The sequence below is a fragment of the Quercus lobata genome, chromosome 3 (genome assembly GCF_001633185.2).
Source record: "Quercus lobata isolate SW786 chromosome 3, ValleyOak3.0 Primary Assembly, whole genome shotgun sequence".
NCBI classification, from domain to species: Eukaryota; Viridiplantae; Streptophyta; class Magnoliopsida; order Fagales; family Fagaceae; genus Quercus; species Quercus lobata.
In genome coordinates, this window is record NC_044906.1 from 32,528,086 (window position 1) to 32,600,174 (window position 72,089).

General features: G+C 36.9%; 1 protein-coding gene and 1 long non-coding RNA gene across 2 annotated transcripts; both read right to left on the reverse strand.

Moving 5' to 3' along the window:
- Window positions 1-8,755: 8,755 nt before the first annotated feature.
- On the reverse strand, window positions 8,756-12,684 carry LOC115981951. Its single transcript, XR_004089486.1, has 2 exons — window positions 11,299-12,684; window positions 8,756-9,043 (listed from the first exon to the last, which is right to left on the reverse strand). It is a non-coding gene; the product is annotated as an uncharacterized LOC115981951 (long non-coding RNA).
- Window positions 12,685-12,754: 70 nt separating this feature from the next.
- On the reverse strand, window positions 12,755-44,071 carry LOC115981950 (disease resistance protein At4g27190-like). Its single transcript, XM_031104397.1, has 5 exons — window positions 43,895-44,071; window positions 43,607-43,684; window positions 28,529-31,373; window positions 27,095-27,838; window positions 12,755-13,339 (listed from the first exon to the last, which is right to left on the reverse strand). Exons 3-5 carry the CDS (start codon window positions 31,271-31,273, stop codon window positions 13,295-13,297), a joined length of 3,534 nt encoding a protein of 1,177 aa, XP_030960257.1. The 5' UTR covers window positions 31,274-31,373; window positions 43,607-43,684; window positions 43,895-44,071; the 3' UTR covers window positions 12,755-13,294.
- Between the last annotated feature and the right edge of the window lie 28,018 nt (window positions 44,072-72,089).

A 72,089-nucleotide genomic window follows, 5' to 3' on the forward strand; every position in this document is an offset into this window, starting at 1 on the left:
GATTTGGCCATCACAAGGTTTTACATGTGTTAATGTATACTCACTAAACTATCTTGACTTGTTTTTGAAAAATAAAATCAGTTAGACTTGTTTAGTGTGTGTGTGTGTGTGTGTTTTTGGGATCCATGTGCTTAAAATTTTTTGTTGAGAGATGTTGTTGAGACCTAAAATGTTGAATGGATCTTTGGTTGAGTTGCATGCTTGATTGCATTCATATCTGTGTTTTTTCCTTCTTGAAAAATAGTTTTTAAGCAATCTCGACACCTCCTCGATACCTCCTCGACACCTGGCCTTCTGTCAAGCTCTTAAGGTCTTTTCTTATCACAATCTCGACAGATCCTCGATAGATGGTGGATCGAACGAGAAAGTTCTTAGATCCTCGATAGCTAGTTCAATCGATCAAGCTTCTGTTCTTTTTTTTTGGTGTTTCTTCCCCGACACCTGCTCGACACCTTCAGCTATTGAAGGCCTTTTTTTGGACACCTACCTTGACAGATTCTCAACACCTGTCGACACCTTCATCTGTCGAGATTTACTGAGGCTCTATTTAAACACCTCGTGCAATCCACCTCTTATTTCTGTCAATTTACCTCTTGATTGCTCTGACTCTTCCTCTCCTAAACACATCCAAAACCTCTTCCTCAAGGTTTCTTCAAGCTTTCTCAAAGTTTTCTTCACTTGGTAAGCTTCTAGTCTCTTCCATTTCATGCAATTCAAGTTTTGAAATCTAGGTTTTGGGGTTTTTGAAAATGTTTGGGATTTTTCAAAGTTAATGAGTTTTTGTTGAAATTTTGGGTTGGGTTTTGAAGATTTGATCTTAAAAACTTCATGCATTGCATCACATTTGCATTATAATAGTATTATCATGCATTTAGATGTGTGCAATCTGTTTGAGTGCTAGTAGGATTGGATTGGGCTGAGCCCATGATGCAATTTCTTTTGCATATCACATGTTCGTGCATTCCCCATGCATACGTACTTTCTTTTCAATATACTTGCTATATTTGAACTATTTGGAGCTTTTCTGATTGTCCCTTTCTTCCCCCTCTCTCTCTTGTTTACGTTAGTCGTGTCTATGGCACCTAAGCATAAGTCAGCTTCGTCCCAAAACCCGTTGCGTTCTAGGGCATCGTCTTCGTCTGGTCCTACTCCTTCTCACATTCAATTCCGTGATGAGGATGCCCGAAAGGACTTCTTGGAGAACTTTTCTCGATGAGGTGTCCATTCAGAATGTCGAGTCATATTGGCGGACTTCGCCGACACTGACCTTCCCACTATCATTCATAGTCGGGGATGGGAGTCACTGTGTGACGTCTCGGTCACTTGTCCTATCGTGTTTATCTAGAAGTTTTACTCCAACATGCATGGTTTCGATTTTTCAGTACCTCTCTTTTCTACTCGCGTTCGAGGTACACGCATTGTTGTCACACCACATCTTGTTTTGGATGTACTTCATGTTCCGAGGGTAGAGCATCCTGACTACCCCAGTTTTGAGCGTCTGAGGACTGTATCCAAAGATGAGATGATTTCCGCTTTCTGTGAACGTCCCACAGATTGGGGTGATTTTCAGTTTACACCATGTCGGCCTTTTGCTAAAGGTCCTAGATTCATGAACATGGTGATGACTTTTGTTTTGCACCCACTCTCTCACTATAACTCTACCACAGAGTCTCGTGCTCGATTTTTGCTTTCTTTATTAAAGCACCTCACTATAGATTTTCCTTCACACTTTATTCTTTCTATCTTAGATGTGTATAGGGATACGGTTACCCGTGATAAGCTTATTTTCCCTTCGGCTATCACGTGGATTCTATGCCATTTTTCTATTTCTTTTCCCTCTTCTGACCATTTTCCTATCATGTGTGCCATAGACTACACTATTGTTAAATGTAGTGAGGCGTAGTTTCGGTCTTGGTAGTCGGATCCAGCAGTTCCTCCCTCCCATTCTGCTCCGTCTCATTCTGCTCCATCCACATCCGCTCCCTCCTCTTTTTCAGGTGATGTGACTCTAAGAGACATCATGGCACAGTTGCAGTACATGGATGCTCGCCTTGATACACTCTCTACAGAGTTGTATTAGGTGAACGTTCGTATCGGTCGTATTGCACAGTGACAGGCGTCCATAGGTGGTTATGCTTCTGAGGCTTCTCCTCCACCACCTCCTCCCGTGGCTTCTAATTCTAAGGATAAGGATGATAATGATGGTGATGATGATGATGCTTCGGATGATGATGATGAAGATGCTAGCTCTACCGATGAGATGTCTACTTGACACTCTTACCCTTTGTCGCTTGTGACAAAAAGGGGAAGTAGTTTTGGATATTGAGAGTAATCATTCTTAGGGGGAGAGTTAGTATAGGACATTTTGTTAGGGGGAGTGTTGATATCTGAGAGATGAAGTGAGGATTACTTGTATATTTTTCTTTTCTCTATTCTAGTTACATGTGTTCTTGTACATGGGTCTTGTGACCATTTTTTGACATACATTGTACTTATTTTCTTCATATATGTTGATGTATGTTTTCTTTCACCTACCCTTACACGTGTTGTTTCTTTTCTTTCTTTATGCACATACTTCTTATTACTTGTATGCAATCTATTATTTCCATTTCACACAAAGATGACTTGATGAGTTTTGTTTAAAGTGTTTCAGAAATATAGGTTGTCAAAGTCTACTTGCCATAAACTCTCTTCTTACAAAGTTTTTCAAGAGTTTGTGTTAAGATAGATTTTATTGTATTCAACAAGTAAATATGAGTTGAGTGATTTATGACTTCTCTTATATGTTCATTTGTTTGTTTTGGTTTTTGTCATGGATTGTCAAAGGGGGAGATTGTTAGGACATATGTGATTCACTTGTTAAGAACATATGTCACTATTTTATGTTATTGGCTTATCCTTTGACAAAACGCACTTTACTTGTAATTGGGTAGATTTAGGATGTGTTTAAATACTTCAAGAAACTATGTTTCAAGATTAAGTGTTGAAATCTTCAACTCTGTCCAAGAAAACAAGTTGAAAGTGCAGAGTTACTAAAGCTCGACAGCTAGCATGTGTTAAGGTTTAAGAAGTTTTTTCAGCCCCGTGGCTCGACAGCTATCTCGACAGATGCTTGACGACTTCTATCTGTCGAGGTTTACAAAAACAGAATTTCTGATCCGTTTTTCTTGGGATCCGTAGTTGTGTCTTTGGGTCTTCTTTTCTCCTAACCCTACACATATAAAAGGATTGTTTTAAGGGTCATCAAACAGTCCATAAGTTGCACAAGCATTAAGCAAACTCTGTTTAAGCAAATTGTGACTGGAGATGAAGTTCTTGCCCTAGTTCATCTCTTTCTCTTGAAGAAGTTGCTGTGTATATATATCATAGGGTTTTGTGACCAAGCATCTTCTTGATCTTCATCGTGTGGATGAACTGAAGAACTTTGCAGTCAACCTTCTTAGTTGGTGATTGAAGTCACGTACTGGGATCCGCACAATTGGTTAGTCACATACTTGGAAGCGGTGCATCAAAAGGGGAAATTGTCACTACAGAACAAGTCCAATCAGGTATTGGGGTAAGGGTTCAATTGTAAGTTGTTAAAGTACTTAGGATTCCTTTACTTATAACCGTTTGTTATGATAATAGTGGAGTTTCGGGAGTTGTAACCTAAAAATCGCTCGGTGGGGTTTTTACCGTTAGGTTTTCCCCATTCATAAACAAATCACCGTGTTATTTATTTTTTGCTGCATAATTAGTTTATTGGTAATTTGTTTGTGCTACCATGCATTTGCATGTTAATTTGATTAATTAATAAACTTGACTAATTAATCAATTAATTCATCACAAGGGATCAATTAATTTTTGGCCTATCAGGGAAGTATTGGAAGGAGCCATTCATTGGTGGATGCAATCAGACTGAATTGTGGGATTTGGAAAGTTAGAGAAGACAAGACTCCGAGAAGTCCATTAGTAGCAAGAGTTTCGAGGGCTCGAGTACAAGGGGTAGACTAGGCTTGGAGGGTCTTTTGTTATTCGTGTACTTCAACTTTATTCTTTAGTGGATCGATTTTGACTTGGAGGCTCGTGGAGAGATTTTTCACCGAGTTCTTCGGTTTCCTCTTTGATAACACGTCTCAGTGTTATCTTGTGTTTGTATCTCTCTTCCCTACTCTTTAAGCTTTCCTTTTATTTTTGATAATGGATGAATATGGCTTAAGGTAGTGATAACGGTTATTTGTGCTTATTTACTCTTGTTTTATACTTGTATAAGTTAAAGTAAAAGTTATCTAGCCATAATTTTAATTTTGGGGTCTAAACAAGCTCTTGTGGTTTTGCATAAATTCGAACTTTCAATTTTCCCTGTGTGTATGTTGGTTTAATTGTAAGAGATGTGTGAGAGATCGGTGAAGAATCAAGCTTTAAAAGTTGAATCAGTGGATTTCGCGACTACCTCGCGAGTAGCTCATGAGAATGAGCCCGCGAAAAAGCCACGTGTGGAGCACATGACTGGAAGATGAAGAGTCATGCCAGGCTATCAATTTCATGATTGTCTCATAAGAATGGCCAACCCACAAAGGACCCGCGAAAGTTTCTGTTTGGCAAAAAGTTGTGTTTTACTTTACCAAGTTTTTACCCACACTATATATACTCTTATTACCCATGAATTGTAAGGGGTGCTTTACAGAGAGAAAACCCTAGAAAATACACTTGAGAGTTAAAGATTGTGGTTTTCCTCAACTCGTACCTCTCCATCTCTAGATCTTTGAGAAGTTGCTAGCCCAAACACTTACCACACCTATTCTGAGTGTAAAGTGAGATTTTGGTGCTGTTGGGAAGCATTGGAAGGAGACATTCATTGGTGGATGCAATCAGATTGAATTATGGGATCCAGAAAGCTAGAGAAGACAAGCCTCTGAGAAGTCTGTTGGTAGTAGGAGTTTCGAGGGCTCAAGTACATGGGGTAGACTAAGCTTGGAGGGTCTTCTATTATTCATGTACTCCAACTTTATTCCTTAGTGGATCGATTTCGTCTTGGTGGGTCGCAGAGAGGTTTTTCACTGAGTTCTTTGGTTTCCTCTTCGATAACACGTCTTGGTGTTATCTTGTGTTTGCATCTCTCTTTCCTACTCTTTAAGCTTTCATTTTATTGTTGATGATGGATGAATATGGCTTAGGGTAGTGTTATTAGTTTATATTTACTCTTGGTCTGCACTTAGTTTAAGTTAGAGTAAAAGCAATCTTGCCGTAATTTTTATTTGGGGTTCTGAACAAGCTCTTGGGTTTTGCTACAAATCCGAGCTTTCACACCGAACACATTACGTGCACTCCAATTTCCAACACTCAAAGAGTGAGGGATCACCTTAAAAATTTGATAGAAATACATGAGAATTATGCCTTAGAGGCCAAAAACCACTCAATTACATCAAATGTCAATCAACCAAAGAAAAAGGTGTGATAGAAAAATGTTTTTTGCTCAAAAACTCCAATATTCCCAGTTTTGAACTTCAACTCTCTAAAATGAAACTCATGAATTAAAAATGAGAAAGAGAAATTAAAAATACCTTAAAAATAGATGTTAGAAATGTGATATGAGTGATTCAAGGACAAAAATCTCAAGTTTGGGGGATTAGGGACAAGAGAGAGTCAAGAGCGAGAAATTAGAATGAAATAGAAACCATTTTGAAAAACTTCCTTAAAACCTTTATGCTTGTAAGCATAGTCTTTAAAATCATACCAGACCATCCAATCTGATTAGGTTAATTGGAAAATGGCCAAGCCTAGATTAATTTTTTAATTAAGAAAATTGGCCAACTTTAAATTAAAGTCTTGAAGCGTTTGAATTTTTGGTCTAACCAGTGAATTGTTGAATTGCTCATGGTTTAGCTAATTCAAGGGATGCCATTTTTTAACAAAAAAATTCCAAAGAATGGAGAGGTGAGGGTTTTAACTTTTAAGTTTTAACCTCTGATCCCCAACTCTTGCAAACTTTTTTTTTTTTTTTTTTGAGAAACAATCTAACTATTAAACACACACACACAATTACACTCTCTGACCATGCTAAAACACATTACTTAACCCAAAGTATCAACTCTTGCAAACTAAATGACAAGCAAGCTAACCATTAGGTAGCTGTTATTGTTATGTCTTCTCCTGATTTTATATTATATATTTATTTTTGTTTTAGATATTAATAGTTTTTATTTTTGATACTTCTTCTCTCTCTATTTTCTTGGATTAAAAGATAGAAAATCTCGCAATCTATTATTATTTGTTAAATTTATTATTCATTCAAGAATTATGTTTTTATATGTGAATGTGAAATTTATCAATTTATGTTGAAAACGGTTTTATTTTAAATCAAAAGGCTTTTAATTTGAAAGATTAGTAAAGACATATATACTTTTTTATGCTTTATTATTTTCTATTAGTTTTATAAAAAAATGAAAAAAAAAAAATTCTTTTGAAAGTAGTTTAAATTGCTTTAGATATTTTCACTAACTTTTACTAATTTTTACAATTTTTTTACCTTCATTTTTATTTTAAATAATTATAAAATCATCACAGTTCGACCCTATTTTAAAAGCCTTGAACCCCTCCTTTTCGATTCTTTGAACTGTTTGCTTTTTAAAGCATTGCTTGTAGGTTCATTTCCTTGTACTCGTGTTATCATTTATTCAAGTATTCAAGTTGATTGATGCGATATTTAGTTGTTTATTGAAGTTTTATATAATTTACTATTTACTTCAAATCAATTTATTGTTAGAATAATCATTTAGGTTTGAATCCTTTACATTTCCAACAATTTACTTTACTATTTACTTCAAATCAATTTATTGTTAGAATAATCATTTAGGTTTGAATCCTTTACATTTCCAACAATTTACTTTGAGATGATTTTCTTTGGATTAATTTACTATGCATTAGTTTACTTCAAGATAACTTTGGCAAATTAGGTTCATGACTTAGTCATTTAGGAACTTTGACAATTAGGATTTTCTCATTCTCATAATCTCATGTGAATTCATGCATTTCTAAACAAGTCCTATTAAGTTAAACATTTCCAAACCCTATGTCTTAGTTTTCGAAGTTAGATATTCACTTCAATTAACTTGAATGCATAATCAAGGAAATAGGTTAATTAAAAAATGGTTTTTACTCAAACACACTCACATTGTAAGTAATTTATGGTTACCAAGAGATTTCCTCTGTAATTTGGTCTACCTTCACAATTGAGATTTATTATTATTATTATTATTTTTCTGATCAAAACTCAGCTTAGCTCAATATTCCACAAATCTAAATTATATAAACACAAATCAATTTTCAATTTACATTATCTTGGATTTGTCAAAGAATTAGAAAAAACACTCAATAAGGACAAGGTCCCTAGTTGGCTTTCAATTTCATGATACAATCCTAGGAGAGAGGCCAAGTTAGATGAGATCCCTTATGTCACTAGATAGATCTCAATGCCTTCATTTGATTGGGGTCCAAATTATTCATCATAAGCAAAAACGAACCAAGATAAAATTTATTTGTGTGACCAATGTGGCTCCTTATAGGAAATGAATTTGATTAAAAAATTTGTGGAATTTGAATTTTATTTTAAGAAATCATATTTGGATTAAATTTGTAACTTTTTAATTCAACTTTTTGCAAACATGGCTATTTTGTAGATGCGCTTGTTCATTGAGTTGTAACACCCGCAAGGGTGCTAATAGTAGAACTGTTGCGAGAGATACCTTTTTTGTTTTGGACAATTTTTTTTCTCTTAAATTAGTTTTGAAGAATCAATAGCAAAACATGACCATATGCAATCTCCGCATGGGTTCCAATTGCAAGAAGACTTTGAGGAGATTCAAATTGAGTAATTCATATAACATATAGGGACCAAGAGAGTAAATTTCGTGTCATTTTGGTTTGGCCAAAGAAATAAAATATCTTGATACCGGTGTACCATTTTGAGGTTGGATATATGAGTAGTGATATAAGTTCTACAACATTGAGCTAAGAAACTAGTGTATCAGCAATCACAAAATGACAATTCAAATATTTATTTTATGAGGTGGTTGAAGCCTAGCAATCACATTCATTACCATATCAGTTTGTAAATATTATGTAATAAAACTTGTAGTACCTTTATCATATTCCTATACAAAGATTTATTTATTTTTATATTTATCAAAATATAATCTAAATTGCACTTATTTTATACGCCTAAGTATTATCCTAAGTACATTAACCTAATGTAATCATTTTATTATATTGGCAGAAACATCAATACTACCCAAAATACCCAAAAAATCTACAATATGGCCAGTACAACATGGTACAATTCCATATTTTGTCCAGTACATTTAAAAAAAAAAATACTAGTATCAGTTTAATGACCGATATAGTATATATCGCTAGTACGGCTAGTATATATTGACTTTCTTAATAGGAACACCATTGAATCCAAAAGTTTAAGTTTATGAGTTTGGCCTAATTATGTTCTACTTACAACTCATTATCTTTCTTTTTTTTGAGAAAAAACAACTCATTATCTAATGTGAAACTTCACTATTTAGCCAACTACACCACTTACATGTGAATATTATAACACACCTTTAGCAGTAACACATAACATTAACATTAAATAAGGTCTATCATAAGCGAATAGTATACAAATTCATAAATAAGGTCTATCATGACCATTGACCAACCATACCACTTACATATGAATATGAATCCAACTATAACAGTGTAATAATTAGTGAAAATTAGTCCATCATAGGTAAAGTAGTCTAGAATTACAACAAAGTTATATAGTGTAACAATGACATAGGTTTCGAAAATAAATAATATATTGTAACAATCACATAGGTTTCAAAAATAAATAAATCACATAAAGATAACACTTTGAAATAAAACAATCAATAAAAGGGAAGATCCATCATCTTTTAATTTGCTCCCTAGTCATCATTCTCCATCACATTGTGTCCCTAACTTCACTAGTAGTATCTCTCTCCAAGTTATCATTAGTGTCATGTTCACTCTCCCTAACTTCACCAGCATCAGTCTACAATAAAAGTATTCTAGAATTTTTTTAAAAAAAGATACAAATTAATCCGAAAGCAACATGATATGAAAGAGCACTATGTTAACATATTATGAACAATGTTCCGATCTCATCCACCAAATATGTAGATCAACTAAAACCAAAAGCGACAAGATCCAACAATCACAAAAACCAATGTCAACTATATTCAAATTAAATTTCCCACATTCTGCACCGTAGTAAGATACTACATTTCAAATAACAACAATAATTACAACACTAATATGGGAGTTTATCTTTTTTTTTTTTTTTAATTACATAATTTAGAAGCAGTTGCGACTCCATGATTATTTTATAGGGGTTAATAAGAAACATAAATGATACAAAACCTAAACAAAAGAGAACTTGAATATATCAAGTAACAAAAAAAAAAAATTAAATTAAATTTTATATAACTGCCTTTTATGAGGTTTCATAGTTTGAAATCATTGTATAATATTTTTATTATTAATCCTATAAGCTATATCTCTTTCAATGTACATAGCCAAGCAATCATTAATCCATTAATCTCTCATTTGATTGATTTAATTCAAATTTGTTAAGATTTAAATAGACTTTTTCTAAGGTTTTTGATTAAAAAATTTCTACTTTCGTTGTTGAGCCTTATTAATTTTTATTTTATTTTTCCAAATTTTAGCTCAAATTGGTTTGTTATTGAGTTTTGTTATTTTATTTTTTAAAGGCCAAGATATTGATAATAGGATTATATTCAAACTTATTTTAATTGGACTTAAAAAAATATTTAAGGTCACTATGTTCAAAATTTTATTTTAGAGGGTAAAAAAATTTAAAAAAAATTATATAATTTATATATATATATATATATATATATATATATATTGCCAATTCAGGGGGTTCAAATCATTTGAACCCTTGGGCTTCAAGTGGAGCTTCCACTCTTTGAAAGAGATGAATAGATGAAACTTGGTAAAAATGTAAAATTGACCCTCTAACTTTTAACTTTTATCATTTCAGTTCTCGAACTTTCAATTTTGTCATTTCAGTCCTCTAAGTTTCAATTTTTATCAATGTAGTATTTTGTTAAGTATCAGTTACTCCTCCCGTTAAGTTTGGCCTTTTTTAAAAAAAAAAATAATAATTTTTGTAGTTAAAAGAAAATTAAAAAAAAAAAAAAAAAAGTAAGGGGAACAACGTTGTTCCCCTTCCCCTGAAATCAAAACCGAAAAACGGAAAAAGTCAATCTCGATCTCTCTCTCAAGATCAGTCCCTCTCTCAAATTGAAAGCAAACAATTTGAAACAGACATATTACTGTCTAGACCAACCTTAACACAACAACCATGAAGACACATCCCAAGACTCAAATGCACCGGAAGCATACACAAAGATACTAACCCCAACATTGTAACTGAATCAACTGACACACCCACCTCCCTCATTTTAAGAAACAACAAAACCCCATCATAAAATCTTGAATTTGAGGTGTACCCAGATATCAAAGCATTGTAACAAATAGTTAGCTTTCTTGATTCACCATTTTCATCAAACACGTTACGTGCATATTCAATAGAAGAGCATCTACAGTACATTGAGATTAAAGAAGTTTGTACAAAGGGATCGGGGTCGCACCTAGTTTTGATGACATGGCAATGGAGCTATGAGCTGGACATTGGAAGAGAGAGAGCGGTGCAGGACTTGAGAATGAAAGGGAAAGTGAAGGCATTGGGGGAGAAGCCAGAGCAGAGCATTTGGAGGTAGAGAGTGCAGAGAACGGGGAGGTTGAGGATGAAGACTAAAGGGGCCTTCCATTTTTTTTTTTTTATAGCTTTTTTTTTATTTTCTTTTCTTTTAATTACAAAAATTTTTTTTTTTAAAAAAAAAGGCCAAACTTAACGAAGTAGTAACTGAGACCTAACAGAACACTACATTGACAAAAATTGAAATTTAGAGAACTAAAATGACAAAACTAAAAGTTAAAGGACTGAAATAATAAAAGCTAAAAGTTAGAGTGTCAGTTTTGCATTTTTGCCATGAAACTTTTATAGGGCCATAGGGGTAAGCTTGATATCGATCTAAAATGAATACTCGGACTGCTATTGTTAATGAATACCCTATATTTTGGGTTCAGCTAGCTGCTAGCTGAGATATGTGATATCAACATGACGACATATGGCAGTGGAAGTAAATTAATTTGCAACCACTTACTCGGACTACTCCACCATTTGGGAAACTACGGCATGAAACCATGGCAACGTACCTTTTCAGCGAACTTCTGCTAGCAAGAATTTAGCATTAAGATCAAGATCTCGCTCCCCCTCCTCTTTGGGTATCTGCATTCCTTCCATCCAAATGCTTGTTAGATTTGGAGTGCTTAAGACTCCACTACAGAAAATCTTCAATTTAGTACAGTTATTCACATATACATCAACCAATGATGGGAATTTGATGGTGTGATTCCCCAAATGGAAGGCTATGAGACTTGGCAAATCATCAAATCGCAAATATCTCAAATTATTGAAAGCGATCTCATCTCCTGCTTCTGCTTCTGCTTCACTTCCCTCATTTGCAACTATTTCTGTCATTCTTTTGAATTTCCAAATTGTAATTCGTTGGAGTTGCACAAGAGTTCTGGCTATTGAGGGAGTTAATAAACTAATCAATACATCACTTCTCCATACATACAATTCCTTTAAGTAGTGGAAAGATGTGGATGAGAATGGCACAATATCTGATACTCCTGCTCTTGCAATTGGAGCCTCTACATTTGGAAACATACTCCATTTATCACCGTTTCCATACAACCTCAGATATTTTAGGTTGCAACAGAATTCTGCTGACGGTCCGCCACATGTCTCATTCATGGCATCGCCCTCATCCAATTCCAAACTTTCCAAGTTAGGGAATTTATCCTGGGAAAACGCCAAAGTAATGAACAAATTAAGGAAATAATGAGTTTAATATCCTCTACAACAAGTTTGGGATTATATTATATTGCAACAAATTTGAACAGGGACTAGATGTATCTAAATCACCTCGACATCTAAATCCATGGCATGCACTAATTTAAATTGAATAAATTCAAGGGATATGGTTCCTAACAAGCTCACTCAAGCACAAAAAATATTACAGCACATTAATTAAAAAGAATAAAAAGAATGAAATAGCCAAACATAGATAAAAGGACCGATTCAAGGAAAATTATTTAATACTTCGGAGCTTCCGTTAACATGAATGAAGTTCAACTAGGAAATAGCAACTCATGGTTTAAAATGTGATGCAAAATTGATGTCCAATTAGAAAATTTCAATATTAAAGCTAGAGATAAGCAATAAAATATTAAATTACATACTAAAATAATTGAACCAAGTTTTGTTCAATTTAAATTAGGACAAGACAAATACGATCTAGCATATCAAAAATAAAGACCAAGGAAAAAAATGAAAAATATTTGAATAGCTAACCAATGCACATTGGTTCAGCCATCATGTCATTCAAAACTAACCGTGAAGAATTGGAGAACAACGCACTCACATCCTATTTGACTTGAGTATTAAATCAATAGTGCTTTGAGTAAAGACCTAAGCATGAATTTGCCAACAGAATTACATCCTTTTTAAAATGTGTAAAATTTTAAACACTACTAAAATATAATCAATAAATATATTTATTATATATATATATATATAAAATATTTTTTTATTAATCACATTCAAATTAGTGCAAACAACTCCACAAATTAACAAAAACAACATTACAAATTAGTCTAAACAACCACATATAAGCCCTAACAAATATAGTACACAAATCATCAACCCAAAAAAATTTACAAAAATAAAATACAAAAATTGATAACCAATGACAAGTTGAACCACCGTTTTCCCTAAAACTTTAACCATTACCTTTCTTTTATTTTATAAAGAAATGAAATTATGCTTAAATGAACAAATTCTGTCATGTCATTGTTGCATAAGTCTATCCATCGCACATAGGCTTAAGGGACACTACATAATTTTGCCTTATTGTGGTGGAAAGCGAATTTGGCTTCAATGGTGTCTAGAACAGAAAATTAGAGGTCACCTAAGATAAAAAATTTTTGATTTAAGAGAGGCAAATTTAAAGAACTTAGTGAGATGTTAAACAGCATATATACACTGATATAAAAAAAGTAAAAATATTTGAAAGGGAATCTGATGGCCAATTATTGTTGATTGGCTTGTAGCCTGAATGACACCATCCCCCACTTCCTTTATATTTTAATTCCCATGTCGCAGGTTCAAACACGCCCACCCTTTCCCTTCCCAGCAAAAGCAAAAATTTGAAGGAATGTTCATAAAATACTAGAGGTATTAAATGGAAGAAGAAGGAGACAAAGAATAATCATAAACAGAAAATTCGTATTAGAGCTAATAGTACCTAATTGTCTTTTAACAAACTCATAATTGCATATCTAATTAACTATTTTGTGTAATCAATATTTAACCATTCAACTAAAAACTAATTCTAATTATTTATACTTTCATTTTTTTTTTTTTTTTGGCCAAGTAATTACACTTTTGGTTAACATTAGTTAATTGCATGGAAAAAAATATACTTGAGTTTTTTTTCTTTTTTTAAGTAAACAGTAATACTTATTAGAACACACACGAAAATAATAATAGTGTTTTAAACTGGGTTTATAATACATTACATAACCAGAGTACAACTACAAAATGACCTAACCTTTGCAGTTGTAGACTGGGGTTGTAAACAGCAATATATTTGAGTTTTGAAATTTAACAAATGAGTATTAATTGATATCTAGTTACCATCATTCTTAATAACAAAAAAAGAGTGGGGTGATTTGAACCCTTATCGTCATTGTTAGAGACATCAACAAGTGACAATTGAATTACAGCAAATTTGCAAGGCTCTTTTCCACTTATTGTCATTTTAATCTTATTCATATTTAAATTTAGATGTGAAGAAGAAACCAATCTAATTTTTAACTTAATAGAAATAGTAGACATAATTTTGGATGTCAACATATAAAGAAAAAAAAAAGTGTATGTGTGGGAATGAGAAGAAGAATAGTCTAAATGTTTTAGTTCATTCGGCAAGCAATGAAAAGTCAGTTTTTTGAAAACTTTGAACCTATTTTGATGGCCCACACGTGTAAATAAAAATTAATAAACTTTTCCCATCATTTTTAATAGTACTTTTTTAAGCAAATAAGAAATCATCAAAATGCATCTAAATTCACTCATAAACAAATTATAAGGCTTGCATTATTAAATAGGAAAATTTCAAACTTTAAAATGAATTTGAAATTTGTATGGTTAGTTTCGTGATGATTTTTTTTTTTTTTTTTTGGTCATTATGTCAAGACACTCGCAAATTTCTTCTTGGTCTAAGCAAAATTGAAACCTAGTTTGTAAGTAAAACTTAAATTTTTTTTAGAAACAAATTAAACTTAATAGATGTTCAATATTTCCATAAATCGAATGATTAAAAACCATATTGTGGGGGTAAAAGTTCATCAGTCAACAGTGGGCCTTGGCACCCATGTGGGGCCCAACTATGACAAGAAGTGAGGACACGGTCAGAGGACTTCCAGCCCAACCCTGTTGGGCCGGGCCGGACTTGTCTAAGAGGCGCCCGAGGAGGAATGTCTCTTCGGACGCATCAAATGGGAATCCAACGCACACCCTTCACATAGTGGCAAATCGTCCCAAATCGAAGGAAAATGCTGGACGCACATGGGGGCAACCACAACTGTCACATTAAATGCAAGGAAGTTACTTTTCCAGCCGCATTAATGTGGAGAGGACAGGAGAACAGTATTATCTTGGCCAGTGCAACTCACAGAAAAGGAGGATGATGTCCTATGGGACAGGCACTCAAGTAGAGGCCTAGATGATCAACAAGTGTAGGGCCATTATCATTCGAAGGATGCTATATAAGAGAAGAAAACCCCCATGATCAGGAGATCGGAAGCTGGAAAAGCAAAAAGTAAGGAAAAGAGAGAGAAAAGGAGAGAAGTTCTGTAAGAAAAGCCTAAGTTGTTGTTCCATGAACTGTTATCCCAGGAGGCTTAATAAAACGTTCCCACGTTTAAATGGTTGCATGGCTTGCTAACAATTACGTGCACTCTATCTTGACCTAGTTCTTCGACCCACTCTCTACAAATTCATTGTTGAGGCTCTTTTGGGCCAGAATCGCCTGCTCACTGGGCCTGGGCCTCAAAATCCGCCCTTACAATTGGCGCCGTCTATGGGGAGAATTTGTGTCTCGACAAGTGAACAGGAAGAAATGGATGGATCAGGCCCGCGCCAAACCGGACATGCAGATTCTCAACGGCAGGACAATTTTTTAAATGTCGAACGAGGGAACGACCAAGATAACCAACGAGAGGGAAGCGTGAACACCTCTTACACGAGTAAAAGTCGTTCAAAGGGGAAGGATCATGCATCCCGTAAGAAAGACGATCGAAAGGCTTTACGAAAAGAGATTGATGACTTGAAGAAAAAGCTGCGCCGAACACAGCAGAAACGTCATTTACCCTCCTCGAGCTCTAGCAGTGGCGAGGATAATGAATATCGGCGAAGATCAAGAACCCCTCCGAGCGAGACCTTTTCCTACGAGGAAGAGAGGCCTCGTAAACGAAGCCGCAAAAGCCCATCTTACCAAGGCCTGGCCATCGATGCCATGAGTAAGGCCCTGGATCGCATTTCCCAGTCACCGTTTACACGTAGAATAGAGAGGGCAGTGCTTCCTCGGCGGTTCCATCAACCAACGTTTGCCATATACAATGGTCGGTCCGACCTAGTGGAGCATGTGAGCCAATTCAATCAAAGGATGGCCGTCCACACCAGGGATGAGGCGTTAATGTGTAGGATATTCCCATCTAGTTTGGGACCCATGGCGATGAGATGGTTCGATTCCCTCCAGCCGAATTCCATAGATTCCTTTAAACAGCTGACGCAGGCCTTTGGTTCCCGTTTCATCACCAGCACTAGAGTCCCTCGGCCCCTTGATTCCCTCATATCCCTGTCCATGCGGGAAGGAGAGACGCTGAAGGCCTACTCAGATAGATACTGGGAAATGTATAACGAGATCGAAGGGAAAAATGAGGATGTCGCCATCAGCGCGTTCAAAAGGGGCTTGCCGACAGAACATGGCTTGAGAAAGTCCCTCACTGGAAAGCCAGTCACCAGCGTGCGCCAGCTTATGGACCGAATTGACAAGTACAAAAGGGTCGAAGAGGACCAGCAGATGGGGAAGGGCAAAGCCAAGGTCGTCCCTCAAGAGAGGAGGGACTTCAGGTCGGAACGATTTACAACAGTAACAGGCCGAGAAGGGACTATATAGAGCAATCTGGATCTACTGGGGCTCAGACAGTCCATGCTGTGTTCCGGGAACCCCTCCACAAAATCCTAGAGAAGGTGAAGTATGAGCCTTTCTTTCAGTGGCCGAACAAGATGGCTGGCGATCCTTTGAAGCGTAATCAGAACCTATATTGCGTATACCATCAGGAACCCAGTCACACTACCGATGATTGCAGGAACCTAAAGAACTATTTAGACAAGCTCGTCCGAGAAGGGAAGCTGAGACATCTGCTGCATCGCTCTGAAGGATGGCAAGAACCATCAAACAATGAAACCAAACAAAGTGCGTTAAGGCCACCCATTGGCACAATTAATGTCATTCTCGCCGCACCTGGAAGGACAAGCTCTGTCCTCTTCAGGGTAATGTCAGTGAGCAATCTCCCGACTAAGCCAGATGATAGGGAACCCAAGAGGGCTAGAGTGAGCGCCACGCCATTGATTGGGTTCACGGAGGAAGACAAACAAGGGACTATCCAACCCCATGATGATGCCTTAGTCGTGACGCTCAGGATAGGAGGTTATGACGTCAAAAGGGTGTTAGTTAATCAAGGCAGCGCGGTGGAAATAATGTACCCTGATTTGTATAAGGGATTGAACTTGAAGCAGGAAGACCTGTTACCATACGATTCCCCCCTGCTTAGCTTTGAAGGAAAGGTCGTCATCCCGAAAGGCATGATTAGGTTGCTTGTGCAAATAGACTCGGAGGTGGTAGAAGTGAACTTCATTGTCGTAGATGCATACTCCCCTTACACGGCCATCGTGGCCCGGCCATGGCTCCATACCCTAGGGGCTATGTCATCAACCTTGCACCAAAAGGTGAAATATCCGTCAGGAGGCCAGATCAAAGAAATAATGGGGAACCAGGGAGTTGCTAGGCAATGCATGGTGTCGGCAATCTTGCGGCAACAGGATTGCGTAACTTCCACGTCGGCCGGGAGCGGCTTATAGCAATTAATGACTACGGTCCCAACTGTGGGCAGTGGAGGACCAGCCATGGAAGTAAACTGTGAGGAGTTGGAGAAAGTGCTCGTCGGATCTGACCCTGAGAGATTTTTTCAAATTGGCTCGGAATTGCTGCCCCAAGAGAAGTCAGCACTGACTGCCTTCCTCCGACAGAATTTAGACGTGTTTGCTTGGGACCCCTATAAGGCCCCCGGGGTCGACCCAGATTTCATCTGCCACCGCCTTAATGTGAACCCGGCCGTAACACCTAAGAGGCAAGCTCCTCGACGACCATCGAAAGAACATACTGACGCCGTGATAGAGGAGGTTACGAGATTGAAGAAAGCAGGGGCTATAAAAGAGGTCTTCTATCTCGAGTGGTTAGCCAACACGGTGGTGGTAAGGAAGAAGAGCGGGAAATGGCGGGTCTGCGTAGACTTCACCGACCTAAACAAGGCATGCCCAAAGGATCCCTTCCCTATGCCCCGGATAGACCGGTTGGTAGATTCGACTGTCGGACATCCTAGAAGGAGTTTTCTAGACGCTTTTTAGGGCTACCACCAGATACCCTTGGCCGTCGAAGACTAGGAGAAGACTGTTTTTGTCACCCCAGTTGGGAATTATCATTATAAAGTGATGCCCTTCGGCCTAAAAAATGCCGGGTCAACCTATCAGAGGATGATGACCAAGATGTTTGAACATCAGATGGGTAAAAACATTGAAGTGTACATAGACAACATGGTGGTTAAAAGTAAGCTGGCTCCCAACCATATTGATGATCTCGGGGACGTGTTTCAAGTACTAAGAAAGTATAAACTACGGCTGAACGCGACCAAATGTTCTTTTGGAGTGGGATCTGGAAAGTTCTTGGGCTATATGGTGACTCACAGAGGCATTGAGGCCAACCCTGACCAAATAAGAGCCATCCATAACTTGCAGCCTCCTCGGAACCCTAAGGAAGTCCAGAAGCTTACTGGTATGATAGCAGCATTAAACCGTTTCATCTCGCGCTCAGCAGATAGATGCAGGCCATTTTTTCTCCTATTACACAAGTGGAAAGGATTTGAGTGGAATGAGGAATGCGCTGCAGCTTTCCAACAGCTAAAAGAATACCTCGCTCAACCACTGATTATGTCCAGTCTCGAGGCCGACGAGGTTTTGTTTCCCTACATAGCAGTGGCTCCACATGCAGTAAGCCTGGTGCTGATCCGAGAAGACAACGACACACAGCGACCCGTCTATTACGTTAGCAAATCGCTGCAGGAGGCAGAAACCCGTTACCTTCCCCTCGAAAAGGCTATCCTGGCCATCGTACAGGCCACAAGAAAGCTGCCCCACTACTTTCAAGTACACACTGTTGTGGTGTTAACTCAACTCCCCTTAAAATCCATCCTACGCAGCGCAGATTACACAAGTAGAATTGCAAAATGGGGAACTATTTTGGGCGCCTTTGACATCAGATACATGCCTCGCACCGCTATAAAGGGCCAGGTCCTCACCGACCTGGTGGCAGAGTTTGCGGAGCCTGCATCAGAGGGAAAGGAAGTGTCGGTCTTACTGGGGGCTGGTGAGCGGGTGAGCAACACAGTTTCCCCGCATGGGCTCGCTTGGTGGAAAGCATACATTGATGGCGCATCAAACCAAAGGGGCTCAGGGTTAGGGCTTGTCCTGCTCTCACCTGAAGGGATAACCATAGAGAAGTCATTGAGACTCGGTTTTTCAGCCACAAATAACGAAGCCGAATATGAGGCGCTATTGGAAGGGATGGGAATGGTCCGGAAAATGGGGGGGAAATCCGTAGACATGTTCTCGGATTCAAGACTTATTGTGGGGCAGGTAAATGGAGACATGGAGGCAAAGGATGAAAGAATGCAAGAGTATTTAGTTAAGGTCAAGCACCTGTAGACCCAATTTCATCACTTCCGTTTGACGCACGTACCTAGAAGTAGGAACACTCATGCTGATTCTCTCGCGACGTTGGCCACCTCCTCGGCTCAACCCCTACCTCGAGTCATTTTGGTAGAAGAGGTCCTCCGTCCACTAACAAGAAAGGCCAATGGGATTGGAATACATAATGTCAGGGCAGGACCGAGCTGGATGGACCCTATCGTTCTGTACTTAAAGCATGACACCTTGCCAGACGATAAGATTGAGGCTGGCAAAATCAGGAGAAGAGCTACTCGATTCTGGTTATCGGAGGACTCCAAGCTTTACAGACGCTCGTTCTCAGGGCCGTATTTGCTATGTGTGCACCCAGAAGCTGCAGAACTCATCTTGGAAGAGTTGCACGAAGGAATTTGCGGGAGTCACACGGGGGGTAGATCTTTGTCTCACAAAACCTTAACGATGGGTTATTGGTGGTCGAGCATGCATAAGGAAGCCCTGGAGTATGTGAAGAAGTGCGACCAATGCCAGAGATTCGCTCCGAGCATACACTAGCCTGGTGGAGAGCTAAACCCAATGTCCAGTCCCTGGCCATTTGCACAATGGGGTTTAGATATACTTGGTCCATTCCCCAAGGCAACAGGGAATAGAAAATTTCTTCTCGTCGGCACCGACTACTTCACCAAATGGGTAGAGGCTGAGGCGCTGGCAAACATTAGGGACGTCGATGTCAAGAAGTTTCTCTGGAAGAATATAGTCACCAGGTTTGGCACCCCGCACACCCTGGTGTCGGACAACGGGCTCCAGTTTGATAGCAAAGCCTTCAGAAGGTACTGCAGCGAGCTGAGAATTGTTAACCGGTATTCCACGCCAGCTTACCCCCAGAGTAATGGCCAAGCAGAAGCCGTCAACAAGACCATAATGAACGGACTGAAAAAGAAACTAGATGATGCAAAGGGAAGATGGGTAGAAGAGTTAGCCCATGTCTTATGGACATATCGCACCACGCCTCATAGGTCCACAGGGGAAACCCCTTTTTCAATGACCTATGGGGCCGAGGCTGTCATTCCACTGGAGGTGAACTTCCCAACCCAGAGGACCACCACCTTTTGTCCCGCTACCAATGACAAACTTCTAGAAAGGAGCTTGGACCTCATCGACGAAAAAAGGGAAGGCGCGATGGTCCACCTAGCTAACTATCAGCAGAAGCTCAAGCAAGGTTACGACGCCAAGGTGAAGTCCAGGCCATTGGTGCCTGGAGATCTAGTACTGGGGAAAGTCTTGGGCACTGCAAGGAACCCCGCATGGGGAAAGCTCATACCAAACTGGGAGGGACCGTACCGTATCACTTCCGTAGCTGGCGTAGGAGCCTACTTTTTAGAAGACTTGGACGAACGTGTCGTTCCACGCCCTTGGAATGTAAACAACCTGAAAATGTACTATTATTAATGGAAGATGTAATCTTTGGTGCAGTATTGCTGTGCAGTTACTTGATTTTAGTGTTAAACAGAACCCAAGTCCTGCCTGGATCCTCGGACCACAGATTTGGGGGAAATTAACCACGAAGCAGTTCAAACTAAGTGTTAAACAGAACCCAAGTCCTGCCTGGCTCCTCGGACCACAGACTTGGGGAAAATTAACCACGAAGCAGTTCAAACTAAGTGTTAAACAGAACCCAAGTCCTGCCTGACTCCTCGGACCACAGACTTGGGGAAAATTAACCACGAAGCAGTTCAAACTAAGTGTTAAACAGAACCCAAGTCCTGCCTGGCTCCTCGGACCACAGACTTGGGGGAAATTAACCACGAAGCAGTTCAAACTAAGTGTTAAACAGAACCCAAGTCCTGCCTAGCTCCTCGGACCACAGACTTGGGGGAAATTAACCACGAAGCAATTCCATCTAAGTGTTAAACAGAGCCCAAGTCCTGCCTGGCTCCTCGGACCACAGACTTGGAGGAAATTAACCACGAAGCAATTCAAACTAAGTGTTAAACAGAACCCAAGTCCTGCCTGGCTCCTCGGACCACAGACTTGGGGGAAATTAACCACGAAGCAGTTCAAACTAAGTGTTAAACAAAACCCAAGTCCTGCCTGGCTCCTCGGACCACAGACTTGGGGGAAATTAACCACGAAGCAATTCCATCTAAGTGTTAAACAGAATCCAAGTCCTGCCTGACTCCTCGGACCACAGACTTGGGGGAAATTAACCACGAAGCAATTCCATCTAAGTGTTAAACAGAACCCAAGTCCTGCCTGGCTCCTCGGACCACAGACTTGGGGGAAATTAACCACGAAGCAATTCCATCTAAGTGTTAAACAGAACCCAAGTCCTGCTTGGCTCCTCGGACCACAGACTTGGGGGAAATTAACCACGAAGCAATTCCATCTAAGTGTTAAACAGAACCCAAGTCCTGCCTGGCTCCTCGGAGCACTGACTTGGGGGAAATTAACCACGAAGCAATTTCATCTAAGTGTTAAACAGAACCCAAGTCCTGCCTGGCTCCTCGGACCACAGACTTGGGGGAAATTAACCACGAGGCAGCCGATGCGCCTAATTATTAACTATCATTCTATTCACGCATTCAGTCACTTACGCTTGGTTATCAACAGTTAGTGAAGAAATAGACATCCATTCATGATAAAGAAAAAAAAAAGGGAAAATAGACAATAACATTAGAAAGAAAATAACCTTTGTCATTAAAATCTAAAAACAGTTCTGTTTACAAACACTGGCGAGGCAAAACAAAACAAAATACAAAAAGTAAGACAAAAATCCTAAGCTAGTCTCTTAAGAGCCCTGAGCAGGAGTGGGTTGACCATCAGTTGCTTGGGTCCCCGAGGCAACCTCTTTGGCCTGGGCGACGATCTCGTTGATGGAAAGGCTATCCTCAGGTGGCTTGTCCTGCACGACCTGCTCATTACCCCCAGCCTCAGGAATAGAGGAGTCAGTTGGGAGAGGCTCTTTGGAGGCATCCTCATCAGGAATTTCGCGTACCTCCTCTGGGAAGAAGATGTTCTCAGCCTTCCGGAGGTCAGAATCTGCTGGGACAGCTGCCCGAACCAGGGCTACACCCCAAGACGTGGTGATGTATTCCCTGCAGACAATGGCTACCTCCTCGGCCAGCTTAGTCTCAGTGTCATGAACTCCACGCTCATAGGAGGCCGCCACGGCCTTCTTAGTAGCTTCCCTGGCCAAGCGGGCCTCCTCCTTAATCCTTGCAAGCTCAGCCTTGAGCGTGGAGACCGCTTGCTGCTCCGCCGTAAGTTTCTCTTCAGATTGGCGGAGCTTTATGCACAGTTCATCAGCTTGCTTTTTGGCATTCTTAAGGCCGGCCTCTGCGCTCACATGAGCCTTCTTGACCTCCTTTATTTCTTTATCCTGGCGCTCAAAATCCAGTTTAAGATCACCAGCAGCCTTCTCGGCGGCATAGCGGGACTGAGCCTCCCTATGCAAGTCCTCGCGAGCCTTCTTGGACCATTCCTCCGCAACAAAAATTTGCTAAGCAACCTGCGCTCGGAAGTAAATAAAAACCCTATTAAAACATGACGATAATAGGATGCGCAACATAGGGACGAGATAGAAGATTCCATTTACCATGGCCATGTCCCTCTTCAGTGACATGAAAAGTTCTGGCTGGCGAGTCTTTCTGAGCCCCTCCATATCACGAGGCAAGAGAAGAGGTTACTGCAGGGCCTCAGCCAAGTATGATGCCTGCTCTCGTTGGGATTCCCATAGGGTAGCATCCCAAGGGACCGGGGCACCATCCAATTCGATCCGAGGTGACCATGTTCGTTGTTCCCTACGAGTGGCTGCCTCGTCTCGAGTATCAGTGGACCTAGTCCTCTTATCACAGGTCTCTTTCGTTTCCTTGCCCTTCTTCTGAGGCCTGGCCTTCTCGCGGCCAATCTCTCCCTCCTCCATTTCTTCTATCTGCCTTTTTCACCTTAAGTTAGGCATAGGCTACAACGGCGCTTCCGACGAGGGGGGAGGAAGAGGAGGAGCAGGAGCCTTATTGGCAGCTTGTTCCTTCGGGACATCCTTAGAGGACTGCCCCTTGCTCCTGTTTGATAGAAGGCCCCTGAGGCCTATCCTCGGCTTCAAGTCCATTCCTTCTACTTCAACTTCTTCGCTGGTGTCAACTTGTGCGATGACTAGACCAGTATCAGGAGCCGCTGAAGCACGGTCTAGATCGGCGTCGGAGTCCGAGAGCTCTACTACCCTGGTCGACACCTCTCCTTCCTCGGGAAAATGGAACTGGTCTATTTGTTCTTCCAAGGATGAATGCGAAGAACCAACTTCCTCTTCCGGGATAACCACTGGGGGAAAGGCACGTTGGGGAGGCAGCTGAACAGGAGGTAAGTCTGTTGAAGCAAGGAACCCCGATATGGATACGTCAATACGTGCCAATAGAGGACTGCCAGCCCTTATAGCTTGGCCGGGGTCCACCAAGGATCGAGTGAGAGGAACGTAGTCCAAAATCAGAGGAGCCGACCGCAATTGTCCGTCCTCACTCACGAAAATCTCAGATCGCAAGAGGAAGTTTAGAGCCGGGAAGTTGACCAAGCTCAGCCGAGGGGATGTTCACTCCTTGTCTGCAAAGGCCGTTAAAGGGTTTGTGTTAGTCCGAGGAGGCATGCAATCAAACCAACAAGTTTAAAAAGGAAAGGAAAGAAAGAAAAACGAAAAGGGGGGAGAGCTCGAAACTAAGGTCCTCCCCACGGAATCTAATTCTATGACACCCCACCTGGCTCTCCTGCCCTAGTCGGACAGTGAAGGCCGTCATGCCATGGTCCGGAGACGATCAGATGGTCTTCCTTCAAGCCTTTGTTGGACTTGGGAAAACAGGATATCAACCTCACTTCGTCAGTCCTGGACTTTAGGTAATATGAGTCGCCGAGCTTATGGCATTCATAGAGATGAACCACGTCGTGCCATGAAAGGCCGAGGTTCATCTGGTCGTTTAAGGCGTCGGCGCACCCCAGGATCCGGAACAGGTTCGCGGTGCACTGGTGTGGGGCCAACCTATGACAACGTAGGTAGTCCCTAGTTATTCTCCCCATTGGAATCGTCATTCCTCCTTCCACGAAGGCTATCATTGGAATTGCGACTTCCCCCGTTCTCTTCTTGAAAAAAATTTCCTCCTGGTGGCAATACTCTAAACCTACCTCCAGTGGAATACGATACTTCGCCCTGAAGCCCGCCATACCGGCTGGAGTGTTTACCATTTTTTCAAGCCTACCCATCCCCTCTAATCCTAGACAACGTGAAGGCAATCTGTCTAATGAAAAGTAACGAAGGAGAAGCGTGCACTTACGGGTAAGGCGCTCGACGGAATCTTCAAGAGAACGGCGGCGAAGGTAAGAACGCGCTGAAGGAGAAGGCTTTAAGGTGTTCTGAATACTGGAGTGTTCGTCAAAAGCGAGGAAGGATCGCCTTCCAAAACCTCATATACTCAGAGGGAGTTGGACAGACACACTCCCGCCTAGAGCAAATGAAATGTTGTCCACCGTTGATCCGGTCTCCAACCGTTGGATTGAGAGAGCGTAAAACTCCAAAAGCTGCAGTTACTTCTCCCAGGGTCAATAAATGCCTACAGCATTAATGAGGCACGTAAGGGAACTCCTCCACACGTGCGAAGCAGGGATCCCCAGCGAACTATCCTGTGGGTATCAAAATCCCACCTTTCCTCCTCGGATCAAGAAGAAAGAGTCGGAATTTTGAGGGGCTATTGTGGGAGTAAAAGTTCATCAGTCAACAATGGGCCTTGGCACCCATGCGGGGCCCAACCATGACAAGAAGTGAGGACACGGTCAGAGGACTTCCAACCCAACCCTGTTGGGCCGGGCCGGGCCTGTCTAAAAGGCGTCCGAGGAGGAATGTCTCCTCGGACGCATCAAATAGGAATCCAACGCACACCCTTCACATAGTGGGAAATCGTCCCAAATCGAAGGAAAATGCTGGACGCACAGGGGGGCAACCACAACTGCCGCATTAAATGCAAGGAAGCTACTTTTCCATCCGCATTAATGTGGAGAGGACAGGAGAACAGTATTATCTTGGCCAGTGCAACTCACAAAAAAAGAGGATGATGTCCTATGGGACAGGCACTCAAGTAGAGGCCTAGATGATCAACAAGTGTAGGGCCATTATCATTCGAAGGATGCTATATAAGAGAAGAAAAACCCTATGATCAGGAGATCGGAAGCTGGAAAAGCAAAAAGTAAGGAAAAGAGAGAGAAAAGGAGAGAAGTTCTGTAAGAAAAGCCTAAGTTGTTGTTCCATGAACTGTTATCCCAGGAGGCTTAATAAAACGTTCCCACGTTTAAATGGTTGCATGGCTTGCTAACAATTACGTGCACTCTATCTTGACCTAGTTCTTCGACCCACTTTCTACAAATTCATTGTTGAGGGTCTTTTGGGCCAGAATTGCCTGCTCACTGGGCCCCAAAATCCGCCCTTACACATATAATTCAAGAAAAGTGAAAATTGACATTACAGTAGATATGGTCCTTAATCCCCATAAAAAATTTAAGCATATGAGTAAACAAATTTCAGGGAAAAAAATTACTCTAACTAAAAATATTTAATCTATTATGCATAAAAAAATTATAAATTACTGAAAATTTTCACAAAATATATTGCCAAAAGAAAACTCTCTCGTGAGTAAGCATTAGCTAACCAACTCATATATTTGGTAATTATTTTCTGACAAGTGAAATTTAATAGCTTCTCTATATCAAACATAAATAATAATAATAAAATCCAAATTAATTTTTTTAATTTTTTATTATAAATAGAGAATCCTTATTTTATATATATATATATATATATATATATAGGTAAAGCTAAGAGAAGATTCAATTAAATTTCAAATTGGATTGTGCCAAGTGAGTTAATTCAATATAAAAATTGGATTTCAATTAGAGTTTAATTTTGCATCAAATGTCCCATCAAATCTATGTTTTTTTTTTTTTTTTAATTTTTGTGCCAAATGAGTTAATTTAGTATATAAAAAAAATGAATCCAATATAAATAAACCATAAAAAACCTAATAATATATTTAACTCTATATATAAAATTAGAGGAAGAGAGAGTTTGAATGATTTTATATTTATCAGCCTTTTTTTTTTTTTATAACTAAAAACAATTCAAATTTAAAAGTCATTTATATAATATACCATGACTATGTATGATCCATTACTAACTAGGTAATATATAAATATATATATATATATATATTATACTATTTTTATTCAAATATTTTATATGTGAAGACATTGAACGTAACAAATTGTAATTGAACTGAAGGATCTCATGCACTCATCCCTTTCAATTTGCAAGATTCTATTTGACCAATTTATTATTTTATTTTGTATTGTATCTAATAGAATTTCACAGACAATAACTGTGAATTGATATTGTAGTATATTTAGTATCCAATAGTAATTTTCAAAATTATATATGTAATAGCAATGTAATGAGAAACTTGGCGTAACTAATATTATGAAAATTGTAAAGAAAAACTATTTTAGTTCCTCTAAATGTCCTATCAAACAGTTTTATATGTTTAATAATCTAAACTAACATTAATAGCACCACTACTATTCATCATTCCTGTGCTTATTACATACTAGTTTTATTAATTGAAGGGCATCTCAATTTTCAAGACCACCAAAATTTTCTGTTTTGATCGCAATTCACATATAATAAATCTATTTGAGCGAGAATTCTTAAACAAGTATGTGCAGCTTGAATGCAACAACTAGGGCCTGACCTCAACCTACTCCAGCCACATATAATCCAATGAGTATATATATATTATATATTAACAAAATGTAAACACATGCAAGGGAAGTTGTTACCTTTTCAATGAAAAAGAGGGGTTGTTGAATAAGACTAGTATAATGGCCCAGTCCATTTGTTTCTTGCATGCTTGACTTATTGGAACCAAAAATTTTCAATTTGTTGCATTTTTTAATGTCCAAACTTTTCAACGACGGCCATTCTGAAGTGTGCCTTTCTGGATATAAACTCTTGAGATCTGGCAAATTGTGAAGTCTTAGAGTGGTCAATTTTGGGAATACAAACAAAGTGGTTGCCTCTATTCCTTCTTCTTTTGCTACGGTTTCCTCCACCGTTGCACAATCCCATATCGTTAGCCGCTCAAGCTGTAAAAAAGCCTTCGCCACAGATGTTGGAAAAACACTTTTTAGACTCCAACAACGTTTAATTTCTATGGTACATAATTTTGCAAAGGTGATTATTCCTTGAGGATCCATACTCCATATGTGCTTCACGTTTTTCAAATTTCTTAATGTTAAGGATATAAGTTCAGCGGCGGCTATGTCACATGATTCTTCAACATTATTTGTCCCTTGAATTTCAAACACCTCTTCTAAGAAGTCGCAATCATATATATTCAATACTTTTAGATTCTGGAGCGTTCTTAACATATTCGGCGGAACAATATAGGTAAGATTTCTGCAACCTGAAACGGTCATTGTTTCTAATTTGCCAAAGCAATCTGAAATGAGTTGATTGGGCCAAATCATCATCATGCTATCCATGCCTTCTATTTCCAATTCCTCCAAGTTCGGAAAGACAACCTATAATTCTCAGGTACACATTGAGTCAATAAATGAAACTTAATTAAATTTTATTCTAAAGACCACGATTAACAAAGAGAAAACTATTATAAGGAAGAATTAAGAAGGAAGAAGCGTAATAATTCCTTTTCATTTAAGAGGTATTGTGTGGCAATACACAGTATCATTTCTTCAAGCTTTTTCTCAATGGTCATGTACGTACTAAAAGAATTGGTGATGAAATTTTGATTAGTATGCACAATTTTTGGAAAAATGTTTCATTCCAAGCTGTAGTAGAAAATCAAAAGACAATTCTAGTATTAGTATTATACTAAATTTAAACTATTTTTTAGAAAATTTTGCAAGTGTAAAAAGTATATAAAGATGTATCAAAGTCATAATATATTAGATAGATAATCAATTTAAAATACAGAATACATAAACTAATTATATAAGCATGTTCTACTAATAATATAGATAATCAATTTGTGTTTTATCTCGATTAGAGAATTTGGTTATTCTTCCGTAAAACTCTTGTTCATTGACCTTTTCTTGTAATAATACTACTGATCATTTGGTGCAGTTTTCAAAAAGAAAATGTTTCTTGATATCGACAATACATAGTCTTATCTTTTTTTTTTTTTTTTTTTAGGTTGTGGAAGACTTATCAACATTTAAAGAGTAAAATTTAAAATTAAATCTTAATCATACCTTCCCGTTGAAAAGTACATGAGAATTGACAATAGAAAGGAAGCCTATTAACTTGAATAACTTCCTTAATTTCAGAGAATGGAGATTTGCAAACATAATGCTGTCGTCACTATTGACCTCAATTTCTTCTTCTCTTTCTATCGCAACTATTGCACTCATTATCTTGCAATCTTCTATATTCATTTCCAGCAGGTGTGAAAAGCATCCAACCATAGATGAGGAGAAGACAAATTCCAACTTACGACAGTTGCTCACTTTTACCACTCTCAAGTTACAAAAAGACTCTGTTGGAAGTCGCGTGTAGCTTATCCGTTCCAAATTGTTCACATACAATAGATTAATTGATTCCAAGATAGGAAAGACTCCTCGAACTCCCATAGACTTGATAATATACTGAATCTCATCATTTTCCTCGACCTTGAGATGCTTCAAACATGGAAAACCTTCCGAATCTAATTCGTATAGAATATTTTTAACACCCTTCATTTTACCCAAAAAGAGAGATTCACATTTCCTCAATAATACTTTATACCCATAGTCCGATTCCAAGATTATATTGAGCTTTAAAATTCGTGGAGTTTCCGAAGTTTCATTCCGGAGCCAAGCACTGCCTATGGCTATTCTATAGCTTTCCAACCTTTCAAAAACCATGGCTTTTGGAAGAATCTTTGCATTCTTAATACATATATGTAACTTGGTCAAGTGAGACAAATGATCCAACTCTGAGAACATTGCATTAATTTTTTCTGTGCTTTGTACTTCCACCTCCCATTCAACATCATCTGGCAAATATAATTCTTCTAACCTCTTCAGATTAGATAACACATTGGGTGGAATAAATTTAAGTTTGGAACATCCTCTCAAATCTAGTAACTGAAGGTGAGTCAGCTGCCCTATCTCTTTTGGTAACCGTTCAGTATCATACGAGGAAAGGCTAAGAGCTTTCAAATTCTTCAGTTCTCCAATTATGATTGCATTCTGTACCTCACCCTCTAAACACAATGTTTGGAGGTTTTCAAGGGAGGAAAGTGATGAAGGAAGTACTCCAGACCAGGTTCTAGATAACTTCAACACCTTGAGATCCTTTAACCCTCCAAAAAATGAATCTGGAATACGGAAATCAACTCTTTGGTAGAACAACAAAAGTAACTCAAGCTTTGAACATTCAAACTGATTAGGAAGGTCTAAATCACCATTAATGTAAGGCAACGAAATTGCAACTGTATCTTTACGTTTAGACCGAGTTTGCAATTCATTAACAGTTCTTATAGTATACATATGCCTCTCTTCAGCTGCAATATTAATGACGACGTCACGAATTACGTCATGCATTTTGACTCTTCCATTATAATTACCATCCAACAACAAGCTAGAACCTTTGAGTCTTTCAACCAATGAGTGCACCCTACATCTCGCACCCTCTATTGTATCCACGTTATCAAACAAGCCCAAACCCACTCCATATCTCAACAAGTCTTCTACTTTTATGTCGTAATCCTCTCCATGTAGACTACAAAGCAACAATAATGACTTTGCTTCATTACTTTGTAAAAACTCATAACTCATCTTTATACTTTTGTACACCTTCTCATTCATTCCCTCGATCTCTCTTGGGCTAGACATCTTCAATTGATTGAGGAAATCTTTCCAAATACGTGGGTTTTTCTTATTTTTTAATGCATTTGCAACTGTTGTAATGGCAATTGGTAATCCAGCACATTCTTCGACAATTTGAAGCATAGTTAGTTTAATTTCAGAGGTTTTAGCTAAATCACCAACTATCTTCTCAAATAAGTTTCTCGCTTCATCGTTTAAGAAAACTTTGACTTCAAACTGCTTTTGGGTATCCATATCATTGCATACTACATTATAAAATCCGGACGTCAACAATAACTTGCACCCCTTATTATCATCTCCACAGGAAAAAATCCCAAGAGCTTCCAAGTCCAGGTACTTCCAAATGTCATCCAAAATTATAAGGACCCTATTCTCTTGTTTCAATCGCTTACGTAGTTGATCTCTTCTTACTAGTTCACTCTCCACATCAAGTTTTAGATCTAATTGCTCCGCAATTTCCCTTTGAATCCTTTTCAAGTCTGGATCATTGGATACAACTAAAAAAAGGTACTTGTCAAACAACTTGTCTTTCTCAGCTTGTTTTAGAACTTCTTTGACTAGCATGGTTTTCCCAACACCTCCCATACCGTGAATTCCAATCCTAGTGATATCAGGATCTTTTAGTGCCTCTAGAACTCCAGTTATTGTTGGCTTTCTTGATTCAAAGGCCTCATACCCTCTATTTGATGTCACGGTCTCTACCACTTGTGTAGACTCACGATAGCCAACGCCATTGATCTTTGATATCTCATCCTTCAAATTCTTGGCTTCCGATGCTGCCTTGTCTGCCCTCTTGCTCACTTGATAACGGAACATCATATTAAGATACCATCCCTTGTTATCATCTTCAAGGATTTTCTCTGCCCCTGCTATTATATCATCAGATTCGGTAAGCCGTCTCTCAACATCAGCTTCAATTTTCATTAGATTCCTTATAGCAGTATCAACATCATGTTGCAGTCTATCTCTGGCCCGTCGCAGCTCCTCAACTTGGGTTTTGAGATTATCAACGGTAGTTTTGTAGCGAAACAGATAACCCAACAAACATCCAAGTGCTGCAAGCACACATCCAAGTGCTGCAAGCACCCAATCGAAAATTGTCTCCTCGATTTTGTCTAGAAAATTCATTCTCACAGCTGGTGGTTGTCTAGGAAGGGGAAGAAATCAATAACATACTTCTCTTCGGGTTTTCTACGTGGATGGTGGACCGTGATGCATTATGAGAATTCTGAAAAAGGGAAAGCATATATAATAAAAATAATAATAAAACAAAACAAAAACCAATCATTTTTTTTTTTTTTTTTTGAATCTATAAAATTCGTTTTTTTATTCTAGCAATCTTCTGGGGTTTATGGAATGTGGCAGGTTATGGTAAACTATGAAACAATGGATTATTTCCTATAAGTGTGGCGCACTTTTTCATTTGATAATTTGTTATTTCCATTTACGTTACACACTTTTACATGTGAGTTGTTACTTTTATGAACATCCTCATAGTTGTCAAAATGAGCATCTTTTTCTGCATTGGTATAAGATTTTTTTTATCAAAATAGTATATAATGGAGTAAATCATATGAACATTCCGTTAAATTGAAAATCATAAATTATGCAAACACATTTTGAAAGAAATTTGTAATAGACGTAGGATTTTTTTTTTTACCTTTCATGTTGAAACTGATCACAACCAAATATGAAGAACAAATATGAACAAATATAAACAAAAATGAAATTTTTTGAAAAAAAGATTAACTTCAATCCCAAAGAAGATTTTTTTTTTTTTTTTGGTTGAATAACAGAAGAATAACTGTGATGGAAAGAAAATATGAATGAACAATCGACATATAGATGAAACGAATGAGAAAAGCTTTTGTTTATATAGGTAACACAAAAGTTGTAAAGTGTTGGCCAATTTTGTGACTAACGGATGTAATCAAATATCATGATTAGGTCATTCCTTGTTAAAGTCTGCCACAAACTACCATGAAGATGCTAAAAGAATTGATTTAAGGAGAATTTCGCTTGAGCAAAAGTGGATCTTGTTCGAGCAAAAAACAGTAGTCTCGCTAAAACAAAAGTGAGTTTCGTTCAAAACAAAAAATAATTCAACTCGAGACTTTGCTTGTCCACGCTCAAGGCTTGCTCAAGCAAGTTGTCAAACTTTGTTTTCTTATTCCTATTTGAACCAGGATTTTTGCTTTGTCTTTTACCCTACATTTTGCACCTATACAAACCATGCTTTGTACGATTTTCCTTGAAGAAAAAGGCTACCAGGCTCTATGCTATTTTGAGAATACCTAATGCTTAAACTGAAAACCTTATTCTTTGTTCGTCTCGTGCTTAAACTGATATTTATAGAGTTTTGGCAATAATAAATAAAATTTTAAGTCTTGTTGAGTCTATGCTGTGTATTTTCAAGTCCAAGAAGAATACTCAATATCTGTTGATGAAATGGAAGTTTCTAGAATCTCAACACCAAACTCAACACTCCTCAATCACTACAAAAAAAGAGGGCTATAGCTGCATTTGCAAAACGCAGCTATAGCCTATAAAAAACGCAGCTATAGGCTATAGCTGCGTTTTTATAGCTGCGTTTCCAAACACAGCCTATGCAGCGAGGCCATAGCCCCCTGCGGGGACCTAGAGCTGCGTTTCTAAAAACGCAGCCTAAACCGGGTCTATAGCTGCGTTTTCTACACCCTATGGCTGCGTTTTTACACAACCCATAAGCTGAGACCTATAGCTGCGTTTTTATAAAAAACGCGGCTATAGACCTGCTTTGGGCTGCGTTTTTAGAAACACGGCTACAGCCTCCCATAGATTTTTGCCTATAGCTGCGTTTTTTTGTAGAAAACGCAGCTATAGTTTTTTTTTTTTTCCAACCCAATCCCAATATTGCCTAATCACAATACTTTCATTGCCATTTTTTGCTCCTCAGTATCATCTTCCTTTGCAAACATAACTCATTTTATAAACAATGAGTCACAAACATTATTGTCCTCATTCTGAATTTAAATTCCTAAGAAAATAAAACATCAACTGAGCTCGAGTTAGAGTTAGGAGTGTGGCGTGTGTGTGTGTATGGTGCTCCAGGTAGGTAACCATGGCTGAAGTTGTTTTTGTCATTTCCACTTTAACAAAATCTCTCCTATGTTTTTTCTTAAGTTAATTGGAAGTTTGGTGATCCCTATTATGATCAGACCCAATAACAATAATTTATACGTTATAACATTAAATAAAATGCATCACATACTAACCAGGCATTTTGACGTTTAAATCTTCAGAAAGCTAATCAATAGAAGTGTTTGCATCCACATCGAAGTGTTTGCATCCACATCAAACACTCCCTCAGTTCCACCATATTCATTAAGGACAACAGCCATGTGAACTTTCCTGATTTGGAACTCTCTAAGAAGATTCCAGACTGACATCGAATCTGCAAAACCAATAAATATGATATAATACACTAAAACTTTATAGCTTAGACACACACACACACATCAAAATAATGTTGACAGTCTGTTAAAATTGTGGTGCACACCAATAAATACTAATAACTGAATTAAACTAACTGAAATGAAGAGCCACACAACTGTCAACTAAACAGAATATTAATGCAAAATTTTGACCCATGGAACAGGACAGTCAAAAGTTTGATCAACAAATCAGACAATTCATGCAAAATGTAAAAGAATGGAAATTCAAGTGACGTAGCAACTATTTGGTTGATTTTTAAGATGCTTTCATTAGAGGGTGTGCAATCCTTGGCTGTTGAGTACAAGTTCTAGCCAACGCTAAAGGGTTCCCCACCCCCAAAAAATAAAATAAAAATTGAGGCTTATTTGAGTCAATTAACTTTTGGATAAGTTGGCATCTATAGCATAAAATTCCAAAGAGGTGGCACCGCCCTATTGCACCAAAAGATCTGAAAGAAGTAGGGAAACACCTTAAAGTATTTGAGTAAGATAAATAAAACATCTTACTTTTCAGGTTTGTGTTGGTTAAACTTTGGGGGAAAGTTACATGTTCTACCTAATTCACCAAAAAAATAAAAGTAAAAAAAGACTGGTGGATTTTTTTTATTGATCTTGAGTTTGTTGATAATTTTTGAAGACCCCAACTATGTATAAAAATCAGTTGTTTGCCTTAAGCGTAACTAATTTAAGAATTCAATAAAAACAATCATCAAGAGCGGATGCCATATATTAAAACTATCTCTTTAAAAAAAAAAATCAACAAATCCATGCCTCATTGCTCAACCACCTTGACTCTAGTCAAAGCACTTGATAAGCTTGGTGACAATATTATCCCACACAATGCATTGCCATAGCATGTTGTTTATCTTTATACTTAAACAGAATTTTGAGGTGCTCTAATATTTTTTGTAGTGTTTTGATGGTCTTCTATTGAGATTTGCTTATGCTATTGTTTTATTGACCAAGAATATCATGTCATATAAGGCTTCTATCCACCTTTATTCAGTTTTTTTTCACTATACTGAGCATATGATTCTCACCCCAAGTTGACATAAAAATTAGAGCTTACTAGGCACAAAGTATGCAGGTTTGTGAGCCATATCTCCAACAGTAGTACATATAGACAATGCTGTAACACACAAACACGATATCGAAAAAAGAATTTGAGACACTCTAATAAGGAATTGATGATGCACCTAAAATAATACATATAAAACTTGGTTATCATACTTCTCTTATTAGTACAAATGAAAGCCATTCATAATACACTTAAGAAAAAGATGGCAGAGTGGACCTAAGAACATATGCAGCGAGAGCAAAACAACAATAGTTTGACAATAGATAGGGCTCTACTTGTGTGAGGTTTGAAAAAATTGGTAAGCAAATAGTGTTATGATGTTATCTGACTCCAAACTTTGAACATTAAAAATCATCATTTGGATAAAAAGTACTTGTCATTACATCAAAATCCAATCCTATTTGTTTCTTATCACACAAAAACCATAAATTAAAATCAACGAAATTATATAAAATCTAAAGCATATTACATAAACAATTTGATACTTTAGCCTCTTATTCTGACATTTAAACAAGCACCCTCTACATAAATTCATACACCAAACTAAACAACGGGCAAATACTTAACACAATCCAAACCATATAGCTCATTTGAAAATAATGAGGATATCACCCTAATGTACACACTATATGATAAATTTAAATCCTCAACTAAATCATTGTAAAGATCCATTTTTTTAATACAGATCTTGAATAACAAAAACCAAGTTCGATACTTGAAAACACATACATGTCTTTATAGCTGAGATAAACAGATCATATTGTATAAAAATCCAAACTTTTTATTATTTTGTAGAACCAAACCTTGTAAAAGGCACCAAAGCCCTCCTCCTTAAGCATGTTCCTCGCTACCGAGCCTGTTGATCCCTGACCCAATTGAATCCTCACCTATACCAATCCAAAAACGAGAAACAATAATAAACCCAACATAAATTAGTACCCATTAAACCATACTACACAATTTAGCAAATCAAAAAAATACCTTTAAATCACACAGATCTAAATCCCATCGGAGAAAACAAATATGCAGCACAAAAAGATCAAATTTTTCCTGAAGGGTGTCAATGAAAACAGGGAAACAGAAACATGGGTATTGAGAGAGAGGATCTATGAGAGAGAGAGAGAGAGAGAGAGAGAGCTTACCGATTGACGAGGGAGGCTAAAAGGCGTGAGGCTTGTGGGTTGGTTGAGTGCACGGCGGCGAGAGGTTGTGCGGGCACGGCGGCCAGATTAGAGATCGGGGAGCTAGGTTGAGAGAGCTGAGAGTGATTTTTCAAGGGTTTCGGGTCAATTGTGCTGAGATTTAGGGGTTTTTTTTTTTTTTTTTTTAATTTTATAGCAATCCTAGAGCTGCGTTTGATTAAACGCAGCTTAAACATATCTGGAGCTGCGTTTAACCAAACGCAGCTCTATACATTTATAGAGCTGCGTTTAATCAAACGCAGTTCCAGACAGCTCTCTATACATTTATATAAAGCTGCGTTTGATTAAACGCAGCTCCAGACGTTTTTAAGCTGCGTTTAATAAAACGCAGCTCTATATCAGTTTAAGCTGCGTTTGTTAAACGCAGCTTTAGGAAATATTAAAAAAAAATTTCCTGGATGGGTCTAGAGCTGCGTTTTCTTAGTAAATGCAGCTATACGTCCAATGGTGGAGTTGCGTTTTTGTAAAACGCAGCTCAAACAGTATCCTGAAGCTGCGTTTTTAAAAAACGTAGCTCAAACAGTATATTGAAGCTGCGTTTTTAAAAAACGCAGCTCCAAAACGCAGCTCCAAAGCGCGTTTTTTGTAGTGAATGAATCAAGATAGGTTCAACAGAAGTCAATCGATAGAGAATCCAGAAATTAGTTTTTGCTATGACATAATTTTAAGGTGCCTTTTAGTAACCCTAATTTGAGAGCCCATATAAAAGCCTATTATGCATGAATCTTCATAAGATTGTAGAGGTAAGTACCCTAAAGCTTCAGAGATAAAACCCTAGCCTCTGCCCATCTAACTTGTGAGTTCAAAAGTAAATAGAGAATCGTCTTCCATGGTATTGTTATTGTTACCATACAAATCGAGGTTGAAGTCATAGAGTCATCCCAATGTTACTGCTAGATCAAATTTTCAAGGTGGCTATTGGAGTCAAGAGCAGGAAGTTCATGAGAAGGAATTCAAAATAGAAGAGTCCAACTGAATTTAAGCTACGTATGATCACATGAGTAAGTCACTAATAGAGGTAGCAATTTGGAACGTGCATAGGTTTCAATTGTAAGAATTTTGATTCTATTAGTGAATTTGTTCTTGTGGTTTAGGAACTTGGTAGTGGTTTTCTCTTGGACTGTTTTTCCTTCAGTTTTTCACTTTGTCACCGTACTGTTGCATTCTTTATTAACCACTCTACTACTTTAATTGGTGACTCATTAAATTTATGGTAATTAAATGGTAATAATTGAATTATATAATTGGTTAAATTGTCAAGCTGATTAATCATGTTGTAAAATCAACAATGGGATCTAAATTTTCTAACACTTCCAAAGTGAGATTCACTATAGAAAAATTTTCAAGAAGGTTCCTTTGAATGCCGAAGTGTCTGATTCTTTTGAATGGAGAGTTCATGGAGAAAATTCGATTAGAGAGGTTTTGGGGCTATTGTGGTAAGAATGCAAGCGGGAAATTTATAGATATTATAGCAGAAAGTCTAGTTGTACAAAGATTTAGTAAGTATAATATTGTAACTAATTTTCCTGTAGTGATTTTTCTACGGGATTGGGTCCTTGAAGTGAGTTTTCCATTGAAGAAATTCTTCTTAGGTTGTCCACCTTGTTACCAAATCTTGTGTCTTGGGTTGTTTTCTTTTAGTATGTTGCTTTTAGATTAAGTACTTGAGTACTATGGTTGGTTTGTTTATTTGTATTGAATACTAGTACTTTAAAACCAGTTTGATTGATCAACAAATCTATAAATTCTAATGTAAAAACATAAGAGTATTAACAAGTTTTTTGAGTAGTATTAGCACATGGGTACACTCTATGAGGGTTTAGTTTCCTGAGTTTGATCCTTGATCCCCGTTGGCATGAATATCCTTATGTTTTTACAAGAGTATTCCTTAATTATTCCAATGCCTATTGGAGGGTTTGTATAAGAGTATTCCTTAATTATCAAAATAATGAGAATATGACATTTGTTGCAATGAAATATAGAGAATTTCTCAAAGTTAGGAAGGTTAAGTAGAAGAACAAACCCCTAGACCTACTAGACAACCCAATAATGAAGCAATTGTAGACACCTCATTTGGCACTAGCTAATAATCTTTAGTCGCCAGCCCCAATGAGGAGCTTGATATATGTCAACTAAGGATAATTAAAGTATTCAAAATAGTCCATAGGTAATCACAAAAAACAAGAATGATGCTAAAAAGGACTTTGCCTCACACTTATACCAATATTTGTTGCCCCAAAGTGAAATTTTTTAATGAGGATTTTTTCCATTAGAAATTATACATTCAGGACTTCAAAATGAACACAAATGTTGCATAATTTGGATTTACAATGAGTAAGTATTGGCCGTTTCAAGTTGCGCAGATGTACTATTAGGAAATTAGGGTTCTAGGCGAAGCTGAATACGTAAGCTCAAAGTTACGTATGCAAGATCAGAGCCGTGTTTGCAGCTTCACCTCAGCAGTCTTAGAGTTCCATATATAGGCCCTAAAATGCATAAATCTTGGTGGGGGTGCTCCCAAACCTCTAGGGAGCTCTACAACCCTTTAAATGGTCTTTAAAATCCTAGTTTTCACGTATAAATATCCACCTTATGCCTTAATTACAAATCACTTAAATAGAGAATTTATTTCTGCAATCATAAACTAAAATTTTGTTGTATGCACTCAGATGTCAATTAAAATCTTCAAATTAGATCCATAAGCAAGGTAATTTTCTATTTCGTGATTTTCTACTTTGTTAGGAACAATCTAAATGATTCAAATTTTGATGTTAGATTAAGTATTCTTATTTGATTTGGTTGATGTCATGATCTTAGTTTCCTAATGTTAATTTGACCATGATCTAGTTTTTGTTTATCTTTTAGTGTTATATTCATATTCATTATGAAATTATGTATTTAAATTTTGGGGTGAGATAAATATAGAAATCTAAAATTCTAGTTTTTGTGTAAGGATGCATAGGTATCATTAAGACCACGTACACAAGATTCCAATCCCAACACATGAGATCGAGTATGCGTACACAACTCAAATCCAAATTAGGTAAAATTTAAAAAAATATATATATATATATATTTCAAAATTTTTTAAAAGCTTTTTCATTTTCCACTATTTTTTTTAGGAAACAAACATAGAAATATGCACACTAAAACCTAGAAATTCAAACCCGCAAAAAGCAAAACAACAAAATTAAGAAAATTTCAATGGCCTGAATAAAATTATAAAACCTATTTGTTTGCCTTTTGTGCAAATGAGATGGGCTTGAAATGAGTAGCAGTACCTATTTGAGCAAATAAACGTTAGTTTATTACTTTATTTGTGCGTTAGTACTAGATAAACTCTCTCTAAGCCACAAAGATCGGCACAAGCAAGCATGTCACATAAACTCTCTCTCTCTCTCTCTCTCTCTCTCTCTCTCTCTCTCTCTCTCTCTCTCTCTCTCTCTCTCTCTCTCTCTCTCTCTCTCTCTCTCTCTCTCTCTCTCTCTCTCTCTCTCTCTCTCTCTCTCTCTCTCAAAAACCCTAAAAACGATGGGCGGCAATGGGATTTGATAATTTTGCTTATGTTTGAGAAAATGGGAGGGGTTTGTCTTTTCTGTAAGTATTTTGACCCGATCTTCATCAATGATTTACTCTCTCTCTCTCTCAAACAATTCTACCGATTTGGGTTTTTTGTGTGTGTTTTTTTTCCAAGAAAATTTATAGGCTTCAAGGTTAAGGTTTGTTTTGCTAGAGATCGGTTTTGCAGGAGATCCAAGTTTGAGAAATCGTAGCTGCAACTGCAACCTCACCCATCCAGGTTTGAAACATTTTGCATGTTTTTGCTATTTATTTTTGCAAGTTTGTTTTCAAAAAAAAAAAAAAAGAAAAAAAGAAAAAAGAAAAAAAAAGAATGAAACCAAAAAAAATATATTGATATTTTAATTTTCAAGCCAACCAAATATCTTCTTTAGGCTTTATTGGGAGTTATGGGAATGGAATGTATTTAAGTAAAGGAAACTAATGGAATGTAATGTATTTAATTTTATATAATTAGACTTTAATGTTTTTTTTCAAATGTTTTCTGACATGGCTTTTTTATTATTATTAAAATGTGGTGCCAAATAATTTTTTAATATTATTTTAATTGACACATCAGTTTCATGCCCGCTAGCAGTGCAATTCCATTATCACATAAATTATTTCTGTTTGTAAGATGACGATAAGAACTAAATTGAAAATGATTTTGAATTTTAGGAATCATAATAGGGACTCAAAAATTGTGGAGATCAATATGGAAAATTATCCAAAATATAGGAACCAAAAAATATATATATTTTTCCCTTAATTATAATATATTTCTTTTGTCAACATTGCTATGGTAGGGTTAGATTTAATTTATTTTTTGAATAAAATCTTTTTTTTTTATACATATATACAAGATAGAAATTCTACTCTAGTCTAATCTAAAGTGTATATGTATGTGAAGTTTCTTCCTGTAAACTTGAACCTCGACCCATGTCCCCCACAAACACTTATACTTGTGGAGTGACCATTGTACCAAAGGTATGCGGTGGTCTAAAATCTTTCTTTTAATGTACAACTTGATTTTTGGCAATTCTATATTTAATGATTGATTTGAGTTCATTCTATTTTTCTTTTATAAGTTTAAAGATAATTCTCTTTTTCATGATGTGTTGTTAATATGTTTACTTATGTGTTTTGTTTCGTGCAATATGTGCGATACTGTGATTAGGGTTAGTAATTATGGCTCTTATAATAATATTCTTAATTAAATATGGCCTATCATCACGATAAGTGTAGGCTGGCACATGGGCCAAGCGGTCTTAAGTGCCAAACATCTTCTCCAGTCGTATTCTAAATCCTGACCCAATTTTTGGAGCATATACCAATACAAGAGGGGCCCAGTTTGATTTCTGAACCTAAACCAAGTGATGATACTCCACCCTCTGCTTCTTAGGTCCACTCGACTTAGTGTTTACTCCTAAGGAAAAATTGTGGTCTTAGGATGGTGCACTCGAAGCAACAATAAAAGTTAGACTACGACGTGTTGTTATGCCATAATAAAATAAGTACTTTATAAACGGAGCCCAACCCATTTTATTTTCTTTTTCACACTCACATATTTTATACCCCATGTAATCTTGGATGGAGGTGAGTGAGGGACCTAAACTCCACTAGAGCTTTAACTTTTTGTAACTCACCCCCACCAATTCACAGCATGTGCCATTGCTCGTAATGGATTCTAAGTACGACAACGAGTTGACCTTTCAATCTGTTAAGAGTCCATTTAGGCTTAGGTTGGAGAATGAGCTCCCTAGTTGTGAATAACCATTTCAAGAAGGAAGAAAATGAGACTCAATTAGGTGTTAACCTTACCCACACGTCAATATGCTTAGAACCTACACATGTAGGACTAAATCAATTGTATGTGAGTTTGCATGTTTGCATTATTTGTTGGGCCTACAAGATAAGTCAACCTCTAAAAAATTCTTTTTAAGTTTCCAAATTTTTCCCAAAAAAAGAATAATTTTCCAAAATATTTTTTTTCTAAATTTTTTTTTGAAGTTTTCAAAATCTTTATTTTTCAAATAAAAATTTCAAAGAAGTTTTCAAAAAGGAAAAAAAAAAGTGTAGCTTTCAAAAAAAATTTAACCTTTGGCAAGGTTTTCAATTAAAAAATTTCAAGTCTTTTGAATAAATTCTCAGAGTTTTTGAAATAGAAGAGGGAAAATAATGAGTATTTCTGCAAATAACTATTTCTAAAAATTCAAATAGAGTTTTTTCAAAAATAGTCTCGTCCAAAATAAAATTACAAAGAAGATTTCCAAGTGGAATTTTCAAAAAGGAAAAAAAAAAAACTTAGAAGTTTTTTAAGAAGTTATAAAGAATTTCTAGGGGTTGACTAATTCTATTGATCCAATTTGTTTGATGTTTTAAGCATTTCCATTGTTGTGTCCTAGAGCCTTAGGCCCACCATTAGCTTGTCTAAGGGCATTACGTCCATCATTATCTTAGGGCCTTAGGTTTATCATTATTGTTTGTTCTAGGGGAATTAAAGCCTAATCCTTGTCTACCTAGGCCTATCCTTGTTCTCTGTTTGGGCCTTGGGCTCATCCTTAGCATTGTCTTCGGGAAGTAAGTTCATCCTTAACTTATCTAGGCTTTGAGCTTTCCTTGTTTTTTGTTTGGGGCCTTAGACCCATGTCCATGTCTTCTAGGGTTGTTAATTTGTCATGTTCTTTGTCTAGACCCTAGGGCCACTCTAGGTTGTCTAAGGGCATGAGGCCCATATCTTTGTTAAGGTGTATTCATTATGGGTCCGTTTGGATTGAGCTTATTGTTACTGAAATTGAAAACTGAAAACTGAAAACACTGTAGCAAAATAATTTTTAAATGTGTGAAAAGTACTGTGGGACCCATTTTTAATATTTTTAATGTGTAAACAGTGCTGTTACAGTACGTGAACAGTACTGCTACAATGCATAAACAGTAATTTTTGTCTCTGCACAGTAAATTTACTGTTCATGCGCTGAAAAAAAAAAAAAAAAAAAAAAAAAAAAAAAAAAAAAAAAGGACAGAAACGCGGAAATGAAAACGTGAACGTTGGTTTCAGCTGAAACCAAACGCTCACTATATTTCTATCTTATTAGACGCATTTAGCCCAATTTCATCCTTCGTGTGTAAGTTGTAAACTTCTTCCTTCTTGGGTCTTAGGTCCATAGTATCTCTACTTAGAATTTAAGCCCACCAATTGTAGTGTCATCATGTTTCATCCTTTAGGACCTCATCTTTCTTGAGTCTTGGCTAAACCGTGAATTCTCATTCTAGGGGATGTGGTTAAATGGGAACTAAATTTGAATTTATTGTTTATAATATAATGAATTGGCTCTCATAAGGATAAATTTCTCTTGTACAAAACCCACCATCAAACCTAAAAAAGATATTTCACGACCCACTTGGTCCTGAACCTTAAATATTCTTAATGAACTTAATATACTTAAAAGGAACTCCTCTTTATTTTTCAAAACCCACCACATATCATATGCTTTCTCTAGATCAATGAAAACCATATGAAGGTCTTTGACCTCTATATTTTTCCATTTTGCTTCTAAGCAATCATTTAGGCTTACTATTTGATCCATAAACTTATTTTTATGCATAATTTTAAACTACAAAAACATCAATTTTAAATATTTGATTGATGAAAAACCTATTGAGTTTTGATCCTTGGAAATTTTGCTAGCATGGATGATATAAAAAGAAAATATAATCTAATGGTGAACTATTCAAATTCAAATCAAATAAAAAGATATTATGTAATGGACAGGTGGGTCTGGAACTTCTCCAACCAATCTAATTAATCAGTTTGGTTGTAGGTTGTGCAAAAAACCCAAACTTGTGGACACCCCAAACCACCTGCTACAACCAATATCAAATTTTAAGAAAAGTGAGAGCACAAGAACAAGGAAACAATCTACACTTTTTAAAGATACAATTCACTGAATCATCGCTTATTAGTTAGTATTACTATTAATTTTGAGAGATGATTCTCATAATGCCTTAGAAACAAGGATCACAATTCTTGCTTCCATTCTTCTTTTTTCATCTCAAAGCCTTTTTCTTTATGGGTGGTATAAAGAAAAGTATAGCAAGAATCAAATCAAGCAACAAATGAGAAAAAGTAAATATAGAAGGTCGTACATACCTTCTCTTTAGGATAACAAGTTATCAATGAAGTAGGAACAGGTTGTTTTCCACTACCTCCACTCGGACTGCTGAGCAACTGAACAAATGACGGTCAATTTGGTGAATAAACATGAAGGACGGAAAATTTCTAATTCTTTGGAGACCACATTTTACGAGGCAAAAGGCATTTCCCGTTGGATTTTTTTTTTTTCGAACTCCTTCCATCACACATAATAAATATAAATAAAAATCTCAAATCTAACAAAATTTTAAATAAATATAAATTTAGAAAAACCAAACAAAGTACCTCTCTCCTTCGTGCCACAAGTTTGCAAGTTCTTTTTCACATTTTCTGCACCCTCTTGACTTAGCAATGTGAAGAATTAGCCTTCAAAGTGAACAGTTGGAAGTGTCCAGCTCTTTCTTTTCTTTTCTTTTCTTGAGAGAAATGGAGCAAAAGAAAAACCAAACTGAAGAACAACTCTCAACTAAAATTAAGATGAAGCTTCTTTAAATATATATATATATATACAAGATGAAAAGGTTTTTTTCTTTTTGTGGGAATTATATAAGATGATAAGTAGTAAGAATGAAGAATTTGACTTAAAATTTTTTTTTTTAAGAAGTAGAGAAAAATAAAATGAGAGGAAGAAAACACAAAAACTGCAGCAATATCTTAATTCGTAATGTTTTCTTTCAGTAGGGATCACTTTTGTCAAATTTTGCCCTTTTCTAGATGCTGCACTTGAACTTTCTTGGTTACTGTTTTTGTCATTTTCTCCACTGAGTTGAGAAAGGGCATCCTTCAATTTATGCTTTACCACTTTCTTGGAGAATGTTTGGTAAAATTCTGATTGAATATTTGATCTTTCAATTAAAAATTGAGATTGTTCGCTGGGGAAGTTGTTGGCTATTGAATAAAATTGACTATTCTAGCAATTTTGAATGTATCCCACCATTTTACCATGAATTTCTCTTGAGACTAACATTTAATGGTGAATTTGGAATGATTACATAATTCCAATGGGGAATTCATGGGAGGGTAAAGTTCAAAAAAAGTTTGAAAAGAGATGGGATATTTTTGTAAATTGATGATAGATTAAATGAACCAGAGGCACATTTCTAAAAAGCCTCATTAATTTAAGATCCATGGACAAGGACAAGAATTTTTTGGATAGGGGCAAAAATGGTCCACCATTAAAGAAACTAATTAGGAAGAGGCATATTTTAGGCATTCTCATATTGAAATGGTAGAACCAAGAATGGCTCATTTCTATATTCTGAATATAAAACACTACGAACCATGCATCCTCAATTTTACTCCCAGAACTGTAAAATTGAGGGTCAACTTTGCTTGAAAATCTTTTTCTTTCTGGTGTCTCCCTAGAGGGATGGACTTAGCATTGTTTTGATTGTACACTTATGTGGGATATTTGAGTCTGGTCACTAGTCTCTAGGTTGTGGGTAATGATTTCAGAGTCTTTATCACTAAGCTGAGCTCATAATTTTTTTTTTTTTTTTTTTTTTTTTTTGAAATCGTTGGGAAAGAAATGCCAATTATTTGAGAGATATTTTTGGATAATTTTCTAATGATCAAATTTAGATTCAATTTTGGTTCTATCATGAAAAATGGGCGACGATAATAATGAGATCTGATGGGCTAGTCAAATCTGGATGACTGTTGCTGGTAAAAGGAAGATACATAAGATGGAGCTCTAGACACTTGGGAGGATAACACATTGATTCAAAAAAAAAAAAAAAACCAAACAAACAAACAAACAAACAGAGAGAGAGAGAGGATAACACACATTGGATGAGGAAGGTCTAGTTACTAGGGCAAAAGTTGATGGGTTGAGGAATATTTTCTAGCACTTGAAATCTATTTGAATAGGCCGCATTAAGATGCGTTGGACATGTCATAATTAAGATAGACGTAATGAGTTTATTTAGTAAAAATATGTCAAGCCTATAAATGAGTTTAGGCTTAACTTGTTGTATATCAAGTCTTATAACTCACGAGCTTGTTCAAGAAAAAAAAAATTTTTTCTTAAGCGTAGTTAGTTTATTAAACAAGCTTAAAACTTAGGCTTAAACTTGATTTATTTATAAACAAACAAATATAAACGAACTTTTTATTGAAACAAAAGTTACTTATGAACATGTTCATTTACAATCTAAACAGAGTCAATAAATTTTTTTTTTTAAACCAATTCAGATTTAGGATTCTCTCTCTCTCTCTCTCTCTCTCTCTCTCTCTCTCTCTCTCTCTCTCTCTCTCTCTCTCTCTCTCTCTCTCTCTCTCTCTCTCAAGTTAGATTTCTCTATTCTTTGTCATTCAATCATAGTTCTTTGTATTGTGGTTGTGCAATTTCATCTCCTTATTTGTATTTGTGTTCTTTGGATTTATGGTGTACTACTCTTTGGGCTTATAAATATGTTTTTCAGACTTTAGAGTTCAATGTTTGATCTCTATATTTAAGTTGAAATCGAAGCCAACTATTTTCTGCTCGAGCCTAATCCGACTCGACCCATGGTTATTTATAGTTCGCAGCAGGTCTAGAACTTCTCCATCCGATTTGATCAAGTTAGTTGCAGGTTGGGCACAAGCCTAACCTAAACCGACCTGTGGACACACCTGCCTACGTGATATGACCAATATCTTATTTTAAGAAAAGTGAGTGTGAAAGAACAAGAGACAGTCTACACTTATCAAAGATACAATTCATTAGAACATTGCTTATTACTTTTAATTTCAACATAGATGATTGTAGTAATGCTTTTCGAATAAGGATCAAGATTCTTGCTTCCATTCTCTTTTTTCGTCTTAAACCTTTTTCTTTATAGGAAGTATAGGTGGAAGAAAACCAAACAAGGTACCAATCATTTCAAGCAAAGTATAGCATGTTGGGAATATACACAAATTCCTAGATCTGAGATGTGCGAAAAATAAATAGAAAAATAACACACATACAAGGCAATCACACGAACACGGGAATTTACATGTTTTAGCAATTTGCTTACACTCACGGAATTGCAATATTTTCACTATTTTAAAGAAAAATACAAAATGTTGTAGTATAGTTTTTCACTTTCAAAATTACACAACCAACTCTAAAAAAATCTCTCCAATTAAAATCGTAACACTTTTATATCAGAATTGGATCTAAATCCGGAGCAAACACAAATTAAACTCCACATAGACCAATATAGTAAGAACAGAATAAAGCTAAAAATGAGAAAAAGAAATTATGAAAGGTCGTACGTACCTCAGATTATAATTTATCAATGAAGCAGGAACATGTTGTTTTCCGCTACCTCCACTCGGACTGCAGAGCAACTGAACAAAGGATGGTCAATTTGGTGAATGAGAATAAACGCGATGGGCAGAAAATATGTACTGTAACTTAGAGACTTTGTTAGGGTCCTAGCTCCTAGGAGACCACATTCCATTGCTTTTTTTTTTTTTTTTTTTTCCTCTCTCTCCTTCCATCACTCACGTAATAAATAAAAATAAAAATCCCTAAATCAAAGAAACTTTTAAATAAAGAAACTAAACAAAGTACCTCTCTCCTTCTTGCCACAAGTCTGCGAGTTGTGTTTTCACTTTTTCTGCACCCTTTACTTACCAATGTGAATAAAACCTTCAAAGTGAAAAGTTGGAAGCGTCTAGGTTTTTTTTTTTTTTTTGGTTTTGTTTTTCTTGTTTTGTTTTTTTGTTTTTGTTTTTTTTTTTGTTGGTTGAGAAATGGAGCAACAGTAACTGAGAGGATGAGAGCACGAAAGCTGCAACGAAAAATATTTTTGAAAAAAGTAAATTGAGGAAATGACAAATCGCAGAGGAAGTAGGATGAAACTTTTTTTTTTTTTTTTTTAAAAGATATAAGATGCAAAGTAGGAACTAGGAAGTAAGAAATACACCACTCTTTCTTTTTTTCGTTGAAGTAGAGAAAAACAAAACGAGAGGACGACAACACAGAAACTACAGCAAAAATTTGATTCAAAGGAAAACTGAAAACGAAGAAAGGATGCAATCCCTTTCAACTGGATTTCATTTCAATGATATAGAATTTCTTTTTTCTTATACTTCCGCCTTAAACTGCAAAACAACGATTACTCACACAGATCAAAGAAATGCAATACTTATGGCCACATGCGAATCAAAACGGACAGACACTCAAAAGGATTCCGACAATGACGAAGACACGAAGTAAACAGATATGTGTTGTGAATTAAAGCATGCGAGGATGTGTGTATCTCTCGTACAGTTATATGGAAACAATTTTTTTTTTTTTGGTTTTGGCCTATATGGAAACAATATTGAAAATGCAAAATGGGTTTATTCTTCAAGGGGCATTTGCGTCGTTTTACTGTATGTTACAAATAATTGCTTAAACGATATATTTTTTTATTAAAACCTGTAAACTGTATCTTTACTTTCGGCAAAGTTAAGGCCTTGTTTGGTTTAAACAAAATGGTCACTCATTACTCATCACTCAGTTTTCATCACTTATCATTCATCACTCATCACTCATTACTATCACTCAAAAATACCCCAATTTCTGATAACTCTATTTGTGGCTTGTTTGGGTGAAATATCTGACTCAGTTTTGAAACTCCATCACTCACCTTTATGTCAACTCACTGGGTCCCACAAATATCAATTAAAAATCTCTGTACAGAACAGTCATAAGCTTACCCGCGTTCTCTCTCTCTCTGTCTCTCTTCTCCACGCCTTTTCCACCCCAAAACGTCCCCAGCATCCAGAAACCCAAAATTATCAAAATGGAACTGTGCAAACGCCCAGAATAGCAAATCAGAGTGATGCTCTTCTTCCTCACCTAGAACCTGTCTGCGCAAAACCCCAGTTCCTCTCAACATTCGGACCTGGCTTGAGGATCTCGTTGCCCCTCACTTCCCCGCCTCCACTGCGTTAGATCCTCCCTCAGCTCGAACTCCAGAAAACCCACTCGAAGGAATCCCAGACTCCCAACTCTGAACATAACCCCGTTCGGGAGGACGCCGGAAAGTGGGCCTTACACAATCAAAAATCGCGGTAGCATGTGGTAATCGATTATTCTTTTTAAATTTGGGTCGGTTTTTATTTTTATTTCTATTATTTTTATTTTTATTTTTTATGATCTTGAATATAATTGTTATGATTATGATAGTGTTTGTTATGTTTATGTAGTGGGTTTTTATTTATTTTTGCTAAGAGTGTTAACTATGAGTTTGCCTTATTTTCATAATTTTTTTTTAAGAATCTCACTTTATTTTTTGTTTTAATGAGAGTTTGCCGTATCCAACGTTGCTCATCTTCCTCACCTTCAACTTGTAAACTCATCGTGGCACTGTGGGTCTGCTGAAGAGAAACTCGTGAGCCCTCTGTTGGTACATGCACTAAATTTCTCTCTGTTCTCATGATTTTGCCTTTATATTTCATAAATATTTTACTACAGATCTTGTAAATTGGATTTGAACAATCAAATGCTGTGAATACTCTGCTTGGATTTGAACATTTTTATGTTAGGTTTTTTTTAATATGAAGATTGTAAGACCTCTGTCTTTTGAGACCTGTGTCTTTTGCTTATTACGATGGGTGATTTCCCTCTGTTTCGACTATAATCCATGGGTCTGTTGAGGTCAGAGAGCTTTGTTTGGGTAAAAGATGATGATTGTTAGTATATAATATTTTAGACATATATCTGACATGCATTCTTTATCTCTTTGAACATTTGTTTTTAAAAAAATTTGAGAAACAATTATCTCTTTGAACTGCAACATTCAATTTTATTGTTATATGAACTCTTTACTGACCCGAATTCATGTACCTAATTGGAGTTGATTTGAAGCATTGGATGTGCAATAAAGGATTTGATTAATATTGTAACTTTATAGGCACCACTGTACCTCTTTATTTGAAGAAATGCCTTTAAATTTTCATATCTTATTAAGTGTAGCACTCATCCTAAAACAGAGCAAAATAGAGCTTTAAGATGTGCTTGGACCCAGCTACAAGCTTTCAAAATTAAATGAACTATTTTTTATTTATTTATATACAACAAATGAGATAGTCTAGTCTAGAGAGGGAACTTGAATATATAGCTGCAAACTCATTTTTTCTTTCTTTTCATTGCTAATGCTAGGTTACACTTACACATGCCTCTTATACTCACACCACCATTCACCATACTCAATCTCCAATCCATCTCATTATCGAGGGAGGAGCAATTAGTGTGTCATTTGAGGCTGCGCTACACCTCATTGTCCAACCTACCTAATTTGTCTTTAAAATTAATTTCACAGCTTTCATTAAGCACCAAATACTAAAGATTTAGATTAGAACCTGATTTTCCTTTATCAAAAATAAACTCATCATGGTAAGAATGACATGACATGACATTTGCATCTAGTATTAAGGGAGAATAATCAGACAAATTTAAGAGTTTGCAAGCCATTTTCTTGATCACTGCACTTCTTTTCCCATAAATTTTTTTTTTCCTTCTTCTGACTGAAAGCGCAAGATAGAGAAAATAACAATGACAACTTCTGTATATTCATCACTTGTGAATTACATAATGTACCTTCCATTTATAGAGGAGACTTTACCCTTGAAGAATATCACATGCGATAAATGAAAATGAAATAACTAATATATAACAAACCGCAACTACTTCAACAACAGTTTGTTACAACTGAAATCTAACTTCAATGCTAAAGCCCGTGTGAGTGTGACAAAGCTAATCCCCACCTGTAGTAAACTCTTAATGGTTAACTTTTGGACTGCTGCTGCGTTGTGCACAAGATGCAGGACTTTTCTAAACTGTTGCATTGTTTACTGAACTGCTGATGTGTTCTGCACTGTTACAATCCTGTGTTTTGTAAAAATAAAACTATAGCAGGACTACAATCTGCACTAGTGTCATTGACCAATATAGGATATAAAATCTGCATTACTGTCATCTCTTACTGCATACATGTTGATGAAAACTTTTAGTACATGGTTGGCTATGTGTTGAATGATAGTGAATATGCCTTGTAGGGCTAGACGATTCACCACAATGTCGGAAGGAAGTGCCAGTAGCTATAACTCCAACTATAGGGGGTATGTGTGTGACATGAATCAGTGCGTGTTGCGGACATCTTTGCAGCTCCATAATTTCAGTAGACGGTTTTATGGCTGTAGACATTGGAAGCCTATAAGTATCAGCTGCGCGCTTACTATCATTGTTGTTTCATGGTTAAAGTTGCTATGCTCCTTAGCTCATGTACTTACCAGCTTTGTTTAATATGCAGGGCAGTGACGAACATTGTAAGTCCTTTAAATGGTTGGATGGCATCCCATGTAGGCGTGGAGCTAAAACAGCACCGATTGTCATTGCGAAATTTACTAGGCTTGAGGCCGAGGCAGCTATGGCAAAAAACAATGAGATGGAAGCCCATGCAATGATAGCAGACCTACTCCACAGGGAAAGAGTAGCAAAGCATAGTGCTGAAAAAGCAAAGGTTTCCCTTCGTATGGCCAATGCGCGAGCACGTAAATATCAAGTTGCTCTACTTATGTCATGGTTGGCAATTGTGGTGTTCATTATATTTTCACTTGGTAATAGGGATGTTGGATTACGGCAAATGTGTCTGCCATGACCTTTTTAATTTTTATTAGTTGTTTGGAAATGTATTGTACATGTTGGGAGTGCCTTTTAGTGTAGGTGTTCGACTTGGCAATTGTATGTGTCGAATGACAGACTTATTGTATGATTCGTATACATATAATTGCTATTTTGTAATGGTAGACATTTTGGTAGCATTCTTATTTTTTGTCATTCCTATTGTTTATGATTCAGTTGTGTTGTTAGTATATTTAAGCATTGATATGAATAAAAACAGGGCAAGCAGAATAAAGTGCCAAAAGTTCAGTTGTGCTGTATCTGGCTGTACCAGGATAATAAGTGTACTATTAATAAAAACCTACGTGTTTATCAAAAAAAAATCTACACTTTTTAACAAAATAAAAATTAAGAATATGTTCTTATCTCAAAAAAAGAAGATGCCCTGGTTACATGCCCTGTTTTGAGTTCCTATATATTTTAGAAGGTGATATAACATAATTATCCACCTATAACCATATTAGATACACAATAATTGGTCCTTCAAAAATACTCCATTGCAAAAAGCTATTACATATAAAATGCATTGCGAAAAGGTATTACTTATAACCATGTCCACCTGTACTTACATTACCAATAGGTATTACATACACTTACTTTAAAATTGCCAAAAAGAATTACATCAGAAATGTCAATAGATTATTGACATTAGCCATTACATGTAAGCATGTGTACAGTTAATCTTAATTACAAAAAATATGCATCATAATGTCCAAAATGGTGCATCACGTGTCATGCTAAGTGACTTCTAGTCACGGTACCTAGACTTATACAAAAGTCCCAACAAAATGTCATGGGACTGGGTATTAGCTCTATACAAGTCCCAACAAAAAAGGTGAATCCTTAGACATGCCAACCACTAACGTCAACGTCGCACGTACTCCTCCCACATACGGTCAGTTATATCATCCCTGAATTCACCCATTGCTCTCTTCGATGCATTAGACATCTCCCTCACATGTCTTCTTTCGACACTTGCACTCGACTCAGGAGAGTTCCCATTGTTTTCGGTTTGCATATCATCCCTACCAAGGTTCTCCCACGTGTTAAACAGAACATCCCTTCAATTATTGATGCGTATGTAATTATGTAACGCACAACATGCAGAAACAACTAAACGCTGACGATATTGCTTATACTTCGCCATGTTGCTCAAGATGGGAAAGCGAGCCTCCAAGACTCCAAAACACCTCTCAATCACCATACGCAATGAAGAGTGTCTATAATTAAACAACTCTTTCCCCGATTTTGGTTGCCTAGTACTCCTCCTCCTGAATTCTTGAGCATGATATCGGGTGGCCTTATGTGGTGGAAGGAACGATGCACCAATGGGATACCCCGAATCAACCAAGTAATAGGAACCTACAAAAATAGCATATCCAAATCAGTAATAATAAGGGGATTAAATCAGTAAAATAATCTAAGCAAAGGAACTATATTCTTCAATATCTCATCCTTTCATCTTACTATTGAAAGATTGGCTAATATTTCATATTAATACAATACATGAATTTAGCTATTAATTATTAGCAAATAAGATTTTGATCTTCATATCAGCATTAAAGCCCCAAGGATATTATGCACTAGTCTTCACATGCATGGAAACTTTTGTTAGGACACCCTAGTAGCTGCCATACCAGTGCAGCAGCCCAAGCTGCACTGGTGTGGCAGCTACTAGCTGCTGCACTGTGATGGGGCAGTTAGTGCAGCAGCTGCCACACCAGTGCAGGGGAAAAAAAAATCAAACTGACCATCAAAGGCTCGGCAAACCCACTGTGAACACCACCAGAAACAGGGCCAAAATACCCAGAAAAACAACCCAAAAATCTCACTGCAAATCATTCACTGAAAATCATGAAAACAGTCCCTAAAGGTTGTAAAAAACGTACACCAACTTTGAACTAATTCATAGGTATTCAATTATAATCAATGGTACTAGATTGGGACGTTTTGCATTGATTGTTCAAGTCCAGTTTGGAAATAGGACACAAATTTTATTGCATTTAGACACTAAGTTTCATTCAACCGACAAAAAAGAAAAAAGAAATGGTGATAAATTTGGTGTACAAAGCAAAGTCAAGGAAATTTCCTTTATCAAGTAAATTTTTAAAACCTCCCATACAAAACCAAAAAAACAAAAAAAAAAAAAAATGTCAACAGCTAGTACTGGTGTGGCAGCTACTAGCTGCTGCACAGTGCAGCAGCTGCCACACCAGTGCAGCCCTGCAACAACTAGCTGCTGCACTGTGTTGCAGCTTGGGCTGCTGCACTGTGTTGCAGCTAGTAGCTGCTGCAACACAGTGCAGCAGCTAGTAGCTGCCACACCAGTGCAGCCCAAGCTGCACTGTGTTGCAGCCCCTGCACTGGTGTTGCAGCTAGCTGCTGCACACAGCGCAGCCCTGCACTGGTGTGGCAGAAAATTAAATCTAGTCCAGTTAAGAACAACCTTAAAAGGTATAATCTCTCGCAGGCCATTTTGTTGCATTTCATAGATGTTAAAATGTTCAGCTTCTACTTAAAACAGCTATGCTTTACTTAAAACAGCTTCTAGCTTCTAACTTAAAATGTTCAGCTTCTAACCTTAAAAGGTACAAACTAGGAAGTCTTAATTCTTGCAGCGGGACAGAGGAGAAGGGGAATGAAATGAGGCACAGCATAGCATTCCAGTTGAAGAACAAAGTAGTCAGAAAAATCATGGAAGGCTGCCAAACCAGACGAGTCCACAGCAAAATCTAGGCAACACAGTGTAGCAGCTAGTAGCTGCTGCACTGTGTTGCAGCTTGGGCTGCTGTACTGGTGTTGCAGCAGCTAGTGCACCAGCTGCCACACCAGTGCAGCAGCCCAATGCTCTAAATGTCAAAAACCCTCAAATGAGTTGATAAAGTTCTACATGAACCAGCCACACCAGGAAACCATGGAAAACATTTACAATATAAAGTTCTACATGAAAACAAATAAAGCTAGGGACTCAGAACAAATAAAGACGAATACCTTCTGGTGGCCATGGGAAGCCATGCTTTGGGTCTTTAATAGCTTCTTCAAACACCCTGGAGTCGTTGGCACTTCCCTCCCAACCACCATGGACATACGTAAACCGCATGTCATGGTCACATGCACACATGACGTTGGTTGTAACAGTGCTCTTGCGACTCCTATGAGTCTGGAGTCTTATCGCTGAAGGCCGAGAACTAACATGTGTTCCGTCAATAGCTCCTACGCTTCTCTACAGTGAATAGTGCCAATTAGTTGAAATACTATATAGTAATGTGTACAACCATTTTGGAAGATATTATGAAATTATTTACCTCAAACCAAGGGTCATACTTATTGTTCCCCCGCAAATGCTCTGGAAGGCCTACCACATTCGGATTCGGCTTGATTAAATGTTGGCCCCATGTGTGGACAGCTCGCAACACCCTACGGAACTTGTGATCCACAGTTTCAGTGGAATGCTGAAATCTGTCTGCCACAGGCCGCATCCGAGTATTATGCCCAACAGTGTACAAGAATATGGCCACTGCCTCCTGCACATCAACACGCCCCTTCCCTTCCTTCAAGTACCCATAATGTTTCAGCTCCTCAACCAAGTGATAAAATAAATCTAGTGTCATGCGGAACATCTCATGACAATTGGTAGGATTGCCATCTCTCACTTCAGCCATATAATCGCTTCCAGTCAAAATGCTAGTACGTTGTGGGCGCTTGTCGTAATGCCGTTGGAAATATGCCACCATCTCGCCAATAAGTGGAAATACAAACCAAAACTCCTCCTCCTCGCTGTCATACTCCGAGTCCGTGTCTGCACCAGTGGTCATGTCATCGTCACAATCACTTATATCCATGTCGTCATCACTCAAACTAGTGTCCATGTCATCATCACAACCACCACTATCCATGTCATCATCGTCGGAGTTAAAATAAGCATCATCAAAATCATATTGCTAGAAAGGATCACTGGGGGAGACCATTATACCTATACCCTGAAAAAACCAAAACATTAGAACCAAAGATATTGAAATATATAAACGGACAAATTAATATAAAGTACCAAGAGAATTGCAATAATGTTAGCTGAACTCACCTTATAATGTAAGTAACATGAACTAGATCAAAAATATTTAAAAAATATATATATATATATATATATATATATATATAATACTATAAAAAAACACCAAGTACATAACAAAGCCCACACACTAATTTAAGTAACACCATAATCACAAGCATAGTTCACAACACTTTAACATTACAATAAAACTACATTAAATAAAAGTGTTCAACTGATAGCAAAAAGAAATAAAACCAAACGTCGAATATTGTCGTTGGCACACACACATAAAGTCCTTAAATGATACTTAAAAACTAAACCAAGTGTTTTCTCAAAAAGAAAAAGACTAAACCAAGTGATTCACATAGAGTGTCACATAACAAAAGGTAGAACAAAAGCAATCCCCATTAGTTATCCGGCTGCTGAGCGTGGCGCTCCATAAACCTCTTCCTCCTTTGCTCGGGCATGCCCATGAACAACACTCTTTTCTCCTTCTTTTGGAGAGCCTCGGCGACATTAAGGTAGGTGTCATCATCAAGATCAGTATACTGATTCAGCACTTCTAAAGCTCTCCCAAGTGAGCAAGGATCGCCACCACCAGCAGATTGTACAACATGATCAGAGCTACCAAACGACTTTCCCTTTTTTTTTGGAAAACCTTTCCCTTGCCAAGGCAGTGTACTCTTGTAGAGCCATGGTCATCTCACTAGCCCTATCATTCTTCTTAGCAACCTTCTTCCCCTTGGTACTAGGCTCTTCCATGGGAGGTTTGTCCGTGTGTTGGGTTTGCTCATCAACAGTGGGATCGTCTTGGGTTACGCCCTCCATGTTGGGATTGTAGCAATCATCATCATCCAACTAGGTACGATGTGCCTCACGTTCCTCATTGGCAAGTTCCTCTCCCAAGACACGCTCTTCATCACTATCTGGGGTTGGCGTGTTTGAGGAAATTTGAAGGGAACCAGTTGCAGTATTAGGGGCAAAAAATTGCTTAAGCTTCTCATAATCAGGACACCCTTTCTTCCGTAATGCAGCTGCCTTATTATCCCCCTGAAATGACAATATGTACATCAAAATCATGCTAATATGAAATAGAAAATTACAAACAAATATACAAAGAATTAGGATAGTAAATATAACATACCGCAATCACGCTAGCCCACACCTCATCAGAAGCAGTCACCGTTTGGGTTGTCTTATCCCACCCCAACCCGGTATGCCTCAAAAGCTGGCCCCACTTTCTTTGTTTTTGCCTAAGCCTATTATGCTTGTCTTTCACTTGCTTAGGGGTGAAACCCTTCCCAGTTTGCTCATTTAGGGTTTTCGTAATTGATAACCAAACTTTGGCCTTAAAAACACCATGTTCCATGTTCCCCTTTTGTTGTTCATCGACCATGAGGTCAATGAAAAGATGTTCAATGTGGGGAGGCCACTTTTTCTCCTCAACATCCTGTGTTTCTTGTGCCATCTAATACAAGTTTCCCAACACAATTGCATATGTTAATATTTGTATATTCATAGTTCTATGAATTGGCCACTAAAATGATTCATTTATAGAGTTGTTTGGGATTACCATTAAAAATAAAAAAAACTACAATAGCATGTGATTATATGGAGGGGATTCATGAGGCAGGTTCAGGATTGGGATTTTTTTTCCTTCTTTAATAATTAAATAATGCTTCATGTAAGAAAAATTAAAATTATATAAGGAACCAAAGCACACAGGCAGTGTACTAAGTAACCAGCAAGAAAAAGAAAAAATGAAGAAAAATATGACAGATGCTTTTCCCATGGAGCCAACCGACAAGACAGATGCCAAAATTATCATGGATGCACTCAAAATAAAGAATTCTTAAGACATGGAACTAGAAATAAGGTGAATACTCAATAACATTGGTGAGGCACATTTTATGTCTGAAAACCTGCGGAAGAGTTAGACAAATATTTAAAAATCATTTTTATGATTATAGGTCCAAAGATCATCTGTGTCCAACAAACACGACTCAATTGAACAGACTGAATAGGCACAGATCATCTGTGTCTTTAAAAAGAATTTTAATAATTTGTGCTAATGGCTCGAAAGTGCATCTGGATTAGTTTTGATTTTTCATGGAACAAGCACCTGAGCAATCTTGGGCTAGTTTTCACCCCTATCTGAATCTGGCAGCATTAACACACCATAAGGCAATATAAAATTCTTGTCAGCGGCGACATTGATTATCTTATTACCCGGCCCTTTAAATCAGTACAAACTAGTCTGCTAAACTAGTCTGCTATGGTCATACTTTGTTTTTTTTTTGGATAAAATGCATCTAATAAAAATAACAATGTATATAAACTCCTGCATTCTAGGCTTCCAATCACAAAATCTTCAAGACAAATTTCACTTAAGACTAAATATAGTTTGAAAAAAACAAGGTGTCCAAATAATCTAAATACTCATTCTATACGTTGTTAAGAGTATAATACAAATGATTATTTTTTTTTTTTTTTCACTTACATGCTCTGTTTTGGACCTATGGTATTAGAGTGAGATAATACAAATTTTCCATAAAAATCCATATGAGAAGAATTCAATCAACATGTCTCACAAGCCACAACCAACATCAGTACTTTAAATCAAAAACCCCTTTCACATCCAACAAAAAACCCAAACCAAACGAGGGACATGGAAAATGGAGAGGGAGAGAGAGAGAGAGAGATTTACTGCACCTAGGAGATAATATCGCACCTGGGAAAGGGAGAGAGAAGTATGGACACGGTGACAGAGAGCTACACTCGCCGGTGAAGATTCCGGCCTGGTTCAGAGCTTCGATGAGGCGTTGTTCTTCAAACACGGACGATCTTCTCAGGCCTCATTCAGTCTTCGAACACGGACTATGGTGCCATGGAGCTACCTAGCTGGGATGTGAGGATGGAAGTGAAAATGAGAGGGAAGTGAGAAGAGGGAAATTTTTTAGGAAAAAATTTTCGGACAAATGCAGAGTAACAGGGAAGAAGCTCCAACGGTCAGATAGATGGGACAAGTCACTGGTTGAATGGGCCCCACTGAGACAGCTTATTACAAAACTGCCACTGAGTCATAGGTGATGAGTCTTGAAAACAAGGAAATTGTGTTTTCATTTTTGGTCTTCATCACTCAGTTTTTTGAGTGATAGGATCACCAAAACCGGGTGACCAAATATGAGTGATGGTAGCCAAACAAAAAATTTTCTGTGGGTCCCACAAATTTTGGATGATGAGTGATGAAAACACAATCATATCACTCAAAACTCACTCATCCAAACAACCCCTAAAAGTTCATAGACAAAAGCATCATTGTTTGATGGATGACTCAAAAGAGCGAGGGTAATTTTACAATTCCCTTTACTATTTTTTTTTTTTTTTTTTTTTGGTTGACGGATGACTCAAAAGAGCGAGAGTAATTTTACAATTCCCTTTACCATTTTTTTTATTACTATCTCAGAGCACTTACATCAATAAGTGCAAAATAGTACAAAATAGAAAAAATGTTGAGATATGTGCATTTTGACCAAAAAAATACCCACATCAATGTTTTTTTTGGTAGTGTTGGATATGTGAGAGAGAGGGGTAGTGAGTGAAAAAATAATAAAAAATTGTAAAAAAATGAATATTTTATTGAATAAATATGCATAATAGATAGACTGATGTGAGTGTTTTATAAAAAATAATGTATAAAATAGAAAAAGTAGGTTTTTAGTGTAAAATAGAAAGAAACTTTTACACTTACTGATGTGATTGCTCTTATATAGTGTTGTGGTTGGTTATGTATCATTTTTATTTTTTTTGAAACTGAAATTTCATTAATCAAACACAGAAAAAGTACATAGCAGAAAACAACACCCACCAACAGCGGGACAAAGCACCAACAGAGACCATAGACAGCCAAGCCAAAAGAATAGGAAAGAAAAGAAACAAAATAAAACACTAGATCCCTTCCAGCCTACACAAATTTGCTATATTCTCAGGGACCACACCAATCCATTTGCATTCCTCTCCTGAAATTTTGGCCTGTTGAGCTAGCTCATGGGCTATTTTGTTGCTATTCCTGCAAATGTACCTAGCTTCTACATAATTGAATCCATTCATTCCTTGCAAAATGCCATGAATTAAATGGCCTGCAACTCCCCAAATATCTTTGCTGCAGATTGCTTGAATAGTTTGCATTGAATCTCCTTCCAATATAATTTTATTTAGTCCCAACTCCTTTGCAAGAACAATGCCCTGCTCCAAAGCAATTGCCTCAGTCTCTTCCACTGCAAATCTACCCGAAAGTGGCATACTCAAAGCTGCAACAACTTGATTATTCCAATCTCTAATTATAACTCCAATTCCTGAGTTACCTTCCATAGCTGGTATTGCCCCATCCACATTCATAAGATAGATATCTTTAGGGGGAGGTTTCCAGGCCCTATCCTTTGTCTCTTTTTGTTTTGTTATTTGAAAATTAGCCTTCTTGAAGTCTTCTATCAGACGGAAAGCTAATCCCCAAACATGCTCAGCAGCTGCTCCACAATCCTCATTCACCACCTGGTTCCTATTATACCAAATTGACTAGGCCACCCCAAAAAACTTCTCCAGGTCACTTTGAGTTCCCTGGTTCATTAAGCTGAGAGCCAAATCAGTGACATCCAGGCTGCAACCAAGGATTTTGATAGGACAGTAATCCATTTAGCCCACACTGCCTTAGCAGAATCACATCTCAGAATTGCATGCTCAACTGACTCAGGATCTTTTTTGCAGATGGGACATGTGACATCCATTTGGATTCCTTTTTTGAATAGATTGGTCAATGTGGGGATTGCATTCATACATAATCTCCATGCAAATATTCTAATTTTCTCCGGGATATTCAAATGCCACATCCTCTTCCATAGCGGAGCACACACATCGCCTAACGAGGATTCTCCATGGTCTTCTTTTTCTAGGATCCTTCTAGCCACATAATAGGCACTTTTCACTAAAAAGGACCCTTTTTTATTGCCCACCCAGATTATAGAGTCTTCAGGAAGATGAAAACTAATAGGGATGCTAAGTATTGTTTCCACCTTAAAGGGTAGGAAAATGTTCTCCAGTCTATCCCTCCTCCATCTTTTTGTGTCCGTATCAATGAGCTCAGATACCATAGGAAAATCTCCAAAATCTTTTGGTGGAGAAACAACCTTGCATGTTGAAGGAGTTGGCAGCCACTTATCATCCCAGATATGAATCAACTTCCCATTTCCAACTCTCCACCTTGTACCTTGTCTCAATACTTCTAGACTTTGATGTATGCTTCTCCAGGCATAGGATGGATTGCTCCCTATTTTTGCACTTAGGACATCACTATTAGGGAAGTACTTTGCTTTGTATAAGCGAGCCATCAGTGAGTATGGATCTACTAACATTCGCCAGCCTTGCTTTGCCAACATCGCCAAATTGAAAGCATTGAGATCCCTAAAACCCATACCTCCTTCCCATTTTGATTTACACATCTTAGACCATCCAACCCAAGCAATCTTAGACTCTTGCTGCCTTTGTCCCCACCAAAAATTTCTCATCATTCTCTCAATGTCTTCACATAACCCTTTTGGGAGCAAAAAACATCCCATTGTATATGTTGGTATAGCCTGGGCTACTGCTTTTATCAAAATCTCCCTTCCACCTATGGATAGCATTTTTTCTTTCCATCCCATTAGCTTCTTTCCCACCCTCTCCTTTACTTCATTGAAAATTTGTTTCTTTGATCTACCAATTAAGGATGGAAGTCCCAGGTATTTTTTCGGATGGGCATCAAGCATTGGGCCAAGAATTTCCTTTACTTCACTTCTTGTTTCTTCATCTGCATCTTGACTGAAAAACACAGATGACTTGTCTGTGTTTATTTTCTGACCCGACACCTCTTCATACCTCTGAAGGATGTTTACAAGCTCCCTACTTTCCAATCCTGAAGCTTTGCAGTATAAGATGCTATCATCAGCAAACAGGAGGTGGGTTATTCTTGGGCTGCCTCTGCATATTGAAATTCCAGAAAGCTTATTGTTCCTAGCTGCCTCCATTATCAATCCTGTAAAACCTTCAGAACAAAGGAGGAATAAGTATGGAGAGATGGGGTCTCCTTGACGCAAACCCCTTGTAGGGGTTATACATCCATGAGCCTCCCCATTGATAAGCACAGCATAAGAAATAGTAGAAATACACTTCATAATTAGACTAATCCATTTATCATCAAAGCCCATTTTCTTCATTATTTTTTCTAAAAAGCCCCATTCAACCCGATCATAAGCTTTGCTCATGTCGAGTTTTACTGCCATATAGCTGTCCTTCCCTCTCTTTCTTTTCTTTAAATAATGCATAATTTCAAAAGCTACAAGAACATTATCAGTTATAAGTATGCCAGGAACAAAAGCACTTTGATTTTCTGAAATAATGGTGGATAGAATAGGTTTAAGCCTATTAGCAAGCATTTTGGATATTATCTTATAGGATACATTGCATAGGCTGATGGGTCGAAAGTCACTCATTTTTGTTGGGTTTTTTATTTTAGGGATGAGGGCTATATTCGTTTTATTCAAATTTGCCATTGGTGCATTTGAATTAAGGATATTAAGGATTGTTTTAGACACATCATCACCAATAATATCCCAATACTTTTGATAAAAGATAGCAGGCATACCGTCAGGTCCTGGGGCTTTTGTCGGATGCATACTGTGGATGGCTTGGACAATTTCCTCCTTGTGGAATTCTTTTGTAAGGTGCTCATTCATCTCTTCAGTGATCTTCCTTGGTATCAGATCTGCCACCTCATTATCTCTAGTTGGGGAAGAAGTTGTGAATAACTCCCTGAAATAATCAGCAGCTACATTAGCAATTTCCCCCGTTCCTTCACACCATTTTCCTTCTTTGTCCCACATCCCATTAATTTCATTCTTCTTCTTACGCTAGGATGCTTTGTGGTGGAAGAATTGGGTATTCCTATCCCCTTTTTTATACCACTGAACCCTTGATCTTTGATGCCACTTTGTTTCTTCCACATCCAGGAGCTCATTTATTTCTTTGCGCATCCTGTCAATTTCTTCCCCATTGCTCCCATCCAGATCAGCCTGTATCATAGCTTGAAGGCTCTTTCTTTTTTCTTGAATTTTCCATGGAATAAGGCCTAGATCAGAATAATTCCATCTTGCTAATCCAGATGCACAATCATTTAACCCTTCTACTAGCCCACTTGAAGAATGCAGCCCAAAATGGTTCTTCCACACTTCCTGAATGATTTCCTTACATTTCTCATATCTGATCCAGGCTGCCTCAAAATGGAATCGTCTCTTTCCACGGTTGGGTGAGGCTTGTTGGTTTGTTAATAAGAGAGCACAGTGGTCCGAGGTCGAATCCACTATATGGAATACCTTTGATGTACGATAGAGCTCCATCCAATCAGCTGTAGCCAACAACCTATCCAATCTAAGCCGAATTCTCTCCCCATCAGATCTCCGATTGCACCAAGTGAATTTAGGCCCCACATATCCCATATCTTGAAAACCACATTCATTAACTACACTTCTAAAACCCTCCATCTGGTTTTGGGATCTTTCCAATCCTCCACATTTCTTAGTTGCTAACAGAATTTCATTATAATCTCCCATACACATCCATGGCATCTGGTATTGAGAATTCAACATTCTAAGGAGATTCCAGGACTCTCTTCTTAAGTTTGTATCTGGGTTCCCATAAAACCCCGTAAGTCTCCATCTAAGGTCCAGGGAATGATCTGTCACAACCGCATCAATATGGGATCTCGAAAACTTTTTATTTCTACCTCCACTTCTCTGATCCATAACAGGGCAATTCCACCACTTTTACCCTCACTGGGGACAATTAAACCATTTGGGAAACCAATCCTTTCTTTTACTTTTGTCATCCTTCTAACACTAGCTTTTGTCTCCATAAGGAAAACAATTTTGGGATTCCATCGTTGCACTAAATCGCGCAACGCTCGAACTGTCCGGGGATTCCCAATTCCCCAATAGTTCCAGCTTAGGGAATTCATGGCTCTCGGCGGTGCTGCCTAGCAGACACCGCCGTTAAATTAAGAGAGACTAACTCACCTGCACGTGCCTTCTTTTGCCTGCCTTCCTCATCTTCTTCCTCTGCCCAGAGACTACGCTTTATCCCCACTATATTATCATTGAAATCCATTGCTTGTTTTCTGACCCCGAGCTAGCTTCTTCCACCTTCCTTTTCTATTTTGGGCTTTCTCTATTTCGTTAATATCACTCTGTTCTCCAACTGGATCTTTTGGGGTTTTTATTGGGCTGGTTACTTCCTCAGTTTCTGCAATTATCGTGTGCTCCTAGCCCAATGATGGTTCCCAGATATTACTGCTCATTGACCGCTCTTGGTCTATACTTCCCTTTGGCCCAGACATTAATTTACCTGCTTTTGCTTTTTCTAGGCCCACCCTCTCCGTTTCTACTTCTCTAGTTTGGGAGTTTTGAATTTGAATTTGAAATAAAGAGTTTGACAAGTCACTATCAGAATCTGACATACTAGCAGAGTTTCTACCGACCTTTTGCTTTTCGGGATTCCCGCTCGTTTCCAGGCTCCTCCTTTCTGCATCTTGATCTCCCTTTCCTACTATCTCCGGTGGTGCATTTTGTCCCATCGCCGTTGTCTTTGCTTGATCCTTCTTTTGACTACCTATCTTACTTCCCCCCTGAGCTCTCAACCAATCACCATATTGTGGTAGTTCTTCTATTTACCTTTCCAAGCACGGACAATGCCGAACATCATGCCCCATTACTCCACAGAGAAAACAAAAGATAGGAGGTCTCTCATAGCGGAAATAGACTTGAAATTTCTCCCCTTCCGGGCTAGCCACAACTCCGCACCGCCTTAGTGGTCTATCCAGCGGGATGTTCACACGAATTCTCATGAATTTCGCTTGATTTGAAGACCATGACTTCGAATCTGCAGCCACAAAATTACCGATACTATTGCCAATGTCCCTTCCAATTTTCTCCGACATCATATCGAACGGCAAGCCCCAAATTTGTAGCCAAAATGGAGAATGGGTGAAGGAGATGTTATGTGCTGTCATCCCCTTTTCCCATCTTTTGAGAAGCAATAGATTGTTCTCAAAATTCCATGGACCGTTATTCTCGACCCATCTCATCTGATATTCGCTTGAAAATTTGAACTGGTAAGTATCATTCCCTACATCCATAATTCTCAGATCTGACCCTGTTTTCCATGCCGATCGCAACGTGCTCTTCAACACTCTCTGATTTTGCTTCCTGTCCGACAGTAATCTTCCCACCAGACTCAATTCGCACTCTTCGATCAGCTCCCTTCTGCCTTCCCCTGATATCGCAATCTGTGTTTCTTCTTCTTTTGTTAGCTTCATGTGCTTGAGTTCTTCAATTAAATCTTCCTCCATGGCCGATTAACTTCCTAGGATGAATATCTACAGTAGATTAGAAAAGAGAAACTAGCTTTTCCAAAAGAAAGGAAAGTCTACTATCTGGGTAGAGAGATCACTCGAGAAGTTTCGAGAGAAAATGACTCCTACTTGGGAGAGTTCCTTCTATGCATGTGTTATGTGTCATTTTTATATGTACCTATAATTCTTTCTTTATCATTTATAATATGTCACATCACACTTATGGCCAAATAAAGAGCAATGTAACGTAAAGTTATTCTAGCATCACAACATTTATCGCACTATGATTGATTAGCTTTTACTTTCATATGGATCCGCTATTTTTTTCTCCATCATTCACAATCAACCATATAAAATAGTGTGGGTTTCAGTTAGTTCAACTGGTAAAATCTTTGATGGTTGAATGAGAGATCTGGAATTTAATCCCCGCCTACACCGAAAACCGATTGGTGTCTTGTTCTAATGATAAAGAGCTATCATTAAGAGCGGATGCCATAGGTTGGAACTCTCTTAAAAAATAAAAAATAAAACCATATAAAATAGTTACAAAATTTAATAATCAAAGGTTGTGTTCCTAGAATTATTTTTGTTGTAGAACTTATTTTATGGCCACAACCTTCACAGCACCCTTTCCTATAACTATCTTATGTGAGAAATTGTGTATGATCCATTTTTTCTCTATATCATCCCCAGTTAACCACATTGAATATTTGTGAGAAATAGAAATAAAGGTTATGTTCATAAAATTATTGTTATTCTAATAGCTATTCTAGTCTTTAAATAAAAGCAATGCACTCACCAGTAAAGATAAATAAAATAAAATATTTATATATAGTCACCACCCATCATACCTAGTCAAATATGATGGCCGGTAAAGATTATGATAAGATTATTAAAAATAAATAAAAGAGATAAAGATAGCTATTAAAATACAATAGTCTATATAAAAGTAAATTCCTCTTTGAAAAAGTTAAAAAGTTGGTAGGCAAAATAATATCATTGTTTGATGGGTGACTCAAAAAGCAATGCTAATACATACATAAAAATTTTCATAATAATTATATTAGTAAAAAAATTTTAGTTTTTATTTGGATCTACTATGGATATCATCATTTTTTTTACATATCACTAATAATCTGTCACATCAACATATGTTAAACTTCTTGTCATCTTTTTTGTTTCTATAGACTCTTTTTAACTCAAAATAGTGAATACCCCTTATCCACAACTTTTTAACTAGTTAATTTAATTATAGTTAAATATGGACACTCTCCATTTCACTTTGAAACAAAGAGGATCCTCATATACTAAGAAGTTGGTAGACAAAGGTTCAGAATTGAATGATGAATGAGTGACTCAAAATATTAGTTAGCAGCACCTGAACATGTTAACTCAAAGAGAAAACTTTAGGATCACAAACTTTTTTGCCACAACTATGACATGAGAGATTATGAGTAGTAGAGAAAATATTTTGGATTTATGTAAAATGATATGCAGCCCAGTCATAATTTGCCACGTCAAAGTTATGGCAAAAATTTTTTTGTGGTAGTAGAAACACTTAACTCAAAGCATTTGGGTTGTGAAAAATTGTATAACATTTTTTAAAAATAAAAAATAAAAAATTGATCTTTCTCACATGTTGTTGGAGTTAATTTAGGACTACTACTAGAGCATCATTTCTCACAATTATCTTATGTGATGAATTGTAATTATTTTTCACTTTTATATCTATGTACCATTTTTTCCTCTATCATTCATTCTCATCCACCTAGAATAATGAGAGAAAGTGTGCTAGAGGTTGTGTTATTTGAATTATTGTTATTTGTAGTCTTCGATAAAAGTAAGGGTGTCAAATGGGTGGATTTGGAGTGGGCATAATTGGGTTAGGTACATAAAATTGATTTATCCATTTATTGCCAATTTAACTAATTACTTCTAACCCAAACCCAACCCAACTCAATTATTATAGATAAACCAAGAAAAGCAATTTTCTCAAAATGATATTTGATAAAAATTATGATAAGATTATAAAAAATTAAAAATAAATAAATAAAAGAGAGATAGATAGCGTAGAAATACCATAACTTTATATAAAAGTAAAACATGATAATGGCCTAGGCGGTCCAGTCTTATCAAAATGATAGTGCGTCTGGTCCCTTTTCAAATAGCATAAATCTATGAGTCATGTGAGTCATGCATTAGCATTATTAATTTATTATTAGAAAAAGTTTAATGACACCGAAATTGTATATGATTTTCACTAATACTATATACTATTAGACTTTTTGTTGCTGTGGAAAGGATACGGTTTTTTTTTTTTTTTTGGTAACAGAACTCTATTTCTCACTATCTAGGACTTCATTTAACTAATTACTTCTAATTCAAACCCAACACAACTCAATTATTATGGGTAATCAAGAAAAGCAATCTTCTCAAAATGATATCTGATAAAAATTTTGATAATATTATAAAAAATTAAAAGTAAATAAATAAAAGAGAGATAGATAGCATAGAAATACCATAACTTTATATAAAAGTAAAACATGATAATGGTCTAGGGGTCCAGTCTTATCAAAATGTTAGTGCGTTTGGTTCCTTTTCAAATAACATAAATATATAAGTCATGTGAGTCATGCGTTAGCATTATTAATTTATTATTAGAAAAAGTCTGATGACACCGAAATTGTATTTGATTTTCACTGATACTATATACTATTAGACTTTTTGTTGCTGTGGAAAGGATTTTTTTTTTTTTTTTTTTTTTTTTTTTTTTTTTTTAACAAAACCCTATTTCTCACTGTCTAGGACTTCTGGGTTCGAGTATAAAAACATCTAAACCCATACTCAATTTTACAATATGCTTAGAGTTAACTTGTAATAATTATTTTTAACAGGTCATCAACTTGTAATTTGATATCAGGATTTTCACATCTGACTAACACAAATATATACTAGAAAAAATATATATATTTGTTGCTCCAATTACCAGGTGAAACTTAGGGGGCTGATTGGTTAGGAAGAAAAGTGGGGTGATTTGTGGGGAGAATAAAAAATAAGGGGGAAAAATGTGTTTGGATGTGGAGGAGAGTGAGGGAGTGAGAATAGTGAGGCCTAGGAGTTTTTTTTTTTTCCTTGGGCACACAAGAAATTATAGGTGAAATGGCTTTCTCCCCTATTTGGGGAGAAATTTGGGGAAATTGAGTGGGTTTGATGAAAAATTTAAATTACTTATCTGTCCTCACCCCTCTAATAAAGGTTGCTTTTTCTTTTTCAAAGATTATTACGATTTTTTTTCCCTCTAAACTTTAGTTTTTCCCCCTTATATACTATTAAAAAAAAATTTCTTAGTACTAGGAGCATAGGAATAGATTTATACAATCTACAATTCTATCCTCTTTTTTTTTTTTTTTTTCCTCAACCAAATACAATAGTTTTTTGTACCCTCACTTTTTTTAATCCCCAATCAAACACCACGAGGAAAAACATAAATCTCTTTTATCCCCCTACTTTTCTATCCCCTCCTCATTTTCTATCCCTTTGCTTTTCCACTCCACAACCAAATGCATCCTTAAGCATGTTGTGGATTAAAGGTTTGTAGTTGGATGTATTGTGATGCCCCAATTTGATTGATTGTGTGATGTATGTGGGTGTGTGATGAGTCCCACATCGGGTATTTACTGGATTGAATTGGCCTTTATTAACAACTACAGGGACCCTCAATTATGACTAGTCCTTTTGAGGTATAGCGCAGATGTGGCTAGCACTTTTCCTTGGGTCGTTATATATGATATTAGAGCTGGCCCGATAACCTCGTGTGGACTCGAAGAAACTACTCCACAAAGTGGGCCCTAATGAGGACATTAGGGATCTAAGTAGGGGAGATCGTGATGCCCCAGTTTGATTGATTGTGTGATGAGTTCCATATCGGGTATTTACTAGGTTGAATTGTACTTTATTAACAACTACAAGGAGCCTCAATTGTGACTAGTCCTTGTGAGAGACCGCGCCCCCGGCCTGTTTTTAGGTGTTAAGCCAAAACCACATGAATGGGTGGAGTTATGTTATTATTTCTCAAAATGGAAGTTCGACTGATTATATTTTCCTCTTTAGATTAAGGACTTTACAATGGAGTCACCACTTATTTAATTATTGGAATAAATAAGAAAACCAAAATTGAAAAATTCTCATTTTATTGATTTGCAAATGAATTTACATTGATCATAGGAAATTACATGGCTTTGGTCCTAGATACAATCTAAGATAAAGTACATGACTTTGTTTCCTAGTTACAATCTAGAAATCGAAAATTACATAGATAAGTATTTGATCTACTAATCCTTGATCTAAACTCAGAGACTATGTTACAAGGTGGGAAGGTGTTAGACATCCACTTTGCCCGGTGAAACCAATCTTCTAGACTATGGTGGCCAACATTCATATCATATCATCCAATATGTCAATCAATTTGCATGTTGAATTTAATGTGTGTGCATGTGATAAACCCTAATTCAATTTATTAAGCATTTCATTTGGATTGAAAAATAAATTCTAGTAAATGTGTATGGATGGTGATATCCTAGATTCAAGAATTTGAAAGAATTATTAAACAAACATCTTTTTTCATGTTTTTTTTTATGTGGATTTAAGATCAAAACTAGTGTTATGCACGAACATGTGAAGAACAACCAAGAATATGTGAAAAACATATAAGAACATTCAAACATATTCAAGGAAATTTAAATAATTACTATCATGTTTTATTCCTAAATTCTCATCATGGCAACAAAAAAAACAAGTTAGGGAAAGAGATTATAACTTCATGCAAGATCCATATGGTGGAGGAGGAGACTCTTGGTAGAGGTCCTAAGGGTGGAGGAAAAGAAGAGTTAGGAGAGTTAGGGAAAGGGATTATAACTTCATGCAAGATCCATACGGAGGAGAAGGAGATTCTTGGTAGAGGTCCTAAGGGTGGAGGAAAAGAAGAGTTAGGAGAGGGAGAGTGAGTCTCACTCAATACCTTGAGTTTCAAAAAGACCAATACATAACAAGACTACTCTACTTCACTAGAACTCAAGAGAGGAGAAGAGAGGGGGGTTTTGTGACTGGAATGAAGGAGATGAGGGGTTTATATAGTAGTGGTAAAGAAAATATGAATGGAAGGTCATTTAATGAGGGTTGACAAATAATCATGAACCTAGACCTTATTTTAACCCTTCTTCGGAAAATTTGGTGTATTAAATGTAAAGATTGGTGGGAGTAAGGAGTAAGCAAAATTCGGTTTCCCCGTAGCTACTGTAACAGCTTGTAGAGGCAAATTCAAAAAATCATATCTTACTCAATTCTGATCAAAATTGTCTCGTTCTTGTGCTCAAATTGAAGCTCCAAACATCTAGTTTCTGGGAAAATTAATCTCATTCACAGATTCAAAATAATTTAAGAGATATCAACGAAATTGTGAGCAGAAGTCATTTGTTAGAAAATAATTTCAGTACAATTAACATTAATAGGTCCCAAATTTGTTTCCAATTAACATTAATAGGCTCCAATCACTCCCTTTTCAGACTAAATTAGTTCCAAATTTACCCTAATTAAAAGATAATTGCATAAATTACTCATTGAATAATTAATGTTTAACTATCTAATTAATTAAGTGTGTGCAATCTTACCATAAAATGTAGTCCTAGCCAATCAAATTATGACACGTCATTAATCTCAAATTGATTATAATTATAACCAATTGGAATCAATTGTTCATAATCATATATGGTCGGACTCAATTTGTAATAATGCATCTCGGCCATTAAAACTTGATTTGATGATAACTTTCAATCTGATGGTCCGATTAGAGCTTATGACCAGTCGATTTGATAATTAGAATATCAAGATCATTTTGATGAAATGAAATTAAGGATTTAGTGACCAAAATCTAGATGCATATTTCTAAGGTGAAATTACCCTTTTACCTTCAATGTGAGGTTAAATGCAGGTTGCAAAATGAGGTATCAACAGTCCTTTTGAGGTATAGCGCAGATGTGGCTAGCACTTTTCGTTGGGTCGTTACATGTATCCCTATCATTATTCATTCAAATAACATGCTTCATTTATAGGAATTTGCAACATAAAAGTGAAAAGCTACTTTTATCTTTTTATTTTCTTCCTTTGTTCCTTTAAAAAAGAGCATTGGCAACAGACTCTCTAAAATAGGAGGTTGTATATCCTGTTTCTGTTGCATGCATCCCTTCCCTCACATGTGGGGTCCACCCTCATGTGAGGGATAGGATGCATGCAATGGAAACATAATAAATTTTCTCTTAAAATAGAGTAAAGGAACACAATAGGAAAGGAAGTCCAAAAGGCACTAGGAAAACACCTCATGTCAACTTACTTATATCTCTTCCCCAATTTGAGATTTTGCTACAATATTTCCCTATCTTTAGGGAGCATTGTTCATTCCCTATTAATTTGTTTATTGCTTTTTTCTTGATAACTGTAATAATTGTGATAAAGAAAAATGAGGGCCATATTGTGCAAATCTGCTTCTAATTCACTAATGCATTTGCTAATATTCATTTCTAAATCTATATCTAATTCTTAAGCCTTATTTAATGTCTGAATGTTCTTAGAATTCTCTGCAGAAAATCCAAAAGAAATAATAATTACTTTTTCTAATTTCTTTAGAAATTTCTTCTAGTAACTCATTGTTATTGGGATTGCATTAATGCGTAAAAAAAAAAAAAAAAAAAAAAAAAAAAAAAAAAAAAAGGTTATTGATTGCGTTTCATTCTAGCCAAAACTGCCAAAAAAACATACCATTTTGGTAAGCAATTTAGAATGAGAAACCCCCTGTAATACCATGGAAAAAAAATCTAGGTTGTTTTGGGTCATTTCAGCCATTATTCTAGGGCATTTAGCTTATACTGGACGATATTTGAGTTTCAAGAGATATAGAATTGCCTTTTGTGTGTGAGTCTATATATATATATATATATATATATATATGGGTTTAAGTTACATCTAGTGTAACTCCATAAAAATTACACATTTGTTAAATTATTGATTTCCATTAGATCTAATGGTTAAAAAAAGACTAGTGTCATGTCATTAAGTCATTAAATTCTCTTTCTTAAAATAAACAACATTAAACTCTCTCTCTCTCTCTCTCTCTCATATGCCAGACCTCCATGAACTCCACCAATGGACGCACATAACTTACGGTCCCAAACAAAAGCTCTTCCTCCCATAACCCAAAATAAAACAGGTGTTCCAAGTAGGGATGGCCATACCCATTGGGTAATGGATATCCAACCCTACCTGATCCAAATCTTTTAAGTAATACCCAGTTCTTAATGGG

Bases quoted from the DNA above. Each gene is read 5' to 3' on its own strand.
- LOC115981950 (XM_031104397.1), bottom strand. From the start codon at position 31,273: ATGAATTTTCTAGACAAAATCGAGGAGACAATTTTCGATTGGGTGCTT. The intron at 27,839-28,528 runs GTATGATTAAGA...TGAGAATTATAG, and splicing joins ATGTACTTTTCAACGGGAAG to GTTGTCTTTCCGAACTTGGA. The intron at 13,340-27,094 runs GTAACAACTTCC...TGCTTTTGCTGG, and splicing joins CCCTCTTTTTCATTGAAAAG to GAAGGGAAAGGGTGGGCGTG.